Consider the following 64,077-nt stretch of genomic DNA (forward strand, 5'->3'; position numbering starts at 1 on the left):
AAAAAAAAACTACCATTGTTTCCATTCCCCAGAGCGAACGAGAGAAAACGGACAAAGGGGCGCAAAATGTAGCTGTTAGGGACCGAATGAAGTGAATGAATACGAATCAACATCTTTCAAAAGAAACAACCATATTTTCAGAAAGGGACGTTCGTGCGGAGTCAGGACCTTCTTAAACATCGGGAATTATCATATTTACACATCTGGTTGAGAAAAGAGGGAGAGCGCACAGATTTCCTTCCGGGGTCCACCTCTTCAAGGTTTCGGAGGCTGAATCAATCGCCTCAGTGAGAAGGATCTTCGAACTTGGGCTGGATGGGGGATGGAGAACCATGTCAGGTGTTTGGTTTTTTTGGGGTTTTTTTCGGGGGGCGGAACACGTTTTAACCAAATGCTCGCACCGCACACATTTTCGGAAGCTCTTTCATGTCAGCCGAGGCGTCAATATATGAGGTTATCTATTACTGCACCCTACACGTCCGTATTATCTCACTACTTGTACACGCTGATGCACCAATGGGGGAAGAAAACAAATGTTACGGTTTCCTTTTTCCGCTATGTATTATCAAATGAAATCTATTTAAGAAATGCAAATGTCCTCCTTGTTTCACCAAAGGGGAATGGATGCATTGTGACTGTTAACCCCAGGAGCTCTCTGGCATTGTTCTTGTTGTGACAGTGTTTTATGATTGTGGTGCTGTTCTGGGTTTAAATGTTTCTGTTTTAAGACATGACTCCAGGAACCTTCTATGTGGGTAGAAGGACTCCGGGAGCATCTCTGTTAATGACTTAATAAAGAATCTTTTTTTTTTTTTTTTTTTTGGGTGGTTGTTGGCTGTCAGTATGTTGCTTCTTTTTACTGTTTAGGTTTGATGGCCACCCTCTTGTGGCCGTCTGCTGAACTGCAGGTAAAAAAAAAATTTGAACAGCTATGTTTCCCTCAATATACAGTAGGAACTAGGAAAGCCACATTATACATTTTTATCTTTTAATTTGTAAAATTCAACTACCACGTATAATTATAAATCTCAAAAAAAGCTTAAATTACATATACATACAGGTACATCTCATAAAATTAGAATATCATGAAAAAGTTCTATCTTTTTTGTCACTCATTTCAGAAAGTGAAACCCATATATAATATAGATTCATTACACAAAGAGTGAAATATTTCAAGCCTTTATTTCTTGAAATGTTGATGCCGGTGGCTATAGAAAATGAAAACCCAAAATTCAGTGTCTCAGAAGGTTTAGGAAAATATTGGAAAGTCACGGTGTCACGGCCTAAGCAGCTAATGAACTCAAAAGGCCTACCAAGGTCTCCCGAGCCTTGAAATGGTCTCTCCGTCTGGGTCAGTAGGCTACACAATCGTGGGGAAGACTGCTGACGTGACAGATGTCCAGAAGACAGTCATTGACCCTCTGCACAAGGAGGCTAAGCCACAAAGGGTCATTGCTGAAGAAGCTGGTTGTTCACAGAGCGCTGTATCAAGAGCCACTACGCACAGGCCAACCCTAGGCACGGGCTGCGAATGTCGCATTCCTCGTGTCAAGCCACTGCTGAACCAGAGACGACGTCGGAAGCGTCTTGCCCGGGGCTGTGGAGAAAAAGAACTGGACTGTTGCTCAGTGGTCCACAGTCCTCTTTTCAGGGGAAAGTAAATTTTGCCTGTCATTTGGAAATGGGGGTCCCAGAATCTGGAGGAAAAGTGGAGAGGCACAGAATCCACATTGCTTGAAGTCCAGTGTGAAGCTTCCACAGCCAGCGCTGATGTGGGCTGCCGTGTCGTCTGCTGGTGTTGGTCCACTGTGTTTTCTGAAGTCCACAGTCAACACGGCCATCTAGCAGGGAATTTTAGAGCACTTCATGCTTCCTTCTGCTGACCAGCTTGATGGAGATGCTGATGTCATTTTCCAGCAGGACTTGGCACCTGCCCACGCTGCCAAAGGTACCAAAAGCTGGTTCAATGACCATGGTGTTACGGTGCTTGATTGGCTCGCCTGATCTGAACCCCATAGGGAATCTATGGGGTATTGTCAAGAGGAAGATGAGAGACACCAGACCCAACAATGCAGATGACCTGAAGGCTGCTATCAAAGCAGCCTGGGCTTCCATTACGCCTGAGCAGTGCCACAGGCTGATGGCCTCCCTGCCACGCCGCACTGGTGCAGTAATTCATGCAAAAGGAGGCCCAACCAAGTATTGAGTCCATAGAAATGAACATACTTTTCAGAAGCCTGACATTTCTGTTTAAAATATCCATTTTTTTATTGATCTTAGGTAATATTCTAATTTTCTGGGACACTGAATTTTATCTATAGTCACAATCATCAAAATTTCAAGAAATAAAGGCTTCAAATATATCACTATGTGTAATGAATCTATATAATATATGGGTTTCACTTTCTGAAATGAGTGACAAAAAATATTGAACCATTTGGTGATATTCTAATTTTATGAGATGTACCTGTATAATAAAATCAATCAGCAATCTGAAGCAGATGCTGAAGCCGTTGGCCCACTCAAAGTTGTCCAGAAGAGACCATGCAAAATATCCCCGGACCGACTTTGTGATTCCATGATCATTTTTCAATAATGTCATGTTTAAAGATTAGCATCGATCCTGTCCCATGGCAGCATTCTCTTTTACCATCTAAACTACTACCCATACACATATAGTTAATTCTCTTGTGGTGCATCTAAATTCAGTCCACTCATTTTGTGACATCCAACCTCAAGATTGAGATCATGTAAAGGATACATCTTTCTATCACAAAGCTAAAACATCACGTGAAGACAAGACACTTCCATTGCTACAACGGTCAGCCCTGAGGTGTTTTCAAAACGTTGGCCGCGTATGGCTTTCTCTCTCGCAAAGTGAGTTCCCAGCCAAGGACTTTTGACTCTTTTGAGCCACTGAGTCCCCTCTAATCACCCGATTAAAGTAACAGGAGCTGGATGGAAAAACCAGGTCCGGCCGTGAACGGTAACACTGAAGCGAGGCATCTGAACCCATCGCCCCATGGGGTCCTGCTGGGACACTGCTGCACTGGAATGATCTTCACGGTCTTCTCTTCGGCACGAGGGTTATGTAGGTCGACCTACAAGGACCCCCAGCAGCCAAGTGTCAATAGATATGCAGTACATTTGAAAAATCTTATCATGTTATTTCTAAGTAACTAAACATCAGCAAACAGCCTCCACGTATTGGTGCCACATAGCATTTATACTGATATGAATGTAGAAGAGGAAAGTCTTCTCTTTTTATTAATATTTGATCATTATTTTACTGATTCTTAATGTCGTTTGCGTGTTGCGTAGTACGAGTACGTCATGCTTACGTGCTCATTCCTGTCCTGTCACGGGGGAAATGATGCCTGTATGAAACAGGTCAGAAGATCTTATGCGGGGGGATTTTAAATTCATGAAAAGCCAAACACCAGAACGGAACCCAGACATCTGACGTCACATGTTTTATCATTATGATCGGGACAAAATTTCGCATAGTGAGACATCCAAGGGTTAACAGCAATTGACAAGATTTGATATTTATTTCATACTTCTATCAGTATACAAAATCACATCCAGTGACTTTTTTTTCCACCCCCTTCATGTGTTTTGTACATCATGGAGGGGGACGGCAAAGTGTTAGACAGAAACTCCCGGGCGCAAACAAAGGGTTCAAATATTGATTCTGGAAAAGCGACACGTTTTCAACGCTCCCCTGTCCGGGTGACGGCTGATCTCTGCAGTGAGTGTGTGTGTGTGTGTGTGTGTGTGTGTGTGTGTGTGTGTGTGTGTGTGTGTGTGTGTGTGTGAGAGAGACACCCTCACTGCTGATCTCGGCACGGCTTCCCCAAACAACATTGCAACATAGGATTTGGAGAGTTTTGAGAGCGTGTTATAGTTACCAAGCGTTTTATGGATGACGTAGGAGTTAAAACTGCCAGGATCTTAAAAGGAGTAGAGAAAGCTAAATGTTCCAAGCTGGAAAGGTGAGGCCTAACAAACCAGACTGAAAATCAACCGAACAACAGCCATGAATAATAGCAGTGTAAAGGAACGGACCAAGGCGCCTCGTGACGACTAGTGATCTCTCAAAAATTTAAACTTATAACGACTGTAATGGAGCTAACGCATCATTTACTGCCAGAAAACGAAACAAAAAGGTGTTGTAGAGGCGTTCTTTTGGTTCCGACGCTTTTCCTGGTTGGAAGGTGGATGAGAGAGGGAGGAGAGGGGGATGGAGAGACGATAAAGGGGAAGTAAAGCCAAGAGAAAGGACTTGGGGTCCGATTTCTCTCCAGTGGGCGTGGCTCAACGAAACAAACAAACAAACAAACTACTTCCCATCGTGAGACCACATGCCCTGACTGTCCCATGCTTCCAATTCCACAGCGTCTGCAAAGGACCCAGACGCTGGACCGCAAGGCTCACGTTTGAGGGGAGTCAGACACTTCCAATAAAGACAGTTTGGCACACAGAGGGGTTTTTTGTGGGGGGGGGGTGAAAGGTGAAAGGTCAAGGCTGGGTGAAAGTGGCTCTCAGTGGGTGGGAGGCTCCTGGATGGGCATGTCTTCGGGCTGGCTGAACAGGTTTTCGGGGCCAGGATTGCCGCTGCTCTCCTGCTCGTTATGGTTACTGCTGGACGCCGACGGACTCATCTTAGTCTGAGGAAGAGAAACGGAGAAGAGTTGAGGAGGAAGAACTACGGCTGCCCAGAAAATAATGTGTTTATTATGCGCTGATGAATTGTGCTTTATGAGGGTAAACAAAAGAAAACGCAACCAGCAAAGACAAATGGAAACAACAGTGGGGGGGGGGAGACGTTGAATGGAAAGAATACCGTAAAAATGAACAGAGAAAACACTGACAGATTGAGATTGTTTCTCCAAACAGTGATTTATTATTCTTTTCAGGGGAATTTAGGGGAAAGATAAACTGCCTTTGAGTCACTGGAGCCTTTGATGATGCTTAAAAGTGAGAACTATTGAGCACAGATAAAAAAAGGAACGAGGGTTCGGAATTAAACCAGATTAGGACGCACATCATCCCAGCAGCTCCATGGACTGTATTGATTTGGTAAAGGGTTATTGATTTCCCGCTTTGAAAGTCAAGTCTTGACCGTGCAGCCGGTGGAAACACGGGTGACAGTAACAAGATGAACGAACCACTTTTTTAACTACGTTGGAGGGATCAATAGCTGATGATAGTGGAGGCGTTTTCTTTTTCCCCTGCTCCGTGGTTGACAACTTTACCTTCAGAGTTTCCACTTTCTCTTCGAATGACTTGAAAGAAGGAGTGTTCCTGTGAGAGGAAGAGACATGCGGAGATGAGGCACATGGATTTCCCTTCCTGGTCCTCTAGAGGGGAAAAAGCACTTTGGGAAAGTGGACACGAACAGGGTCACATTCCCGGCGACGGCCACGGGATATCCAAGATAAAAACGCCCTCAGAGGTCACGTCATCCGATACTCGACACAATGAGGAGTGCTCCAAACTGACCCCAAAAACCTCTGCGCTGCTGCCAGCGTCTGTGTGTGCTCTGTTTTCACACAGACGTTCTGTTCGCTGAGCCTGGCCCTTAAAAGATTTATTTAACAGTCTACCGCATTTTGAAATGTTATGCTAATAAAATAGCCAATTGGGCCATTTTAAAATAAATAGCTAATAACAATAATAAATATTTATTTTAATTATTATTAAGTAATTCATTAACTAAGAATTTTAAATGTTTCATTATTTTTCTAGTTTGAAATATGAAGAAAAATAGAAAAGTGAAAAGTGAGGGGAATAACACATAACGTGAGTTGTTGTAGATACAGCATCAGCAACTATGCATATGTAAATATACAACGTCCTTGCAGAGGCTCTCGTTTAACTTTGTCAGTCATACAGATACAACAAAAAATAAACACCTTATGCCAAAAAACTGGAAATGTTCCCGTAAAACATAGAGACAAATTAAAAGCAAGACCAAAAGTGATGTCTTCAATTCCATATATGAGACACTTTTTGAGTAAACACCCAAAGCGCTCAATGTGCAGAAAAATGTTACAGGTGCAATTCCCGCCCTGGCCACCAGGTGAGATATTCACCCAAACATGTTGTGTGTGGCCTTACCTCATCGCAGGCATGCTAGCAGAGTGCTGCAGAGAGCGAATGCTATCCGAAAGCATTAGGGATAAGAGAAAGGCATTAGCGTTGAGCTTAGCAGGGCGGGGCAGAGAGAAACTTGAGGCAATGCAGAACAACCCCACTTTACATTAAAACAGTGATTACTACACAGAGCGCATGGCTCCCATGAGTCCTGCCCGATCCCATTAACATTGATTGTGTATTAGTGCAGTAGATAAAATACTAATCGTGCATCTTATAGGGGAATATCTGGTCATCAAGACGCGCAGACGCACGCACACACACACGCACACACACGAAAGCCCCCACCCCCAAAATTGCTGTGCGTCCCAGCTAATGCGGGAGAGTGCGTTTCTCAGCACGCTGCGGCTTTGGGGGTTTCATAATCTCATTTGGAGCCCAATAATCCAGAGAAGAGAGGGGGCAGAGAGATGAGGATCGGGGGTGGGGAGAGATCACATAGTTAGGATATAACTAAGACGCTTTTTATCGCTTGTCCAACCAGGCAAGGAACATCTCTGAATATCTCCATATCTCCATCTCAATATCTCCATTTGTTTGGTTCAACGTTGGGCGCTTTGCTTCAAGGCACTTCAGTTGTCGCCCCCCACCCCCTACTGTGTTCACATGCGCATCACCGCTCAAGGACTGAACTGAATGTTCTTAGGTGAAACATCATAATGAAATGAAAGTTAACTAATGTAAACTAGGCAGAGGTTGATAATGGGCTGAATAAAGCTGTGCCACATATAAAGAAAATGTGTGAAATTAGAAAGGTGCCAGAATGAACAGAAATATACACAGACATGATTTATGAATATGTGCAGAACAACACACACTCACACACACACACACACACACACACACCCCCAAATAGGTACTAATATCTGTTACATGATCTTACTCCATTGTTAATTTTTCAATTAGTTCACTGAATTGGATTTTATTGTTTATGCACTTTTTATTTATAGTGGGAAAACCTTCTCCCTACATCACAACGTTACATAGAGCAGGTTAAAGGTTTTGGTAAACACCCATGCATGACTAGTGTGTTCGTGCATGTTGAGTGAGACAAATAGAAAGTGGAGTTAAACCACAAGGAAGCCGGTGAAGTTCAGTAGATTTGGTAAAACAATGACTGGAATTGGCACCTTACCCAAGGACATTGGAAATAGACTGCAACCTGCAAAGTCAAGTATTTAGTGGAAGTCAATGCACGGGCATTTTCCGGAGAGAGTGTGTGAGTACAGAAATCTGTTATGGATTCAGTAAAACGCTGTTAAAATAAGTCAGTCATTATTAAAGGCTGCCTCCAGTATTTTATACATTTTTCATATTTCTCTATGGCATTCCCTGCAGCAATGCATCGATTCCTAACTCCCCATCATACATTTTTGACAAATAACTCCTCTGAGGAATCTTCAAATCTCAAATTCTTGTTTAAAAACGAATGATTATCCGAGCTGGCCTGCCTCCCACTGTGAAGTCAAACCATGTCTTCATTTTCCTGCCTACAGCTTTCCAGCAAAGTCTATTGAACGAGGGAGTCTATCCCTATAGTTTTCAGAAGAGGGTGAAGGAGAAAAATCTATGGTATAAAACTAAAAATATGGTATAAGTGTTCATAATGATATCACGCAGGGAATCATGCAGCAGAGTATCAGACAAGCGGGGCAGCATTTTATGCGGGAAAAAAGCAAATATTGTAAAACATGTCAATCATAATTGGCAGCATTGCGTCACATTCAACCATTTATGCTGCATTCACATGGAACACGGGAGAGGGCAAACGGCACGGCTTAACAGCACTTTCTGAACGGCACAGAGGAGCAAGGGGGAGGTACCAAGGCAAAACATAACGATATGTTGCGATGGTCTCCTCCTCCTATGGTGAAGACCCCAGGTTTTTAGTAATGCATATACTGTACATATAAAAATGCAGCTTACTATTCATACTTTATTGCAAACCTAAATGAATGTTAAATTCCCTCCAAAACGTATTGTCATTCATAGTTGGTTTTCTATACACACGCCGGCTGTAAAGCATCAAATTCATCTACGAGCAGGTTTGACTATTGATTATTTCGCATTATGGATATATTTATGGATGTTGTTATGCAGCTTTGAGAGACAGCGCATCTTGATCTATTAACTGAGTGATGGCTGATCACCTGGTTTCCACTGCCAACAGAAACCCTTCTTTTTTATAAAGTAATTATTCATATTTTATTATATCATAATGTAAGTAATAACCTGGTGTTGCAACTTTACCGGACCAACTGTGCCGTCCGAGACCACCACGTCCAAATACTCCATCTGCTTTCTCGCTACAAGCACCAAACAGCCTCCATTGCAATTAATAAATAGAAAAAACAACTTATATATCAATCCACGGTTTTTATATAAGCCATGAGTGCGATATTACTGAGAGAACGGCAACTACTGGTTTGGATTCGAGCAGGAGACAGAAGACATGTAGTTAGAGTCGGCTCCTCGACTACATAACATCTGGCTATAATGCCGTCGCGGAGGACGGCAGAAAGTTTCAATATTTTAACTTGGACGGCAAATGCTGCGTACCGTTGCCATTTGCCAGTCTTCCTCTGCCGGTCTGCCGTCATGCTCTCGTCCACTAACAGGACTTCCAGTTTACCGTCTCCCGTGTTCCATGTGAATGCAGCATAAAGCAGGATTTTTTTTGCAAATAGGGTGCAATGATTGTAGTTTTGACTGAGGCATGCCTTTTCAAATGTTAATATCTTGTAACAGCACAGAATAAGGTTGATTACCACACTGCTATTAAGAAAATTACACGACTAAAATGATTTGGATTAGAAAAACATCTCATGGCACTGGCAGAAAACAACCTCATTTGTCACACATCATTATCCACAAGAAGACACTTGATAGTGATCATGTTGTTTACTGGGGATCAACGTTTTCTTTGCATGATCCTTTCCTGTCCTGTGGGAACAGCGAGCTCTTACTTGACGTCTTCAAACTTGCGGGTGATGGCGGTGCCAACGTTGGAGAAGGCAGTGGTGGCCCTCTGGCTCGCCATGGCCCATCGCTCCGACGTCCGCTTGTAACTGCAGGGGAATAGAGGAACAGGCTGGTCTGAATTAACATCCTGGAGATGGCTGCATAGCGTCTAATCGCCACTCCTTTGTGATCAAATAAAGAAACTCGACCAATGGGGCGTTCAGGTTTGTGCCTGTCTTGAATGCCTCGTAGAAGCACTGGATATGGTGATGAAACTTTTGCGACAACATTGATGCACTGCATCGTATACAATTAATTAATTTGTCTAAATATAAAATGTAGGTAGCGATGCGTATAACAGAATTTTAGATATAGACAACTCCTATGGAGACGACTTCTCTTGACGTGACATTGCTTTCAAGGAGGGAAAATACCAAGGCTGATGAGAGACAGGGAGAGTTAAAGAGAGAGGTAGATTCAAGAGGTTTATTTCTTACATACATATACATACGTTAATACATATATGCAGTGAAATGTCTGAGATTTTGAACAATAGTTACCAAACATAATTGCTAACCTAATTCCTACCTAGCTAACTAACCGAAACCAACTGATTCCTAAAACATAATACAGTTTGTAAATAGAATCATAAATAAAATAAAATAAAATAAAAATAAGGCTCAAAAAGATAATACAGAGTGGGGGTAAAAAATAGAAGTGAAGGGAGTAGAGTTATGTATATGAGATAGGCTATTTGTATATACAGATATGTGCAGTAAAGTGCATGTGAATAAAGTGTGTATGGAGATATACAGTAGAGTACACAACAGTACAGCACAGCAATACAGTAACACTGAACAGAACAGCGCAGTATGCAGTAACCCAGAACAGTGATACAGTAACTTGCAGTACAGTATGCTACATACAGTACAGTAAGGCAGTGGGGCCTATGTGAATGTCTCAGTGCTTTTTGTTAGGACCCCTGGTGAGGTCAGCATTGACAGTCCTTATGGCTAACGGGAAGAAACTCTAGGCCTTTCTCAATCTGCGTTCTTGTCTGTACTTGTGTTCTTGTGGACTTGTGAAACGTCATCAGTCGCAGCCCAACTACTGTTCCAATTCAAAGTCTGCATCGAGCCAAGTCCAGTCCAAATGCCCGGATGTGGACCTGCTCCGCCCATTTTATGGAGGATGCATCGGTGGTGACTTGTGTGGACTTGGGACAGCCAAGTATCCCAAAATGCATTTCGCAGCAAGCGGTGGTAATGGTAATGGTCCCCGGGAGTCTGTACTCCCGAGTCGAACTTGCCAAGTCTGAACTACCAAGTCTGCAAATCCGGATTTTGCGTACTTGGTATTGAGAAACGACCTCTGTCTCAGTCTCTCTGTTCTCACTGTGACTGCGGAGGAGCTTGCCCGACCGCAGCAGCTGGAGCAGTCCATTATTGGGGTGGTGAGAATCCTTCATGATCCTGCGGGCTCCGCTACTACACCTCCTGGTGTATAAGTCCTGCAGGGAGGGGAGGGTATTTCCCGTGGTACGTTCGGCTGAACGCGCCACCCTCTGCAGGGCCCGCCTGTCCTGAGCAGTACAGTTCCCAAACCAGGCAGTGATGTTGCCTGTCAGGATGCTCTCCACTGCTCCACAGTAGAAGGACTTGAGGATCCTCATCGAGACCCTGAATTTCTTCAGCTGCCTGAGGTGGTAAAAACGCTGCCTCGCCTTTCTCACCAGAGTGTCCGTGTGTGTGTAGTCCACGTTAAATTCCCCGTGACGTGGACTGCCAGCTACTTGAAGGTGCTCACCCTGTCAACAGAAGTCCCATTAATCACCAACGGTGCGTGCGCCCTTGGTTGTAATCCCCTCCTAAAGTCCACAATCAGCTCCTTAGTTTTGCTGACGTTCAGGTGGAGGTTGTTGTCCTGGCACCAGCGTGACAGGTCAGTCCCCTCCTCCCGGTAGGCCTTCTCATCGTCGTCGGTGATCAGGCCCACAATGATGGTGTCGTCAGCAAACTTGATGATGGTGTTGGAGCTGGACCTGGCCACATCGTCATGTGTGTACAGAGAGTACACTATGGGGCTGAGGACGCAGCCCTGGGGGGATCCTGTGGTCACGGTGAGGGAGCTGGACATGTGCCTCCCCACCCTAACCACCTGGGGCCGGGCTGAGAGGAAGTCCCGGATCCAGGCACACAGCGGAGTGCTCAGTACTTGCTCCCGCAGCTTCACAGCCAGTCTGGTGGGGACTATGGTATTGAAAGCTGAACTATAATCGATGAACAGCAATCTCACATAGGCCCCCTTCTGGCCATCCAGGTGCGTGAGCGTGGTGTGCAGTACCCGGGAGACCGCATCGTCCATGGATCTGTTCGGCCGGTACGCGAACTGCAGCGGGTCCAAGGTGCGCGGGAGGGAGGCGCAGATGTATTCCTTAATTAGCCTCTCGAAGCACTTCATGACCACCGACGGTAGTCATTCAGGCAGGCAGGAGAGGCGATCTTCTGGACAGGAATGATGGTGGACCTCTTGAAGCAGGACAGGACCGCCCACTCGGCCAACAAGGCATTAAATATTCTAGTGAGCACCGGGGCTAGCTGGTTAGCACAGGCCTTCAGTACTCGCCCAGATATGCCATTTGGGCCCGCAGCTTTCCTGGTGTTCATACACATCAGAGCCCTCCTGACCTCATGCTTGGACACAGAGTGCACGCTCATCCCCAGCGGTGTAATTCCAATTATCTGGCGACCTAGCGGTGTTGTTACCAGACTCAAACAACGCCTAAAATGAGTTCAGTTCATTGACTAGGGAGGCGTCCACACTCGTGGCTGGGAAGGAGCTGCTGTTGTAGTTCATAGTAGTGCGCAGCGCCTACCACAAGTGTCTGGTGTCCTGTTGGGCCATCTGTCGCTCCACTCTGTCCTTATACATCCGTTTAGCGTCCTTCACCGCCCTACGCAGATTGTACGACGCCGCTTTGTAATTGTACATATTTCCGGATACAAGACTGTCGTTGTAATCGGCCGTGCGAGCATTCAGAGCGCTGCGGATGGATTTATCGACCCACGGTTTCTGGTTCGGAAATATCCGAACTTTCACCGTGGGAACGATGCTAACATGGTTATAAAGCACGTAGCTACTTCCGTAAACTCGCTGACGTCACTGGAACTTGATTGCAACATGTCCCAGTCTACGTCAGTAAGAGCGTCCTGAAGTGCGGCCTCTGATTGAGCCGACCAACCCTTTACGTCCCTCGTCACTAGTGTTCCCCGCGCGATGCACAGCTTGTAAATGGGGATCAGGTGGTGGAAGGAGTGAAAGATTAGAGTTGAAACATAAGCAGTCGAAAAAAAGTTGAGGAGAGAACGACAGAAGAAGGATGTGCGACAGGCAAGAATGATGATGAAAAACGGTCCAGTAACAAGAGAAGCTTCACCAGCAGAACCATACTTCAGTCCAGTGGGGGTGGGGTGGGATAACCCATTGGGTGAACAACACAGACAAACACAATCAATGAAGGGGGACGTATTATGGAAAAACTCTGTTTTTCAGTGCTTGTGCACATGCATTATGCTCTCTGATGGGCCTACTAACACACAAATTGTTTTGCTGTTTTTTCAGTTTTTCTGCTTCAGTCATGAAACGTGATGAAACAAGCCGTTCGGATTGGCGACCCTTTCTGTCGCCTCGGTAGAATTATAACTGCCCCCCCATCTGAGTAACTCCACCCACGGCTGGAGAATAAAAAACGCCCCCGCGTTCACAGACCAGCACAAATCTTTAATACCATAAAGACACCGCAAAGTGTGTCTGTTAAGACACTGCAGACAATGGAAATTTAAGTATTTAAAAAATAATTCTGCTATGTGTTTATTTCTAAAGAAAAAAATAAAGTATGCGGTAAATAGACTGTAGGCTGCGGTTCACAATCTGCTGTGCGTTTCCCCAAACAAAACTAATAAAAATAGTGCGTTTTTATTGTAGATGTATTTCTTTTATTTTCCGACATTTACTAATTGAATGAAACAAAAATCCCTGCGTGTGGTGTCCGGCGCGGTGTCCCCCACAAGCTCAAATCACAGCAACACAAGACAGAACAAAGGTTCCGACTTTGGCGAACTGATAAGGTGAAACCATTGAAGTTTACAGACTAAATACAACGGACCTCGGAAGTCATGCTCAAACCCTATTGGCTCACAGAACCCGGAACCCGTGCTCAAACCCCATTGGCTCACAGAACTAGGGGCCTCAGGAGGGTGCCACCACTCATTGAAACAACCCGCCAAGAACTGGATGGTTTCATGGCAGAATGGTTGGAATGCATAATCTGAGTGGTATTTTCAGCAAAGAAAACTTCAAAAACATGTTTTTGGGACGTCAGACCTATCAAAGGAGCATATTAGGTTCCCTTTAATATGTCATTTAAATGTGCAGGCAAAAAGCAGAATCACTTGACCGGCAGCACTTGACTCTTATTTAAAATAGAAGGTCCCCTCTTGTACTGTTAAGACTGACAGAAGCAACATTAATAAGCAAAAAAAAAAAAGATAAATCTGTGTCTTTTATCTGACCTCGCTATATTCATGAATGACTTTAAAATGAATGCCCTCAAGATGCCCGAACAGCCCCAACAAAGTGTAGTCGACGTCAAAACCTGCCTATGGTAAAATTGGGGTTTTTTCTCCTTGCTCCAATTAAGTTATTATTAAGAGCAAATACAAAATAAGATATAATCCACAGGATAAAGCCCTCTTTAAAATGCACACTTCACCATTCCAAACAGGTCATAAAAATGACCAACAATAAAACTGAACAATATGAATTTCCCTAAGAGAAAATTAAAATGAGTGCGATGGTGTAATCAATCTTAAAAATTTAATAGTAAGAATATATTTTATACAAGTAAAGCCTAGTGCATGCAGCTAAGTTACTTAATGATTTGCAGGTAAAGCATTATTTAATATTATTATATAAGCATTATTTATTCTCAATAAGGTGGCCATGATTATTTTCGTAATATTTGTATCACAGAGAAATGTTTAGATATTGATAACATTAAAGTTAAATTATCCATTATGTTGATAGGATAAAATAAGCCAGTTGCTAGGTAAAGCACATGACATCACAATGCAGAGTAGGAATTCCATATGTTAATGTTAAGAGTTTGAGAAGAGCACTGTAGATGACTTCACTTCTATGGATATTTCCACCAAGAAGCTACCTGTTCATCCACAACATGGCGGCGTTTTCTTCGTACAAAGAAATTCTCTACTCACAGATGCTTGTATTGGTGTTTGAAGGGTCTCCCCCACTTTTGCCAGGTACTATTTAAAAAATCCCCTTTGAAAAATAAATATTGTTGAATTGGAGTAGGCCTCAAATACAATGGACCCTATTTTATTTTTGTTGTTTTGTTTGTGAAGGATACTTTTGTATTTATTTGTCATACATTAACTCTTGATATGATATGATGTTGCCCGAGGTAGAAAGAAAACTGAAAATACTGAAAATACTTAAAAAACACTTGATTTTGACTTGAATAACATTTTGGTTTACTAAAAAACTAGTTGTAGCACTCAAGTAGTTCCTTATTTCACTCTGTGTATTTGGGGAACACAATCTTTTAGAAGCTGGCTGTAAACAATTTTCAAATAACAGACAAACACATTGAATTAAAAAGTCATTTTTATTTTGCGTTAAGAAAAGTCGCGATTGCACTGCACACACATAAATGCTCTACTTTGATTGGCTCTGGAAATGATTTTTTTCCCCCTTTTTTTAGACTGCACGGATATTAATGTCAATATTGTGAATGTTATCGAAATTGAAAATTGAAAAGTACAATACTTTGTAGAGTATAACTAAAAGAGTTAAAGTACTGAAATTTAGTTTAAATCAATAAAGTACAGTTAAAGATGAAAATGTACCCAGGTACTGTAGTAGAGTAGTTGTAGGTATTTACTTTCCACTTCTACTGGTTTGCTAAATTTGACCCTTTGTCTTGCTTCTGCTTAAGAGTGGATTCTGGCCGGTATGGATGCCACCAATCTGCTGGACAGTAGTCTCTCCGGAGACGTGGTCTCAGATATCCATTGCATGCTGGTACGCATGTACTTTCCTGACTGCTGGCCCGCCTCTCTGGACACACCGGTCCCGCCTATTATTGAGCGTGCCGGACATTCCTTTGAGAATGTCCCTCCCAACTTGGTCGGAGATCCACGGTTGGAGCCTTTGCCTGGATCGGCTGAACCCAACCGTCTGGGGTTGAGGCCGGTTCCCACCGCCGCTGCCGCCACCGCCACCACCCCAACCACTGCCGCCACCATCGCCATCACAACCACCATCTCTGCACTGATCAACAGCGTAGATGGCTCAGCCGTCTCCAACGGCTTAAGGATCCTTGGGCCACGGGGCCTGCGAGTCCCTACACACCCGGAGATCTTCAACCAGAGGTTTCTCAAAATGTACAAATCCACGTACACGTTTAGGTTCAACGACCTGAACCACGTTGTCTCGGCCGTCTGCAACGCTGCCCGGCACAAGCTTCCCGGAATGTGGAGGGTAACGACATACGACGACGCCAGGCGGCGCGTCACATCTGTGCTGTGCCGCATGTATCACCTGGACCAGAACGGCCAGCCCTACAAGTGGATACACGAAGCCCGGGTTCAAGATTGGTACAGGCTGGACACCCCAAGCGGTAGCAAGAGAAAGGTCTGTTATGAAGCAGAGGACGAACCTGCGCCAAAAAGGGCCATGCGATTTTAAAACAGATTGAGGCCTTTGTAAACAGGGAGTGCACACCTTATCGATGCAGGGCTCATAACATCCTCTTATGTATCCCACATATCTGTAAATAAATAAATTAGTCTGTTGAAGCTAGTAGTTTTGGAATTTCAGGATTTCTTGCTCTGTTATCATTTATTTATCCATTCACCATTAAAGGGGATGCAGATTGGTGAGTAGGTTTTGCAGGGAGGTAGATGCAGACGGATGTGAAGATAAGAGTTGCAGGTTTTGTTTCTCCGTATGTTCATGTGACTGACAAAGTAAGAAAAGTGTAAAAATGTATAATAGACAGTATGAGAGGAGCCAATGAGAGTAGACATGGAGTGAGGGGGAGGGGAGGAGTCAAGAACGGGAGACGGGAGTGGACCAGAGCAGCAGCCAAAAACACATACCTTTTTTACTTTTCTTCTCTAGGTTTTTGATATATTTCATATTTAAATTATATTTTATGCATTTTAATGATACAGTGAAAATAATGAATAAAGAATCCTGTCCCGCGGATGGTACCGCATCATTTCCAGGTCACTTGCATGTGTTTTCATGACAAAAAGTAGTTTGGAGACCCAACAGACTCGCTGGGGATTTCTCCTGGTGAAAGACCTTGTAATGTGTGACCCCGCCAATCAGTCATGTAGTTTCAAACCACAACGACTTCAAGATTCCCGATCACGAGACAGAAAATTGTGTCGCGGTAACAGTACATCGATCTGACAACTTTGAAAGTCGTGTAGTGTGTCCATGACATAAGGGTGTTTGTGGTTGATGTTTTCCTTTGATTGTGGAAGTTTGTAAATTTGGGGTGTGTGTGTGTGTGTGTGACATAAGCACTTCAGGAAGGGAGCATGATGGGAGGTGTGGAGTACTGTACGTACACGTTGGAAGTGGTGACGTCCTGCCAGCCCTTGGTGATGTTCTGTTTCAGCTCGTTGAGCGGTGTAATGCCCAGCTTCCGCTTGATGTCGGCTAGTTGCTTTTCCTTGGCGGCCAGAACCTGGGATAGAGTCTGGATCTCATCCTCCACCTGGAGGCACATTCCAACACACACACACACAATTCTAACATTCACTGCTTATGTGTATCTATGTGCTCTCTATTGCATGAGACAATTTTCTTTCATGTTGTATCAGAATCAATGTCAGGTGACGAAAGCAGAGTGAGCCCTTTCAAGGATCAGTAGAACACATTTAAAACACAGTTTATAGAACACCAGATGCATTACATTGCTTGATCTTCTACACTAGACTTTAATCATTGCATTTTGTTGTCCATACGTTGAGATGCTTGAATCATCAAAAAGGAAACATTTATTGTAGGGCACATTCCAACATCAGGTTTGGACCATATGGAAAACTGTAGCATCACGATAATCACTGGGAATGTTATCACAGTATCTGCCTATTAATTCAAAATCACAAGTTAAAAAAGCCAACTGTATTTCATTACATTCAACTACATGGTAGTTGAAAGCATACCAGACTAGTTGAAACTAAACTGGACTTTAACAATTAGTAGATAATTCATAATCGCAAGTCTAGGGCATATTTCCTCATCATCGATCATTTAGCGTACAAAAAATGTACGTTATGATATGCTGAAATCTTACTTAAATGACAACGCAATGTTATGAGAAGACAAATTAATTGATAATATAGATTTATGGTACAGCCCGACTTCAGGTAAACCATCATCTGACCTTCAACCCCCCCCGCCCAATGCTAACTGACCTTGGCCAGCTCTCCTTGCAGCTCCTCCCGCTCCTCCTCAGTCATGGCGGGGTCCATGTTGGGGGCGCCGGCGGAGGACGCGGCATCCTCCCCGATCTCGGGCAGGGAATCTGGGTGCTGCTTGGAACCTGACAGAGGGAAGGGGGAGAGAAAGAAAGAAAAATATGAATGGAGGAGGAGGAAAGGCACAACATGGAGGAGGTGGAGGCAGGGGACAGAAGGAGAATAGAGGGGAAGGGAACAATGAAAAGAAAAAAAAAAAAGAGTCAAAAAATGGAAAGGAAAAAGGAATGAGATTGATAAAGAGACAAGATTACAGGAAAAATAACAACAGGGTGTGCAGAGTACAGGAAAAGGGTATGCAGGAAAATTGTATGAGTTAAAAGAAGACAGAAAGTAAGAGAGAAAGACAGAAGTAGAAGAGCTGCGTGGTTGGAGCTTCTCATCTCCGAGAGGGTGAGGAGAGGCAGCGAGGGAGCAAAGAGGAGAACAAGAAGATTAAGAGACACTAGAGATGGTCTTTGATGGCAGGCACTGGTCTAAAGGCAGGGGTGAGAAATATGCATTATCCAGCGCGCGCACACACACACACACACACACACACACACACACACACACACACACACACACACACACACACACACACACACACACACACACACACACACACACACACACACACACACACACACACTTTTGATGTGCCACTCTCCAGCAGGGCTCGGAGCGGCAGCCCATCAATAATACAGAGAACTTTCTAGATAGAGACATCCCAGCTCCGACAGCAGAGCAAGAGATAGAGGTTGTTAAGCGTCGCAGCCTTCTGGGCTGGGCAACGTGGTATTCATGGGGAGGCCCAAATAAGAAGGAGTAAGCTGCGCCTGGATTTCCTGCTTCATTCATTTGGATAGAAGTTAAAAAAAAATAAAAAAAAATAAAAAAAAATTAAAAAAGGAGAGGAGAGGAGCAGGAAAAAAATATATAATATATAATAATGATACAGTAGGGAGGAAACAGATAAAAAGAAGCATCTGGAGACACATACTGTGCTGTGCAACTGTTCAAAAAATATTTATACAAACGACAGAGCAGAGCCAAGTGTTGAAACACAAGATACAAAAGCCCCAAATGAGCCCAAAAAACAGGTTTTACAGCATATCACTTGCACTGGCCTAGAGGCTTGGTCAGCTGTTGGTGTGTTACAATTGCCATGAGAAAATAATTTTAAAAAGAAACATGGTTTGGCCTTGTATAGTTTCGCACATGAAAACAGGTAACCTGGGAGCCAAACATCATTAAACATTTAGTTGGTCAAGGAAAACCCTGTGAACAACAAAAAAAGTGAACAAGAATAAGTTTTCGTATTTGGCGGTATCCCTTGTAGTTTATGGATTAACCAACAAGGAGACATAGCTTTTCTGTAAGCACACAAATTATATATCAAAGAATTCAGCTGTTACCTCATACTTTGGTCAGGAATAAGTGCTCAGAATGAAAGAAATTAAAGAAATTTTTAATTACAATTAAAAATTAAATGAATAGAAAAACTCCCTTAAAATGTCGATGAATCTAGCTTTACATTCACCTTGCAAAGTAGAGAAATGTATTAACATTGGAAGATAACAACTGATAGACACACCTACAATAATGATACAATAATAATAATAATAATAATAATAATAATACAATAATAAGCCCTAATTAGCCCAATATATCTGAGATATAATCAAATTACCAAGATGGGATGTTTTCATACACGATGTTTCTAATTCCAAGTCCCCTGCAGCCAATTATTTTTATGTTATTTTTTTCTGTCTAACACACGCACTTCCTCATTCCAGCACCCTGACCTCTCCTACCAGTTTAAAAACATTCCAAACCATGACACACTTAATATGTGCAACGGCAGCAGAAACAAATTGCCCTGCCATTCAACACCCCCACAAACACAATAGTGGAGACTCCCTTAAACACCCAGGCGGCTGCTTGTAAAATCTAAACAACTTATTAATGTACACCAATTAACCTGATTCAAGGAAGGAAAATAAATAAATAAAAAGACAAGCTGGTCTCTGCCATAACTTGATTTTACAGTAATTAAAGGCATGGGAATAACAGGAGCTGATGGCTCAGGCTTCAGATCTGTTATTTATGTCCAAAAATGCTGCGTTAATGGGCTGAAAACATGTGAGATTCAGCTATAAACTACTGTGAAATTTGGAGCCAGAGTGGAGGCAGTCCTTGAAATAAAGGGAAAATAATAAGGGGAAATACTTCTACACCCCCTTGGCCTGAAACCACTTGGACTGCTTTTCTCCATTCTTACATCATCTGCCCCTGAGCTGTCTTTAATGTTCCTCTGCTCCTCTCTCTTCCCATCTTCTTTTACCTCCATTTACTGCCGACGCAGCAATGTTTCGCTACTGAACACATACACGCACGCCAACTCACACCATGATGACAAGCTTGTGTAATGGAACATCTTACCAGGAGTGACTTTGTCCTCCTACTTCCCTCGATAACTTGTCTTATAATAGAACGCACAATAAGAAATGTACAGTATTTTTGGAGGGTCTTTCAAATATTTATGGCCCATATTAGGCAGCCCACGATATACTACAGCAGGAGGAGATCCATCTTAAAATCAGACCTGTTATAACCGAGGTTCTCTGTCTGTCATGTCAGACACCAACATGAGACCTGGTGGCAAAAGCCACAGTAGAAAAACAGTATTTACACAAATAGATTTTGTTTTGGGTGAAAATGTTTTAATGAGGGAAGAGTGTAAGACAGTTTGTAATAAACAGCAGCATAACTACATAAATTGCCTTTTGTTTTGATTTTGCTCTGCTCTCTTGCTACAGCGCTGTGTAGCCGTAGCCCATAATGAATAATTAGTCCTTTAATGAGACATGACTGCAAAGAACATAATCATATAGGTCTTTACTAACTGTCGGCACATAATTAGCTTGGCTTGTTTTAGTAATGACCAAGACAGCTCCTCACAACTTAATATCTGTAGCACTAATAACATCGGAGGAGGACTGATCTATAGGACCTATCTAGCTCACTCATTTATTAAATTTTTTTTTTTATTGCTTTACAGTTATGAAAATGCTAATTGTTTAGTTTCTTATAGTCAATTTGCAACAAAGGATGATTAGAATCTACAAGCAGCAACTGCACCGCATCAGCAGATTTTTATCTGAGTTCAGTTTCAAGCAGCATTCTTTAAACACAACATTATGATAGTTATCACGGATGAGAAGGCTGAAAAGATACCTATTATGGGGACCTATTATGCTCTTTTTTTCACACAAGTACAAATTGGTCTCTAAGATCCACAAAACATGTCGTTGAAGTTTGTTGCTTAAAATAACACTAAGATTATGCATTTGAGCCATTCTAACAAGGCTCTATAACCTTGTTCCAAAAAGGGCTGTAAATCGGAGGAGCCACCCTCCCGAGGCCATGAGGTCTGTGAGCCAATTGGGTTTGAGCACAAATTCCGGGTTCTGTGAGCTAAAGGCATTTGCGCCTGGCTTCCGGCTTTTGTTGTACTTACTCCGTAACTCATCACTTATTTCACCTTATCAGTCCACCAAAATCTGTTTCTGAACAAGTTTAAGGCGAGAAATAAGCAATCCAGTTGCTGCATCTTCACTCATATGAGATCTACACGACCTCATTTAAAAGTTAGTTTCACCTTTCGTTGCCGTTCTCCAAGCTTGTGGGAGACATGGACACCACACTGCGACGCACCGGGATTCTGGGACGCAGGGATTTTTTGTTTCATGTAAACGTTGGAAAATAAAATAAAATAAAATACAGTAAATAAATACATCTACAATAAATACACACAACTTTTATTGGTTTTGTTACGGAAATCCGTGACGAGCTGATGTCACCTCGTGCAGAGGGTAGAAAAATAAACAATGCAAACTGAGCGTTCAGAACTGTCGATCTGAGCATTTTGCTCAGAGCAATTACTTTGTCATTAGTTTATGACAAGTTTGTGATTCAAGCTTGCAAGTTCCAGCCAAATACTCAGCAGCGATTCCTCATGAGCAGGCTTCTGTCTCACTGGACTTGATGTTAGGGTTGATGTTATTTAGTGGCTTATTTTTGTCTCTGGTAGAAAAGGCTCCCAGGCATTAGATCAGGTATTGTTAAAGTGTAAGCCATTGCAACCAGGGATAGGGTGGTCTATGACAAGCCCCACATTAGGAACAAAAGCCTCCAGTTGCCTCCAGTCTGCAAATATGATGACCTTATTATTCTGTAGTGAAGGATATGACGCATACAGCATGGGACAAACACCGAACTACAGGAATAAGATAAAATTAGGAGAAATGAGTTTCAGGGATCTTTAATAATGATGTTTCTGTTCCAAGTGAGTTTGATCTTAACTATTAAATTAATGTGTGACAATGATAGACAACTTTGACTACGTTAAATACCCAAATAGTTCAGAGTTCTCCGTGTGAAAATGTTTGTGGAATAAATTTAAAAAAAAAATGTAAATATCAACAAGTAATGTCATAAATAAGTGAAATATAGGAAGAAATGGACAAGATGGAGGATAACAGTGACGCAAGCAATGTAATGACCACACACACACACACACACACACACACTATTAATAAAATCAGAGATTTCCTGTTTCAGGGGCAGCCCAACACAGACTCTCCTAATCAATCCTTAAATCGGAATCAGAGGGCACAAATATTACAACTACAAATCCAAATCCACACACACACACACACACACACACACACACACACACACACACACACACACACACACACACACCCCCCCCCTTTCTAAATACCTCTGGCAGCCGGCGAGTCAGGCGGAGTGTCGCCGTAGGCAGGGGAGAGGTAAAGGTAGCTGGTGTTGACCCCTTGTTCGAAGTCAAAGGGAGAGTGGTACTCCTCCAGAGGCTCCATGGGTGCAGCCCAAGTTACGAAGTTAGCGCTCTGCTACCGCTACCTATGCTAACAGAGCTAAAATGCTAATTGTATGCATGTGACAGGACCACATGCCAGCACCTGCTGTGGCCCGTTGTTTCTCCACACTGGTGTGTGTGTGTGTGTGTGTGTGTGTGTGTGTGTGTGTGTGTGTGTGTGTGTGTGTGTGTGTGTGTGTGTGTGACAAAGAGATTTAGACTGCAACTTACACAATGTCAAGATCGCATGTGTACTGTCTGTCGGTGTCCTAGAACCTAGAATCAAGTATACAGGCTGTTGAAAAGTGAGCTGTGTGTGTGCGCGCGTGTGTGTGTGTGTGTGTGTGTGTGTGTGTGTGTGTGTGTGTGTATATGTTCTCCAGCAAGGATATCCGTTTTCGCAGGTGTTTCAGCTCCTTTCTCTGGGTGTTAATAAGTTACCTGCCCTCAGACGCTCTGTCTCGCACGCCCACACTCTATTCTCCGGCTTAATCCCAAAGGTCACTGCTGAACAGTCCTCTCATCCCGCCGCTTCCACACACCAGCTCCCACTAGCAGGGCAAGGAACACACACTGGAGTCCTGCTGTGACAATCTATATGTCCGCATCAATTCTTCCCTGGCTCTGGATCTCATCGATGTCCCTCTCTGTCCCTCCGTCCCTCCCACCTCTGTGCCCTCCATCTTGTCATGCAATGCAATGTAAAAAAAAAAAAAAAAAAACTTGAGGTCCCATTTGTGTGCACTGGTCACATGAGCGGGCCAGGGGTGGGGGTGGGGGCCGGTTCTATGAGATAAAAAAACATAATCTGCAGTGTCCTGGATTACAGCCTAGCGCTTATCCAGAGTGGGCTGTCCAGTTTGAAAGAGGAGCGATCTTCGTCAAATAAAGTGGAGGGGACAAACCAAGGGCTATACTCTATATCTGATGTGTGTGTGTGTGTGTGTCTGCATGTGAATTGGTGAGTGTACATGAATGCATGTTTTCATGGTATCTAGGGAAATGGCAAAAAAGGAAATACAAAAAAGAAATAAAATTATAAAATTTAAAAAAAAAATTAAAAATTTAAAAATCACTTACAAAAATTCTGTCCTTGAAAGAAGGATAAACCACACACACACACACAGGGCTTCAGCTAGAGTAATTGAGATTAAATCCATTTCTCTGGGGTCCCCACCCTGCCTCTACCACCACCCCTCTCCACAGAGCAGCTCTTGTCGGGCACAGCCCAGGATAGTATAGGGGGGCTTATCCTCCACACACACACACACACACACACACACACACACACACACACACACACACACACACACACACACACACACACACACACACACACACACACACACACACACACTTTTGATTCAACTAGCGGTGAGGGCCTCAGCACAGTCTCAAGGCTGGAGCCATGCTAATGCTACGCGCAGTCTCCCCAAATTGTCAAGTGGAAAACAGTTCAATTCATCATTTGTGCTCTTTAGAAAATAAAAATGTTTTCATCCTGAAAGCTTCAATAGATGCACCAAGGCCCAACAAAGGCACCGAGAATTAACTTGTGGAGAGCCACAGGCAGAGATGTTGCACAACACGACAGTTTATTGTAGAGAGCAGATGGAACATTGTCATGACAGAGGCTCTCCCCATGTGTGCGTGGGGATGGGGGTTATACCTGTTGCTCGTCGACTGCTCTAACGAGGAACAGGCATACAGCAACCCTGGTCCTGGGCCCAATTACCTGGCTCCAAGACAGGTGTGGCTGCTTAAACCAGACTACACCACTCTAGCACAAATTGCTGAAAAGATAGGTTTTTTTTAATGATAGAAAGGTGTCAGAGCATACAGTGCATCAGTGCGGATGGGGCTGCGTAGCTGCAGACCGGAGTGCCCATGCTGACCTCTGCCCACTGCCAAAAGCACCCACAATGGGAACATGAGCATCATAACCATGGAGCAATGGAGGAAGGTGGCATAGTGTGATGAATCACGTTTTCTTCTACATCATGTGCGTGGCCAGGGTTAGGCTAGGGTCTGATCCGATGGCGCATCTGTGCAATGTTCTGGAACAACAAGCCCCACCGGGGGCCCAACCTCGCAACTTACAGGACTTAAAGGATCTGCTGCTTACGCCTTGTTGCAAGATACCACAAGACACCTTCAGAGGTTTTATGGAGTCCATGCCTCGATGGGTCGGAGCTGTTATGGCGGCACAAGGGGGGGCTACACAATATTAGTGGTTATTAGTGGTGGTTTTAATGCTGTGACTGATCAGTGTATATTGAATGGCGTCGTGAGCCAACTCTAAGCCCAAAACAATATCAGATTGAATTAATACTGAATCTACCCTTATTTACAGCCCTATTATTTACATTTGCCTCATTGACCTTGGAATGCTCTGCAATTATGTTTTCTGCAATTACTGTCTGTCCGCAAAAATAATTCTTTATTGCCTTGGGTTCCATGTTCTCCCAAACATTCGGGAATAACAATGAGAAGATGCAATAAAAGTGGCTGGATCAGGCAGGCAGCAGCGTCCTTGTTGTGGTGTCCCACTGTACTACGTTGCACAGTGCTTTATTCAGTTCCCATCAGGAAGTGAGGGGGCCAACAATGTGGACACACTGCCAAGCACAATGCCTGTACATACACAGGACACACGCGTCTTTACACACAGCACAATGACTTACTACAACCAGAATGGTAAGTCATTCTAACACACTCAAACACACATACAATGTACTTGTATAATTTGGGACGGTGTATGTGCTCCACAAGAAGTTTATTGTAAGAATGCATAAAAGGATAAAGACACATTATATAGCTGACAAATTATTAGTGAAGGATGTGTTCAGGCCTTAAACTTAACCGACTAAAAGAAATCGATGGAAAAATATCAGTTCTAGGCAGGTTTTCGCCTAGAACTGTACAAGAGCAAATTGCGCTCTTGTACAGTAGAATTGAATAAACCCACATGAGCATACTTTAGTGCTGCACAATAATTGATTAGTATTTTATGTCATTATGGGGTGTCCTGCAAATCTCTCTGAAACAAAAAAAGGATCAAATTAAATCAAATGAACTTATTGAGTACTGTGGCCTTAATAAAGTTGGGTGGTGACATGGGATTCTCTTCGTGCAAACTCATTTAGACTAAAGTTCCACAACTTTCCACAAGCCCAGCAGAACTATTATTTCCCTAACTGTTTCCTTGTTGTTCACTGGGAAACAATCACTCGTCGAGTTTTCATTTGTACCTCTTGATGATTTTAAAATATATAGTGCACAAAACGCTGATCTAGGGTTATGTTGTCCTATCACACAAAATATTGATTGTAGTATTATAGTAGTATTATATTATCTCTGGTTGTGATTACAGACTTCGAGAATTTGTCATATACTTCATAATCAGAAATAGTAACTTAATAAAAAAATAACTTAAAAAAACTCATAAGGGGTGCTAGCTGTACTTGTATCAGCCTTTTTGACAAATACTCATTATGTAGTTTTCCCATTTATCACACATAATTCATTGCCTGTTTGCTTATTTAGTAAAAGATATTCTGACTGATCTTGCTCCAGCAGCCTCCTGACTGCACCTACTTCCAGGCTAAACATTGAAGGTGACCTAACTGTTGTTGTTAGTGCTTGTGTCTGGCGATGGAATGAATTGCCAGGTAAATTTGATCATACAGCTTTTTCATGGCTCAGATTGTTATTTTAATCTTTTCGCCTGGGCTGCTTTTAATCTTTACCTCTACAAACCTGTGTTTTACTATACCACTTACCATGATTGACCAGATTGGGCACTTTTATTGAATGGAAAACTTAAAACGAGTAACTCTGTACATAAATGACTCTGCACATCCCAGTGCAAAACCTCTTACATTGGATCACCAACATTTTTACAGAAATGTAACACCCAAGACAGTCCAAGGGGTGGCAACCACCAATTATTTTCCTCAAGAACTGTGGATTTGGTATTGTTACTTTCTATCACTTTATTAGCGTTACTTGTTTGCATTTATTTACTAAGCACTTTGTAATTGTTTTGAAAAGCCTATAGTGTAATTATTCTTCATAAAAGAGTTACTGTTACGTGAAAGTAGGACTGAACAGTATTATATTATATTACAAAATAAAATATCACAGTAGTTGTGATATAGTAGTTGATTGACAAGTACCTAAATATCAATCATTTGAGAATATTTTGGGGCTGACTTTTCGTGCTTTCATAAGGCCTCACTTTCATAAGAGAAAAACAACTAACATTGAGCCACAGTGTAACCGGGAACAAGAAGCCTTTTTCCATGTTGGTAATGAAGCACAGTGTGGCATCAATTAGGTAATTTACGATGGTGCTTCCCATCACATGATGAACCTTGAAACAAGAATCATGGGACACAGAATCATGACTGTAGCTGCAAAAAAACGTGCCAATTATGCTCCACGAAGCATCATGGGTAAACAGTAAGAGAAGGGAATGACCAGCAACGTCCAAGGGCAGTGGCTAGCAACAAAACCGAATATCAAGAATATCCCTGCACAGGAAATAGTCAAATCTAACAATAGAGATCAAAGCTTAAAAAAAATAAACTGTTTCTCTTTGATACTTTTCAATTAATCTGTAATGTCATTTGTTTCACTACTGCAAGTTTGTGGCCCCCATTGTTTGTTAAAGTTGTTACAACCCATGGTTCAAAACACAGGATCTGACACCCACCAAAGCGGACCTATTATGCTCCTTTTCAACAAGTTAATATAGGTCTTAATATAGGTCCCTAAAACATGTTTTTGAATGTATTTGCTGAAAGTACCACTCAGATTATGCATTCTAGCCATTCTAACATGCCTCTATAAGCCTCCTGTTTCAAGACGCTCTGTTTCAGTGGGTGGCACCACCCTCCTGAGGCCCCTAGTTCTGTGAGCCAATGGGGTTTGACCTTTGACTTCTGGGTTCTGTTGTACTTGTTGTCCGTAAACATTTATTGATTGCATCTTATCAGTACACCGAAATCTGTTTCTAAACAAATATGAGGCAAGAAATAAGCAATCCAGTTGCCAAATCTTCACTCTATATATAAGGCCTAATTCAAAACTTTGTTCTGACTTTGGTTGCCTTGCTTCAAGCAAGCACACCGCACCGGGACACCGCACGTTTTTGTTTCATGTACACGTCTGAAAATAAAATAAAATACATACATCTACAATAAAAACACACTATTTTTATTGATTTTATTTGGAGAAACATGCAGCGGAGCATGCAGCCCCCCAGAAAGAAATACTTTAATTCACATTGTCTGCAGTTTCTTCACAGACAGTTGATATTAATTCCTCTTTCTTTTAAAAGATTTGTGCTGGTCTGTAAGCCAACAGAGCAGTCCCCAGCGGCGCTTGTTATTCTTCAACCATGGGTGGAGTTACTCAGATGGAGGGCGGTTCTAATTCTACTGAAGGCTTAAATTATGTAAGAAAGGGCTGCAAATCTGAACAGCTTGTTTCATGGCATGTTTTCTGAAATAGAGAGCTCACAAAAAAACTGACCGAGTTATTTCAAAGTTTGTGTCTTAGTAGGCCCACAGAGACCCAAATGTATGTGCACAAGCACTGAAAAAGTGAGTTTTTCCCATCAAAGGTCCCCTTTAAAAAGAGACATCGCATATACACACATAATATCCTTGTTTGTTTGGAGAGGTTCACTTGTCTTGTTGTTCTCTGACAGGCTGCTGTAATCCTTAGCCCTTTGGCTGACCCTCACCACCTTGAAACACACTAATCAATCTTCCAGCATTCTGCGCTTTCTCCATGGCATGAATTTAAGCAATTTCTTGTATGGAATCCCACAAGTCAAGGCAACAAGGCAACACAAACTGGGCTATGTGATGAGTTCAAAACATAACTGAATAAAGTGAGTAAAATAATGTCTATGGACTAGTCGAAAGAAAAACCAAGCTTTTAATTATTAAATTTTCCTTCAAATCAGTTGTTTAAATAAATGATGTTACCATTGGATATATAATTTAATGGCTCTTTTTACTCTCAACTCTTATTTATGATAGTTAAACTTTTTCATTTTTTGTCGTCTAGCATTCACCATAAAAATGTCCTCAGCATCAAAGAAAGTTTTAGCTTACTGTTGCAGCCTATAAGACTCACGTAAATAAAAGAATGTTTACATTTATCCCACATTAAAAAGACTGAATAGTATTCAACGTTTTTATTAGAACACTGAAATATTAAAATTACCTCAAACGGCATTCCCTTTTACAAAGAGCCGGAGACTTCATATTTGATGCACTCAAAGTAAGCCTTTGGTTTATTTCTATGGTCACAGATTCTGATTCTATGGTCCCCCACCCTCCACTTTCACAGAATATTTGATGAGTGAGGGAAATCCATAAAATCCAGACCGTCCTGAGATCATGACAAAATGTAAAATGTTGTAGTTTCCTGCATTGCAGTAAAGGTATCAAATTTTTGGAATTCACAGTTCTAGCTGAGGGACAAATAATCAATGTCTCCGTCTTCTTGGTCATCACATCCACGTTATTAATAACCGTTTCTTGAATTGTTATGTGCAGTGAACAGTCACTACAACTAAATTTTTTTGCAGTATCATCCACCTTTAAAGTGGAAATCCATAAAATCTTCTGTGTGGATTACATCACAAGTCCCAGAATTTCATTCCGGCAACGTTTTTGTTTTTTGTTTTGTTTTTTTTAAACTTTGGAGGGTGCTGTTATTTTTTTGTGAATGTTAGCTATGTACCGTATGTAGCTACATTGCCTTTCACTTCTTGCTTGCATATTTTTACGGGGAAGGTGGACCCCGCTACCAACAATAGAAAAATGGTATAGAGGACATACAATAAATGGAAAGTGCCGGCTGAATAAATAAGGCATGATTATAAAATAGTGCATTTTTAAACAAAATTATCGTATAAATTACCAATTTAATAGTTCACAACATTTGCTAGAAAGACATTCAAAACAATTAAAAATGTGATAGTCATGGCTCATTCCACTCAAAAAAAATCATTATGGTTGTGCATTCAAATGGAACTTTTTCACTCTATCATTATTTTTGTCTCCAAAGTGTCCTAAAACAGCGCGCACACACACACACACACACGCACGCACGCACGCACGCCTTGATATGACAGCTCGGACAAAGAGAGTAGGTTGTCAGGCTTTAGTCAGATCTTTAAAAATAAATCTAAGTAAGGAGAATAATAAAAATAACATACAACAACTTAAAAGTAGATTGGATAGGCTGTTTGTAAGAGACTGCCTCTGTCAACACATGTTGACAATTATATGACCTTGATAGCTAATACGATAAACTCAGACCACCCTGCAGTAATATTCAGCATCATTCAACAATTTAGTGAGGGAAACAAGATGACATGAAAAGCCTGACTGGAATTATTTGATAGAAAAGTAATAAAGTGCATGATATATTGTTGTTGATAAAATGTTATTGCATATTTTGGTGGAGTGACTCACAGTAACCATTGGGCTATTAAAAATCAAAACCTTTTAATTCATCGGGCCATAGTGTGGATATTGCAGTATACAAGGAAGACATTCTTTACCTGGCAAATTACAATTAAGGCTTCATCCTTATGTTTCTTCTCAGGATAATTAGGCTCATGGTTCCCCCACTTTGTGAACCATAACAGGAGATTTTTCCACTGGCTCACAGGGCCAGTAAATGTCTAAATTCACTGGCCTTGCCATTAAAGATGGTGGCCTTTAGATATTTTCACATTAATTATTTTTCTCCTTTTGCAAGTTGTTTTTTTGTCATCCTATGTGTTCAATGATGGTGAGAAGTATTACAAACATTACATTTGTAATTAACGATTGGGCTTCTCCACATTTCTGGCACATTCTACTGGCAGTCTGGGCAAGTTAAAGGCTTTATCAACTGATCGGGGTGGGTTGCAAATATACCGTGGGGCCACTGGGTCAGTGCTTATTACGTGGAGCCCTGCATATGATTTGAAGCACAGAAAGTTCTAGAGGAGAAGCAGCTGCACTACATTTGGGACACCACAGGACACCATATTACATTAACATGACAAGAACAATTGCAAACCCTCGCAAGTATACCTTGTTTGAAGACGCCCTGATGAGCCTTGAAAAATAAATTACAAGAAAACAGCAACGTGAATGCTTATCCACATCAAGTCATGTGGATGCTTCTGTACGTTTTTCAACTAGATTCTGCACTTCCAGACTACAAAAACATATATGGGTGTCAGTATACACTTCAGGAACATATATTTCAGGAAACCAGGAATAGGTTGATAAAAATAAAAACAGGTCACAGAGTAAACTAAGTCAAAGGCAAGCTCCTTTACATCCCCTCTGGCAATACAAATAAACGTCTCTTGCTTCATTTCATAACACCTGAAAACCTCCATACACAAAAAAAACGTCATACAAGAGAGGAGTGCTTAAAACCAAGATCCCCTTTATTTCTGTTTGCTTGCAGGGGCAAAACATCATTGTCTCATTCAGACTTCCTCTAAAAAAATGGCGAGCTAATACAAGAAGCTCTCTGAAGGGCTCCAGTGCAGAGCAGCAGGTACACAAACCAGAAAGATATGTAGGGAGGGAACCAGGGATGTCAAACAGGTGTAGAGGAAGGGGGGAGGCAGATGGCTGCCTGGCGGGAGAGGCAGATCCAGGTTGGGAAATGGAAGATGAATTTACCACTACAATCACCTCCTTTACTCACATGAAAAGTACAAGCCGGCACAATCAAAAGCCCCAGAGTGTGCCAGGCACGGCCTTGTCGGGCCACATCCAAAAAAAGAAAAATGGTTATATGGTTAACAATGTAGAGTGGAGACAGAAGTAGTACTTTAACTTAAGTAAAAGTATAAATACCCTGACACTAAATTACTCTAGTATAAGTGAACGTACAGTATCACAATGTCATTTCTATAAAATTTAAAGTATATAAGTATTGCTCTTAAATGAACTTCTTGTAAAGTTCTTGTAACATCCATTTTCCTAATATAAAAGATGTAACGTGTAATGATAAAGTGCCTACTCTAGTGGAGATAGTTGAAAATGTACTTAAGAAGTACTTCGTTAGCCCCCCAGCACTAACAATATAAAAGTAAAACAAACATTAAAACAATTTCACATTGGCCAGCCATGGTATAGCACAGAACCAACCTTCTCCAAGTGCCATTTCATCAAAGCAGTGAAGAAGCATCCACAGACAGACGCTTTTACTTTTACCTTCCTCCAACTTTGTCAACATGAGAACATTAGTACATCATGGCGCCAAGCTCTGAGCGTAGCATTGACTCACCTTCTGTTGACGTCGGACTATTTTTTTTTTTTTTTAATTGCTTTAAATATCATAACGCAACAAAAAAAAAACAACAACAACAACAACTCTACAGTTTACAACTCCTGTGTTCTTTGGACAATGGCGCAAGCAATGGAGAACTTTATATGACTCCTTTTGGTGGGAAACAACAGTTACCCACGGGGAGCTTTGAATCTCACAATCCACGTCATGCTAATGCACTTGACTTCAGTGTGGAAGTGCAGCTAGCCAGCGTGCTAACTTTGAGAGAACGGCAAAATGTCCTCCCTTCCTCCCCGCCCCGAACTCCCCGCTCCGGGTCACAGACGTGGCCGGCGCGTTACCTGGCTCTGCGTCCTCCATGTCCTCTCTGGGTGCTGTTCTTTTTTTCTCCCCCCCTCTCTCTTCAGGGTCCCGGCTCCACGGCTTGCTGGCGGGGCGGTCGGCACTTCAAATGCTCCGCCGCCTCTCAGGCTGTCAGGCAGCGCGCCGGGGCGGGGTGGGGTCCGCCGTGACGCAGGCACGTCGCAGTGTAAACACCGGGGAGCACGTGGACCGAGCTTTTGCGCCGTCGGCCCGGGGGGGGGGGGCGAACGGCGAAAAACGATTCCGGACACGGGCGCCTGAAAAACGTCGTTTTTTGCAGTTGCCCGTTTGGCGCGCCGCTGTACAATGCGACACGAAACGGAAAATAGTAGCGAGGAGGACTTTCGCTGGTGTGCGCATTCCTTTCCGAAATGGATTTAATGGATGAGACAAGGCAAGATAACGTAACGTAACGCGACATAACATGACATGACATGGCATGGGATAGCGCGGTACAACACAAGATAGCGAGGCACAACATAACCATAAAATGAGATAACATAACATTACATCACTTGAAACAAGGTAAGACAGCATGAAATAACATAAAATGAGATAACGTAAAATATAGCACAAGATAACTTCGCACAGGGTAACATAACATCACATCAGATGAGATAACGTCAAATAAAAAAAAGTTAACACAAGATGACATAAGGTAGGGTAACATAACGTCACGTCAAATAAGATAAAATAACATGAAATAACATAACATAAAATAGGATAAGATAACATAAGATACATAAGATAAGATAAGTTAACACAAGATGGCATAAGGTAGGGTAACATAACGTCACGTCAAATAAGATAAAATAACATGAAATAACATAACATAAAATAGGATAAGATAACATAAGATACATAAGATAAGATAAGTTAACACAAGATGACATAAGGTAGGGTAACATAACGTCACGTCAAATAAGATAAAATAACATGAAATAACATAACATAAAATAGGATAAGATAACATAAGATACATAAGATAAGATAAGTTAACACAGGATGAGATAAGGTAGGATCACATTACGTCACGTCAAATAAGATAAAATAACATGAAATAACATAACATAAAATAGGATAAGATAACATAAGATACATAGGATAAGATAAGTTAACACAAGATGACATAAGGTAGGGTAACATAACGTCACGTCAAATAAGATAAAATAACATGAAATAACATAACATAAAATAGGATAAGATTACATAAGATAAGATAAGTTAACACAAGATGACATAAGGTAGGGTAACATAACGTCACGTCAAATAAGATAAAATAACATTAAATAACATAACATAAAATAGGATAAGATAACATAAGATACATAAGATAAGATAAGTTAACACAAGATGAGATAAGGTAGGATCACATTACGTCACGTCAAATAAGATAAAATAACATGAAATAACATAAAATAGGATAACATAAGATACATAAGATAAGATAACATAACATAAGATGACATAAAACGGGATAACATAACGTAAAAAAATCACAACGTAAGATAACATAAAATAACATTACAAAATATAAGATAATATAACACAAGATAACATAGCACAACATAACACAGGATCGCATAACATAACATGGAATAAGATAACATAAGATAAGATGGAGTGGAGCGCATACAATTTATTGAACATTATAACATTCACAACATTCACAACAACAACATAACATTCATCGATCATTTATTAATGCAAATTTTACCTTATCAATAATAAACGTGTGATTGACAATTTCAAATGCTTGTGCTTGGTTTTTTTTTGTGCATTATTTGATTCCATGTTATTTTAATGTAAAACAACATTTCAAAAAATGTTTATTCTTATTGTTGTTGTTGTTGTTGTTGTTGTTGTTGTTGTTGTTGCCTCTGCTGACCACTGAATAACTCCATTCATTCTTAAACCATCCGTTTTGGGAGGTTTTGGAAGTGTGGCAGGGGGAGTGGATGTACGAAGTTCAGTAGCGGCAGCAGTTCATTTCCCCCTGAAATGGAAATATCCAGTGCTCGCACCCGTTTCAATTATACTCGGTGGCGATAATTACGTCAGGTACGTGTCGTTGTTATTATTGGGACCGTCGACATTTCCACACGGCAGACGGGGGGCTCCCTCGAAACACAGTCCTAAGAAAAAGTCGAACCCCACCCAAAAGTCAAGGCCCCCTCAGGTATGAAACGGTGCACGCAGCCACGTCACTTGGTCATACAGAGGGAGGGATGGTCGTCATGAAAGCCCGCCACCTGCTGGGTTGGCTGCTTGCTGGCGTGACAGGGTTGTCCCCCAGGTCCGCGGGACACGTGGCTCCGGTGTCCGGCATTAGAACGGAGCAGTCGCTCAGAGGGAGCGGTCACGATTCATCCGTCTGGTGTCGTTTTGATGCTTCTCATGGTTTTAAGCAATTCAAGATGATTTATTCGTCGCACGCAGTCACGCTTGTTTGCAAGTAGGAAGAATAAGAGAAGGATGGGGCAGTAGCACAACGAATACAAATTACGTAAAAGCAAATGTATAAAAAAAAACTAAATATATATAATGTATATGATGTAATACTTAATACGGCTAGACTATTGACAATCAAATAATGAATCGGAATGAAACAAGCTATTATTACTTTAAAAAAAAATCTGTAGAGAAGATATTTGGAGAATATAATTCCTTATAATGTGTATTATAAATACATTGATTGATAAAAAAAAAAAAAAAAAAAGAAGAAGTAGTTCCACCGGCTGTCACCTCCCACTGGACACTTGTCCTTGTACCACGGCATCACCCATGTTGTGGCACTAGTATGTAGTACTAGTATGTAGTACTAGTATGTAGTACTAGTATGTAGTGGCACTAGTATGTAGTACTAGTATGTAGTAGTAGTATGTAGTACTAGCATGTTGTGGCACTAGTATGTAGTACTAGTATGTAGTATTAGTATGTAGTACTAGTATGTAGTGGCACTAGTATGTAGTACTAGTATGTAGGAGTAGTATGTCGTATTAGTATGTAGTAGCACTGGTATGTAGTAGTAGTATGTCGTACTACTATGTAGTAGTACTAGTATGTAGTACTAGTATGTAGTACTAGTATGTAGTAGCACTAGTATGTTGTACTAGTATGTAGTAGCACTAGTATGTAGTACAAATATGTAGTCGTAGTATTTTGTACTAGTATGTAGTTGTAGTATGTGGTACTAGTAGGTAGTAGTATGTGGTACTCGTATGTAGTACTAGTATGAAGTAGCACTAGTATGTTGTTCTAGTATGTAGTAGTAGTAGTATGTCATACTAGTATGTAGTAGCACTAGCAGCGTGTAGTAGTAGTAGTAGTATGTAGTAGTATGTAGTAGCACTAGTATGTAGTACTAGAATGTAGTAGTAGTATGTAGTACTAGTATGAAGTAGTACTAGTGTGTAGTACTAGTATGCAGTACTAGTATGTAGTAGCACTAGTATGTAGTACTAGTATGCAGTACTAGTATGTAGTAGCACTAATACGTAGTACTAGTATGTAGTAGCACTATTAAGTAGTACTAGTATGTAGTAGCACTAGTATGTAGTACTAGTATGTAGTAGTATTAGTATGTAGTACTAGTATGGAGTAGCACTAGTATGTTGTGCTAGTATGTAGCAGCACTAGTATGTTGTGTTAGTATGTAATACTAATATGTAGTAGCGCTAAAATGTATTACTAGTATGCAGTACTAGTATGTAGTAGCACTAGTATGTAGTGCTAGTAAGTAGTAGCACTAGTATGTAGTACTTATATGTAGTTCTAGAATGTAGTGGCACTAGTATGTAGCAGCACTAGTATGTTGTTCTAGTATGTAATACTAGTATGTAGTAGCACTAGTATGTCGTACTAGTATGTATTATTAGTATGTTGTAGCACTAGTATGTGGTAGTACTAGTGTGTAGTACTAGTATGTAGAAGCCCTAGTATGTAGTACTAGTATGTAGTAGCACTAGTATGCCATAGCGATAGTACTAGTATGTAGTACTAGTATGTCATTACACAAGTATGTAGTAGCACTGGTATGTAGTATTACTAGTGTGTAGAAGCACTAGTACTGTATATAGTAGTGCTAGTACTGTACTAGTATGTAGTACTAGTATGTAGTAGTACTAGTACATAGTATCACTCGTATGTAGTAGAAATAGTATGTAGTAGTACTAGTATGTAGTATGTAGTAGTAGTGCCAGCATGTAGTACCAGTATGTAGTAGTAGCACTACTATTTTGTATGTAGTAGTAGTAGTACTAGTATGTAGTACTAGTATGTAGTAGTAGCACTAGTATTTAGTATGTAGTTGTGGTACTAGTATGTAGTACTAACATGTAGTATGTAGTAGTAGTATGTAGTACTAGTATGTAGTAGTAATAGCATGTAATACTAGTATATAGTAGTACTAGTTTGTAGCAGTAGTACTAGTATGTAGTTGTAGTACTAGTATGTAGTACTAGTATATAGTAGTACTAGTATGTAGTAGTAGTGCTACTATGTAGTTGTAGCAATAGTATGTAGTAGTAGCATATAGTAGTACTAGTATGTAGTATGTAGTACTAGCATATAGTAGTACTAGTATGTAGTATGTAGTACTAGTATGTAGTATGTAGTACTAGTATGTAGTATGTAGTAGTAGTAGTACTAGTATGTAGTAGTAGTATATAGTACTAGTATGTAGTATGTAGTAGTAGCATATAGTAGTACTAGTATGTAGTATGTAGTACTAGTATGTTGTAGTAGTAGTAGTAGTAGTATATAGTACTCGTATGAAGTACTAGTATGTAGTATGTAGTAGTAGCATATAGTAGTACTAGTATGTAGTATTAGTATGTAGTATGTAGTAGTAGCATATAGTAGTACTAGTATGTAGTAGTAGTATGTAGTAGTAGTAGTAGTAGCAGTATATAGTACTAGTATGTAGTAGTAGTACTAGTATGTAGTAGTAGTAGTAGTAGTAGTACTAGTATGTAGTACTAGTATGTAGTAGTAGTAGTAGTAGTAGTACTAGTATGTAGTAGTAGTAGTAGTAGTACTAGTAGTAGTACTAGTATGTAGTAGTAGTAGTAGTACTAGTATGTAGTAGTAGTAGTAGTAGTACTAGTAGTAGTAGTAGTACCAGTAGTAGTACTAGTATGTAGTAGTAGTAGTACTAGTATGTAGTAGTAGTACTAGTATGTAGTAGTAGTAGTAGTAGTAGTAGTAGTATGTAGTAGTAGTAGTAGTAGTAGTAGTAGTAGTAGTAGTAGTACTAGTACTAGTATGTAGTAGTAGTAGTAGTAGTAGTACTAGTAGTAGTACTAGTATGTAGTAGTACTAGTATGTAGTAGTAGTAGTAGTAGTAGTAGTACTAGTATGTAGTAGTAGTAGTAGTAGTATGTAGTAGTAGTAGTAGTAGTACTAGTAGTAGTACTAGTATGTAGTAGTACTAGTATGTAGTAGTAGTAGTAGTAGTAGTAGTACTAGTATGTAGTAGTAGTAGTACTAGTATGTAGTAGTAGTAGTAGTAGTACTAGTAGTAGTACTAGTATGTAGTAGTAGTAGTAGTACTAGTATGTAGTAGTAGTAGTAGTAGTACTAGTAGTAGTACTAGTATGTAGTAGTAGTAGTAGTATGTAGTAGTAGTAGTAGCAGTAGTAGTAGTAGCAGTAGTGTTTGCAGGGCTCGGCAGGGGGAGTGTCAGCAGAGGAGGATCCACGGCTGAGCAGCGCAGATGAAAAGCACGCGGAAAATGGGTGCAGCCCTCGCGCACCAAAACCCCCCCGTGCACCCCCATCTTCCTCTACCCCCCCCCCCCCCCCCCCCCACACCCCACCCCCCACCCCCTCGGCTGGCCGAGGTGCATTATGGGGGAAGTCTCTGCCATTCGACCTCTGCGGGGCCTGCGCGGACGCAGCTCGAACCCTCAAATCCACGATGCGTCTCAAACGTTTATTTATTTCCGCATAACCTCCGCAACTCTCACCGGGAGCAAAACAAGCGGACAGCACCGGCACCCCGGCCGTCCTTTTTAAACCCACCGGATTTTATTTATATTCTTATCAATTACTATACTGTTGGGGGTGGACATTTGAAATATATTAAAAAAAAAAAAAAGAAAAAAAAATGTCCGGAGAGAGAAACCGCAGGTCGCTTGCTTTCCGAGGGGGTGGATCGGCGGCCGTGACGGGTTCCAGCGCTCTCGGTGGGGGGAACGCGAACAGCTGTGAGGCCCAGGCCCGCCCGGACCGACGGCTGAACGGGAACGCGAACGGGGACAAGCCGGACCCGGACGAGGAGCGGGTCCGAGACCGAAAGGACCCGGGGCCGAGGGGGCCGTCGGAGGGCGCCGGGTCCGTCAGCGACAGCACGGAACCCGAGGCGGAGGACGAGGAGGAAGAGGACCCGGAAGATCGGGTCGGCTCGGTGGAAGAAAGGGAACGGGAAGGGGGCGGTGAAGCGGAGGACGAGTCCGCGGCGCGGGGGAGCGGGCCGAGCAGCGCGGACGGAGCGGGCAGCGGCGGCGGAGCGACGGGACCCGAGGACCGGGAGCACCGGGGGTCCGAGGAGCGGGGACCCGAGGAGCGGGGACCCAGGAGATCCTGGCTGGAGACGAGACCGCAGACGCTGCTCCAGAGACACTCGTCTTTCCACGCGTCGTGGCTGCAGGAGTTCCCGTGGCTGCGGTTCTGCGCCGAGACGGGACTCATGTCGTGCTCCTGGTGCCACGGCAACATCGCGGCGAAGAGCAGCGACGAGCTGGTGAAGGGGAGCCGGAGCTACAAGCGGGCCCTGCTGCTGAGACACCACCTGTCCGCCGAGCACGGCAGGAACGACCCCACCAAGCAGGTAGCGACAGTCTGTACACCTCAGCCTGGCGGACGACCCCCCATTGACACACACTTGACACGTTTACATTTACTTCCCCGTCGATTTAATCTCGGCTTTTCATCAGAACCTTAACTTTCCAGAATGTGTGTTTATAATCCACACAATCCCAAGCTAATTGGCTAACGTTAGCGCTAAGCTATCGTTAGCCTAACGTTAGCCGCCTAGCTGTTTGCCTTAATGCTATCGGGTAGGCAGTGTCGGAAAGCCACCGGCTAATGTGAACCGACGTTAAGAGGGACGCTTAACATTCGCAAATTCCACCAAGCCCCTTTTCTCGCCGAGATACCAGACTTCCTCCGAACTAGATTGTGGGGAAACTGCACCCCTTGTTGTGAGACCTGTCACCGTAGGGTCACTACCTGGCGAAAGTGACCTGCTCCACCGACATCATGTCATGGGGTCCGTTGCGCGTCTGTCACTCCTCTGGAGTTAGAACTAGAACCATTGAAGAATGAACCCTGTCTCCACAACACATACTCGTACACATACTCGGCTGTCTTGCCACATACATTTCTCGGGGATCAACAACCCCCTTTGTTGCCTCAGCAGCTGACCGGCTTGCTAGCTTGCTAGAGGTCGCACAATGGCAAGGGCTTGACCCTTAGCAGCCTTTGGGGAACCGCACCCCTTCCCCAACCCCCAGCCCCGCAGCCTCAAATGCAATTTCGCTGGCTCACGGTGCCTGTGGATGACCTCTGGCGCATTTCTTCCTTCTCCTCCCACCGGGCGGCTAAATTGGAGGCATTGTGCTAGAATGACTCCCCAAAATCCATAGATGGTGTCACTGGCCGGGCAGGACAAGGCCAGGGGAGTAAATCATGTCCCCCGCAGCCTGACAAGTTCTGAATACAATGGACCCGGGTGGGTGAGATAGCTGTCAGTAAGAGACGATAGATGTACACCGTTCAGGCTTATAATAATAATATTAATGACAATAATTCCAGCCCCACCCTAGAATGAAGCCGGATGTCCTTGTGACAGACCTGTTACACTTAAGGATCAAGACTCTTCCTTTACGATAATAAAACGGCATCTAACAGGAGTCATTTGACAAGAGCTGTTTTTTTTAACGTTATTCCCATTTTTATCATTGCCTGGCATGGAGCTGATTTGTGCAGCAGAAGCATATTTCCATTTCACTGTTTGGGTGACCTCCCATAAAAGCAAGCGATTGCAAATGTGCAATAGATTGTAAAGGGGTGCCCCTCCCTCGGCGCTACGTATTTAAAGAATCCTTCCTGATCCCTGCAAAGTAACACATCCCACCTCGTACCCTGATTTTGATCCGAGCTGTCAGAGGAATTAAGAGCGGGACTGTATTTGACTCTAATTTGTAAGTGAAGAGGATTGTCCCACCACATTTAGTTTCTTCCCTTCTACACGCAATCACTAATCAGAATGACTTAAAGGGATCCTCTAACTTGTACACATCTCTAATTGGTAGGGAGCGCAGGAGGAGGGGATTAGGGGCTTGGTGTGGTTACTCCCTAGCAACAAGGACCCCGGTCAGCGGATTGAGAGGTTGGAGCGGCTCTTCCTCACTTTAGAGTGCGACGGATGTGACATGTGTGATAAGATTTTATTCTGATATTGCTTCAATTAAGTTTATTACTAGATATTGCGTTCAACTTCTATCCACGCTATATCTTGCCTTATTTATTTTGTTTCTTTTTATCTCCTCCCAAGTGGAGCAGTAATGTTGTGATGGTCAAAGTTCAACACAGAAGTTGATCTTATTCCTCGGTCATGTTGCTTCCATAATATGTAGGCTATAGTGTTGGCAGAATAATGAGCGCCAGTGAGTGTGTTCAAGCTGGCTGAATTGTAAAACAGTACATTAAAGGGAGAATTATGGAGGACAAGGCAATGCCTAGCTCTGTTCACCCATTCCTGACATTAGTCAGGCCCCAGCTGCATTGGTTAAAGCTAACTCGATTAGGCCGAGCAGTCTGGGCACACCAGTGCAGCTGTGGTAAATGTGGGTCTCCTTTGGGTCGCTGCTGTCCTTAATTCTCTAGACACTGTCTTGGTCTGGTTGTCCTTTCTTCCTCTTTTTGGTCACCTGACATTAAAAGGCTAAGATTAGGCAAAGTATGCCGTCCAGATCCATATCTAGGGCACACAGGAGAAGCATTCACCCCCCTAATTCCATGAAAGTCTGTTAACACCACATATAACTGTTAAAAGTAAGTCTCCCAGAATGGGGAAAGGCGGCCCACCCATCCCTGTCTGGTGTCTGTGAGATAGATGGGATGTTTATTGGGGGCCACGGGTCGCCAGGGTGTGGTGCGCTGGGGGGTGGGGGTGGGGTGCTGGTTAGTGTGGAGGCCAGAGGGAAAATAGTTCTTGAGGAATCCACCAGCGAGCCTTCCCTCCCCTTCTTACTCTCCCCATTTATTTTCTCCCTCCCCTCATCTGTCTGAGCATTGTTAGGAGGGCCGGGAGCCACGCAGTGCAACCCTCCCACACCTTGGGCCAAACGCACACTGCAGCATTGTTCTAGAATCTGGGGACGGACTGGTCGGTTTAGGGGGAATGGAGAGAGGGGCGGAGGAAGAAGGGGATAGAGGGAAGACTGGATGAAGATTGCCTCAGGCCTGGGCTTGACATGGGTGTGGATATGGTGACAGAGAGGAGAGAAGTGTGTTTTGTGTGTCCAATGGGGGGGGGCGGACGGCAAACAAAACTTGTCCTTGTGTGTCATGCGGTAGGGACAGCTTTAACCTCTAACAGAGATGTATAAATGGGTGTGGACGTGTGTTGATCCGTTGGCCCTGGGGTGGTGCAGTATGTTTGGGTTTAAGATATTGTTTTAAGGCACCTTTTTCCAGGATGCAGTCGAACACATTGCTTCTAGATAGCTTGAATTTAAGGCCTCTTCTGTTCATTTAATCCATCTGTAAATCAGCTTCCATGGGTCATTTATTGCAGATTTTTGAAACATCCCCGTTTGACCTAGATCAAAGAATTTTTCTTTTCCAGCCTCCACTCGCAGTCTTCTTTTTTCCCCCCCTTCTCATTCTTCAACCCGACCATCTCTGGCTCAAATAAAAGCTAGCCACGTCAGGTCTGTGGAGGTTGATATTGTCGCCATATTCTCTCTTGGCCCTGGCTCCTGCAGCCGGAGCACAGCCTGGTCTCGCCTGCAGCATCTGCTTTGCAGTGTTGCTCTGCTGGTTCTTTGTGCTGCCTGCTAACACGTGGCACATCTGGAGGAAAAATGATGTTCAGGATGAAGCCAGTATGGAGCAACTGATCCCGTACCAGGGCGTCCTAGGCTGACTCCAATACTCACACTCCTGCACGCACACAAACAACACTGCCAGGCAAAATCCTAGCGCCCTGACCTGTAGTGTAGCAGTGTGCATGGGATGCTTTTGGCAATGGTTGTCAGTACAAGGTTGCAAGTCTCTGTTACTTCTTATTACATACAATAGTGTAGTAGTAAAAGAAACTAAATATCGGAGCCATGTTGGTGCTCCGGTTTACCCCGGGCTAGCCTTAAAATCTTTCAAAGGGTGGAAAGGAAAATCTCATGTAGCCCTGCTGTTACACTTACCGTCTAGAAAGCAAATCCAGCTGCACCGCCCACCCACCCTTCCTAATATATGGACCACAACACCAAACACAATGACCACCTCCTTTGATCTGTATTGCGGCATAATTCTTCACCCTCTCACATCCTTCCAGGCCCACCTACATGCTAGCGTGTGCAGCCAGCCCCAGTTTTCTATGGTTTTAAGTGGGAGCTTCTGCGTAATGAGAGAGTGAGTGCAGAGCCCTTTACAAAGGCCCACAGTGAGTGGACAATGAGCCCGAGGCAGAACACAGGCTATTGTGAAGGCTGAAATGGGGTGACCCAACTCTCCCTTCACGTCTCACTCTCCACTCAACATTTCCTCCCTGCCTTTTCTCGAGGCTCCGGGTCTCTCTTTATTTCTCCTCTGTCCTCGTTCATCTTATCAGTCTTCTCGTATCTTTTTTTTGTTTGTTGTCCCAGCCATCTTTTCATCATCCCTTTCCTCTGCCCTCTTCGGCCGCCACTTCACTCACCCCACTTTTATTTTATTTTATTTTTTTATCCTCCTGCCTTCTTTCTCCCCCATCCCCACCACCCATTATTTCCTCTGTCCTTTACTGCCTCATCCCCTCTCTTCTAGCCTATATCTGTCTCATCCCCTGTTTTTCTCCCCTCCATCTATCTCTATCCCTCTCTCATTCCCATTCCATTGCTGCCGGTCTCCCTCCCTCCCTCCCTCCCTCCCTTCCCCTCATCCAGCTGTGGAGGAGGATGATAAGCCCCCCTATACTATCCTGGGCTGTCCCCGACAAGAGCTGCTCTGTGGAGAGGGGAGGGAGTGGGGGTGGTGGTAGAGGCAGGGTGGGGACCTCAGAGAAATGGATTTAATCTGAATTACTCTAGCTGAAGCCCCAGCTGTGTGTGTGTATGTGTGTGTGTGTGTGTGTGTGTGTGTGTGTGTGGGGGTGGATTGGGATGGTGGGAGGGGGCAAAAATGCAGGGCTCGAGCAATGTGAATTATTCTGGATTAGGACATCTGCTGTGCAATTCTAAAATGAGCCTGAGATGTATGCCATGCAGGGAGAACGGGAGAGACTGCGTATAAACTATAATACTGACTGTGTCCCCTTTTGTGCTTTAAGTTTTATTTCCTTATTTTTTTGCCGACCAAATATTTTGTGTTTTCAATCCATGTTTCCCACCAATATTTATGTGTGTGTAATGGGCATATGTATGTGTATGCACTTTCCTTTGCCTTGCAGCATGGTAGAAGGAACCTTTATCCATTTCTCCTACCGTGCTAGAGTTGGGTAGCTGTAAGCATTTTGTTCTCTCTCTGAGGTCTGATGGAGACCACCTGGCGTCCAGGAGGGCGGCAGCCAAAAGAGAAAAATTACCATGGTGTAAGCAAAGCTGAGCGTGGCTTTAAATCTTGCAAATGCACCTTGACCTGTAACTTAAATCAGTTACTCTTTGATATGTTAGATTTATAAATTCATTGTTACGTCCACCATGTTGAAAGAAGGGCTCTTATATGATGTGTGATTTGACTTGTATTGCTGCCACCTAGTTTTCTGGAACGTAAGCATTTCATGGCAATTGGATATACAGTGGTACCTCGACTTACGACTTTATCTACTTACGACTAATCAAAGAAACGAGTAGCAATAGTCGCAAAAATTTGTATCGACTTGTGACCGACTGCTCCAAGATACGACCGTGGAAATTTGCAGTTGGCGCATTGGCGGCCAGTCAGCAGTCAGTCAGTGGGCGACCTACATCATGTGTGCACGTAATTTGTGGCTTATCGATATTTTTTTCATATTTACTGTGTTTGTGCTGTGTATTTTGTTTATTTTCACCCTTCCTGATGAGTCCTAAAAAGAAGGATGATGGGGGGAAAAAGAAAAAGGCAATGACTCACATTGATACTAAGAAGGAAATCATAGAAAAATATGAGCGTGCTGTATATGGGAAAAATTGCTTCGACATACGACTGTTTCAACATACGACCGTTCTTATAGAACGAATGACAGTTGTAAGTCGAGGTACCACTGTATTAAACATCTTACTTTATCCCATAGATAAGATTAAAGGAGTGGTGATAACCTTTGTCTTTAAACCCCCTTTCTCTTTCTCTGTCTGTCTTCTGCCCCACAGTGGTTTAAAAAAACATGGCGGCTATTATAACTTTTAAAAATATTAAGCAGTTATGTTATTTTGCAGCAGACATACTTACTCCGTTATGCCTGGGATGTTTTATACTACGAGGGGCAACAGCAATAGTTATTGTGGTTGCCCCTCCTCCCCTGTAACTGAAAAGCCTGTCAAACTCGTTTCACCCTCAAGGCAGGTGCAGGCCTCACAATGTCCTGCCTCTTGATTGTGTGTGTTCAAGTCACTGAGCAGTAAGCAACATGGCCCGGGCCTGTAAAGACCAAGATTGCACGTCAAACTGCTGACGTTCTGATCTTGTGTATTAAAAAATTTCCTCTTATTTCCCTTTTCGTCCAAAGGAGACAGAAAGGCCCTCCGACACCTCCAGCCCTTCCACTATCCCCTCTGACGAGGATTATCGCAACAAGCCCAACGACAACTCCTACTGTTATCAACTCCTCCAGGAGCTGGACAAGCAACGCAAAGGTGGTATCCTGTGCGACGTCAACATTGTGGTGTCCGGCCAGGTGTTCCGCGCACACAAGAACATCCTCGTCGCCGGCAGTCGCTACTTCAAAACCCTCTACTGTCTGACCACGAGTGAGGCCCAAGACCAGACCACGGTCACGCACCTCGACGTGGCCGCTGTGCAGGGCTTTTCCGTCATCCTCGATTTCCTCTACTCTGGTAACCTCCTGCTGACCAGTCAGAATGCCATCGAGGTGATGTCCGTTGCTAGTTACCTCCAGATGACCGAAGTCGTGCAGTCGTGCAGAGCATTCATCAAGGGCGCGCTGAACATCAGCATCAAGCAGGAGGCGCCTGACTCTGTGGTGGTGGATTACAACAAGAGGCGTACGGTGGCCAAAGGCGGACAGAAAGGGTTGGAGCGCAAGCCCAGCAACTTTTGGGCCACAAACATCCTGTCCAAGTTGTCGATTAAGGCCAGCGGCAGTGGCGGCGGCAACCAAGGAATGGAGGCGGAGGAAGAGCAGGGCAGGGTAAAGGAGGAGGCCAGCGATGTGGAGGTGTCGACGGGCGGCGGTGTCATGGAGACCCCGGGGGCGTCAGGCAGCTGGAGCCACCACAACGATAACTCCTCAGATTCCGCGGAGGCCAATGAGACGCAGGCGCCAAGCGGCACGGGGCAGGTGTTCGTCTGGAACGAGCCAGCCACCGGTGGGGCCGCAGCGGCACCCGCTGCAGCAATAAAGCGAGAGGCGTCTGAGTCAGCGGCAGGGAGTGGGCGGAGGAAAAAGCAAAGCACTACCCGGCGGTTCATCTACAACATCCCACCAGAGCCAGAGGAAGGCTTCGATGAGGGCATGTTCGTCCAGCCCTCGGCTTCCTACCCCAGGGAGGACTTCTCCTACCTCTCTGAAAACGCAGGTAGGATGCGCACACATCACCTTCTTTTTGGCCACCTGATCCATTTAGGGGGTGAAACATTTTGTGTCGGCGTGAACTTGTTTCGTACAATGCAGAACAACATTGTTAAAGGGGACCTGCTATGCGCCTTTTTAACAAGTTAATACCGTATTGACCTGAGAATACGAACAAATGTGAGGCGGCAAATAAGCAATCCAGTTGCTGAATCTTCACTCAAATTAGATCTACAAGGCCTAATTTAAAAGTTAGTTCCCACTTTCACACACGCACACACAGAAAGAAAACAAACAGCCAATACTTACATTTACATCATCTGCAGTTTCGTCATGTACAGTTGGTATTAATTCCTCTTTCTTTCTCTATTACAACATTCTTTTGAAAGATTTGTGCTGGTGTGTAAGCCAACAACAGAGCACTTCCCTTGCTTTGCTCTTAGCTTCAATGCTAGCGGGTCCGGTTGCACTCCAGCCGTGGGTGGAGTTACTCAGATGGAGGGCGGTTCCAATTCTACCAAAGCTCCACTCGACGTAGGAAGGAGTGTCAAATCTGAACGGCGTGTTTCACCACATGTTTTCTGAAACAAACAGCTCACAAAAAACGGACTGGGTTGTCTTATTTAACAGTTTGTGTGTAAGTAGACCCATCAGAGCCCCAAATGTATGTGCACAAGCACTGGAAAAGCGAGTTTTACATAAAAGGTCCCCTTTAAAAGAGATGGGTCTCCATTCCCCAAAGGTAGGCAAGGGGCACTGTACATTTTTACACTCGCAAAAATAGATAGTTGATATTATCAATTCAAATATAATTGTAGGGAATCCTGTCAGAGGCAAACACGTTGATTCTAATTCATAGATAGTGTAGTAATGGCCTTCGTGTTATTCTGTCACCCCCCCCTACAGCAATACAAAAGGTTGAGGTGGTATCTCTGTTTCCTGTCGCAACTATTCACACCAAAGCCAATCAGTGTGCAAGCTGTCATCCCACCCAGGCAGGTTTCCGGGTAGCCAAACCGGTTTAAATTTAACGAGTGCACCCTTTACACCGCTAATCTAACTCTGTAGTAAGCTGGTATTAGGGGCTTTGTGCAAAGGGCTAGAGACAGTTTCCAAGTCCTATCTGCAACATTATGCTGGAGACAACCCTAGAACCCAATAGTGCAGTGTGCCTCCGATATGGAAATATCCTTTTTTTCTTTTTTTTTTTTAAACAAAAGGGCTTCTCAAATACTTTGTCTTCAACAAGGATCTCTCTTTTGTACATTATATTTGAGGACATTGTATTTTGAATCACCTTGTAATTTTGACTCTTATTTCGGAGGATCAAAATGACAGCAGGGCGTTCTGCGTGTAGATAGATCTGGCTGTAAATGTTAATTTTGGTAAGGGATGCAGGGGAAGTAAATGTCTTTATGCACTGAGTAAGTGGGTGAAACACATGGTTTATTTTGGTAAATTTTTATGACTGTCTTCAATTACAAATCATCTATTGGCAAGAGAAACAGGAGTGACAGGAGTTCAAGGGGAACTGTGGGAAAACAATGAACTGGCGAGTGGCCATGTAGTGAAAAAGAATATATTACAATTATCATATAATATTGTTTGTTTATATTGTTTAAATAGTCTTTCTGGAGCTAGTGTCGGTAGTTGTTGTTTGCTAGATAGTTGCCTGTGCTTTACCAAAACTAAACCCACATTGTTCTGTGCACATTGTTCTAGCTTATTGAATTGAGTTCTCTTTTCATGAAATCAGCTTCAACTTTCGATTTTGATCAGTATGACTAACTCTCTTTTCACTTCCATCTTCTATCACTACATTGGCTGAGTGATAGTATCCCCTATAGTGCCACTATTGCTGGAAATCTCTCTCAGCTCCAGCCTTCGGCTTCGGTAGGGCCCATTAAGTGCACTACTCTACATTGTGATAATGATATCACATATTAAAGGCCGTGTATGGATGGGTGTGTCCTTGTACGTGAACAAGAGGCTAGCCCTGTCTAATGCAGGATAAGGAAGAAAGCAGGGGAAACATTCTTCCTCCAGGCCTCCATTTAATGTGCCTCAATGCTCTTAGCACCTCTCTGTTTGAGTGTGCATGTGAAATATACACTCACCACCACTTTATTAGGTACTCCTGTTCAATTGCTTGTTAGTAGAAATAGCTAATCAGCCAATGACATGGCAGCAACTCATTGCATATAGGGATGTAGACACGGTGAGGATGACTTGCTTAAGTTCAAACCGAGCATCAGCATAGGGAAGAAAGGGGATTTAAGTGACTTTGAACGTAGCATGGTTGTTGGTGCCAGACGGGCTGGTCTGAGTATTTCAGAAACTGCTGACCTACTTGGATTTTCACGCACAACCATCTCTAGGATTTACAGAGAGTGGTCCGAAAAAGAGAAAATATCCAGTGAGCGGCAGTTGTGTGGATGAAAATGCCTTGTTGATGTCAGAGGTCAGAGGTGAATGGGCAGACTGGTTCAAGACGATAGAAAGGCAACAGTAACTCAATTAACCACTCGTTACAACCAAGGTATGCAGAATACCATCTCTGAACGCACAACACGTTGAACCTTGAAGCAGATGGGCTACAGCAGCAGAAGACCACACCGGGTGATACTCCTTCCTGTCAGCTAAGAACAGGAAACTGAGGCTACAATTCGCACAGGCTCACCAAAAATGGAAATAGAAGAATGGAAAAAGTTTCCTGGTCTGATGAGTCTTGATTTCAGCTGCGACATTCAGATGGTAGGGTCAGAATTTGGCGTAAACAACATGAAAGCATGGATCCATCCTGCCTTGTATCAAGGGTTCAGGCTGGTGGTGGCGGTGTAATGGCGTGGGGGATATTTTCTTGGCACACTTTGGGCCCCTTGGTACCAATTGAGCATGGTTTAAATGCTACAGCAGACCTGAGTATTGTTGCTGACCGTGTCCATCCCCTTATGACCACAGTGTACCCATCTTCTGATGGCTACTTCCAGCAGGATAATGCACCTTGTCACAAAGCTCAAATCATCTCAAACTGTTTTCTTGAACATGACAATGAGTTCAGGGTACTCCAATGGCCTCCACAGTCACCAGATATCCATCCAATTGAGCACCTTTGGGATGTGGTGGAACGAGAGATTCGCATCATGGATGTGCAGCCGACAAATCTGCAGCATCATGTTATTGATGTGCACTGCTTTTCCAAATAAAGTATGGTCGACTGTTTCAAGGAGCCTGTTAGTCACGGTAAAAAGTTTCCACTTGGTGGGTTTGGGCAGATGTTTACTAATATATTATAATTGTGTTTAATATGGAAAATTCACCGGTACACAAGTTTATGGGTTTTTTAAGCTTTGAACCAGGGCTGTATTTTAATTTTTAATTGTTACTTTAGGGCTGTCAATTGATTAAAATATTTTCTTACAATTAATTGCATGATTGTCCATAGTTAATCACAAGTTAATCGCACACTTTTTTAAGTGTTCAAAATGTACCTTAAAGGGATCTTTTTTCAGCGAATCACAGTGCACATAAGAAACACATTTTTATTTATTCTTTTATCTATAACTTTTAAAAGTGTGCTGATGAAAAACTTGTATGATGGCACCATTAACGGATTATTACAACATTTGGCATCTGCAACCATGGTACGACATACATATGGTGAGGCACATAAATGTTTTGACTGCTCCGAGGACTACTTTTAAGAAGCACTCTAACATGTTTGCTGATCGTGTACGAGTTCAAGGTTTCAGTGAATGAAAGTTTATATCTTCAATTTTGCAAACATGATAAGTGTGTGTGTGTGTGTGTGTGTGTGTGTGTGTGTGTGTGTGTGTGTGTGTGTGTGTGTGTGCGCGTGCGTGTGCGCGTGCGTGCGCGCGTGCGTGCGCGCGTGTGCGTGTGTCGGAGAAAGTATTGTATTGTCATGGATATATCAGTAAAGACATGTCTGTGTTGAGACGTATGCAAACTAAACAATATAACCAATCATTAGTAGTATAAAAATCCTACATCATAACAGAACATGCGTCAAAATATTTTGTTGCATTAATTGAATGTAAAAAATGTTACATTAACAATCCTGTTTAACGCTAGATAAACTCTAATATGTCAATTCCTCAACAGGGAACATGTGAAGCTTTGTCAGTGTTTTCAGTACAGATGTTTATTGCAGCCAAGTATCAGGGAGGTACTCTGTAGGACACAGGGTGGATCCCTGCTTTATCCTCTTTTATGAGCACTATATCATACCTGTACCTATGGCAACCCAGGCAGAGAAGTTATCTTAAGGACACAGTGTCTTGAGGACACTTACTATCAATACACCCAGCGGCTCCTTTCAATTGAGCCATGTCCTTTTGGTTATGAGCTCGTCATTGTTGCCACTGGTAACACCGGTCCCCTTCTTACTCCATGTTTTTTTTTTTTACGTGACAGTCATTTCCCTGTTGGAGTTGATCAACTTACAAACCAATATGGTCGCCTTAGTTTCCCGCAGTGATATCATTTGTCTTTTATGATGCCCCATCTCGCTCTCCGTGTCATGCTTCCTGGCCGGGTGGAATGATGTTTGACTTCTCAGAGGAGGTTCTTCAGGGAAGTCATTTTTCCTTTGTGCAATTGATTGGTTTCCCGTCAAGTCAAGATTGATCTGTATTACCCTCTATCACAGCCACTGACTTCAAATTGGTCTATATGTTTTAAAGGTTAGTTGAAGCTTGACCCTTTATTTATTAAAGAAAGAAAAACTTCAGTGGACCCCTAAACTGTGATTGCTGTTGTAGATACCAGTTGTGGCGCTGGAGACTTTACACTGTAATGAAAACGGAGGAACATTAAGCGTGGCCTTGAGGTTTTAAGTGCCTTGTCATCGCCGTCTTTTCTACCCCCGCAGAGCACTTAATCGACACGCACGGCCCATAAATTCTTGGGTCTTCCCCAAACAAGACCATTGCATTGTTGTAAAAGGATGGCCATCAGCTCCTATCAGTATACACATGCACGCACGCACGCACACACGCACACACACAAAAAATGAATTTGCATCCACACTGTTGAAACACACAAATATACAACAAACTGCCATGCCCTAAAAGGTGTAAAGCCGCCAGGGGCTGTTCCTTCCCTCCCTAATCCACTCTAATACAGTGGGGCTGTCCTCGCCCTTCCAAATATTGACCCAGGGAGAACTGAGGCGCGCACACACACTTACACTTACACACACACACACACACACACACACACACACACACACACACAGGGGTGTGCCTTCTAGGCAATGAGGCTGGACCAACCAGACACACACACACACACACACACACACACACACACACACACACACACACACACACTATTCACACTCATGCACAGGTGCTCACAAAAGCAGAGTGTAAGCTGAGCCCGTGGAGGGCTTGAATCTGTCGTTCTCTCATTAACCCCCCCCCTCCGGCCTCCCAGTGGGAGAGCCTGTTGGGCTATTGTCTAAACACGGTGTGCCTGGGCCCGGAACCCAATCACTTAGCATATAGTGGGGGTCTGCCAGCCTGTGTTTGTTTACCTCTTCTGTTAACAAAAGAGGTAAACCTAGTTGTAAGGGGGTCAGGTTGGGGGGTCGTGTACATAAGATGTTGTATGGTGTTCACCCCCCCCCCCCCCCCCCCCCCCCACACACACACACATGCTCCAAACCACCTCTGATCTTCCTTTCTTTCTCTCGTCCTCACCCCCACCCATCCCTCCTTTCCAGAGCTGGCCAATCAGTACAGCCTCCTCCAAGACTCGCAGCAAGGAGAGAGCTGGGAGAACGGTAAGCCTGCTCAGACTCCTTTCACCTGTTATATGGAATAGGAAAGTGTTCTTTATTAAATCACCTATGTGGAGTTTTAGTTGCATGTAGCTCATGAGGTACCACTGAATAGTACTAAATTTGGGAATCGTGGGGAATTGATGGCAAGCATTTGGAATCATTTAATGGAAATTATTTCTTGAAGATTGTCAGTTCGCTCAATGCATCAAAATCAAATCTATACAGATAGATAAATATTGATAAAGTCCTCGTAAGGCAGAGACATGGATTAGGAGACATCTGGGGAGGTTCTTTTGGTTATAGCGTGGTTCTTATCTTTTATAAAATCGGAAACATCAAGTGGTGTTTCTACAATGAATGTGATCATTAGTTGCGGGACAACTTTAAGCATAACTGGCTTCAATAAACACCTCCCCACGTATGTGATTTTAAAGGGATAAACCTAAGAGATTTAATTTAAATGCTACACCTAATTCTTAATCAAGAGCTTATTTTTATTCCTTGAGGTCACACATACAGGTGCCCTGCTTCTCATCATTCTACTCATCTGCTCTCCACACCTTAGCAACCTGCCCTGGCGACGCCTGTGTTGTGGCTCCATGGCTCAAACAAAAGGCCTGGTTGTACCCCTAGCCTATTTAAAATCAATAGGTAACCTAGTTGTTTGCACTGGCCCAGCTGCCTTCACAGGATGACAGCATTGACGCCCTTCTGGGTTCATTTGGGAAAGCATTGGTCACAACAGCTTGACTCTTTTTAATTGTTAGAATTAAAATGAGTTGGTCACATAGGGTAAATATATCACTGTGTAATTAGGAATGTGTTGTGGGGGGGTCCTGGTAGGTGAACTAGAAAAGCGCGAACCATACATTATAGGCGAAATGCCTGCAGCGACCCGGGTTCGAATCCAGCCTAAAGTCATTTGCTGCGTCTCTCCCTCTATCTCCCCCTCATTTCCTGTCTCTATCCACTGTCCTCTATAAAAAAAAAAACAATGTGTGGTTGTTGTAAGGATTTTAAATTATTTTTCTTCTGATGAGAATAGGTTGCATTGTTAGTCAGACATTATTCGAATTTATAACAAAGCTAATTAGTTATAGATTCTAATTTTGCTGTTAGGAAATCTAATTTGATTATTATCCTAAGGGTAGCATAACCAGTTTTACATGCAGGTTGATTTTATTTAATGGGGTTAAGTCATTAACTCTGTGTTTTTGGGGCACCTTGGAGGTGCCCCTCCCCCACCCCACCACCACCCCATTTCAGCAGATGGCGGCAATAAATGTTTTGATATTGGTTTGTTTTGGCCACATTATTATTACATCATTTAGCAGACGCTTTGTCCAAAGCGACAATTATTCATACACTGATGGACACAGCCATCAGGAGCAATTAGGGGTTAAGTGTCTTTCTCAAGGAAACTACAGCATGCTATCAGAAGGAGCCTGGGATCAAACCAGCAAACCTTCAGATTTAGGGCTGAACGATTTGAAAAAACAATAAAATTGCGATATATATACATATATATATATATATATATATATTTTTTTTTTTTTTTTTTTTTTTTAATTATTTTTATTGCGATTTAGATTTGGTTTGTGATTTGGTATGCAGTTGTTGTTTTTTTTGTTCTTTATCTTCAGAATTATTCACTTAATACAAGTAATAAATCATTCTATAATATGACCAACACAACATTGGATACAGTAACATATAAACTGCTCTATCCTGTAGCCCAGGTGCACGTGTTATGATAAAATGAGAAGAGCATTGATGTATGAATTAAAACGAATACCATATCTTTATTTACCTATTAAATTGTAAAAAGAAAAACCTTCAATCACCGTAGAATATTGACAAATGTATTTACCTTCAAGCCTTTTAATTGTTTGAATCTGAAAATGAACAATCCAAAAATATTTTAGCATAAATGTATATTTCTTTTTATACAACTGTTGCGCAAATTCATCTGCATAGACTGAGTGCTGCTCCATGTGCTCAGGGACAGCTTTTATGCTCATTAAAAAAAAACAGACGCAGTGTTCTGGAAGAGGCTCCGTTCGCACTCTACAGGTGTTCCGAGCTCTGCCAGCAGCACACGCTGCGCACAGTGCACCGTGGCCCGGGCCGTAGCACCAGGTCTCACCAGGGGGCAGCACGGAGGGTTAAAAGAATAAAAGTTAGTCTGCAAGTGGAGTTCAACTTCTCAACCTGCGATGACACTCTTTATTCATTCTTTAATTATCAACAACTGCTGCAACAACTCTGTCCTATGGACGACCTGTAGAATGACAAGAGCACAGATTTTTGTTACACAGAACCACCACCAATCCCACTCTATGGAGAATGATCTTACCATGTTTTGGTCTATAAACAACTAATCATCATTACTACTCCAAGAGGGGGAGAATCACTGAGGGTGAGACAAATATAATAAACATAGAAACAAACAACAACATGTACATGTAAAAACATGAACATAGTAACATCAGATGACATGTATCGACAAAACAAGAGTTAATTAAGTTCAGGAAAACTGGAACCGCAATTCGGCATGTGGCCGCTTCCTGTCGTGTGTGTGTGTGTGTCCGTGTGTGTGTGTGTGTCCGTGTGTGTGTGTGCGTGTGTGTCTCCGTCCACCGGTGAGTGCACGGGCACTTAGTCTTAGTCCAAATTAGTTGTATGGTGTATGAGGTTGCCCTGCAGCCACAGAACACCCCCCAGCCTCCAGGGAAGCCAGGACCCCCATGGAAAAACATCCATGCACCTCCCCGAGGATGATAAACCTGTCCCCCAGAGCACGAGGCGACCCTGCACCCCTGAAGCGCACACATACAGTCCAACCTACTCCCACATGCAGGCATAAGACGCACCTGCAGGCGCAGAACCCGGGCTGCGGAAGCACGGGGCACCACAGGCCCGCAGCCAGGTCCCGCTCAGACAGACAGACAGACAGACAGACACCCCGCCAGAACCACCTGCCCCGCAGGCGAGCCAGTGGGGCCCACCAATGGCCCGCGCAAAGGCGAGGCCCGCCATACCACAACCAGCCCCAGATGCCCCACCTGGCCACAAGCCGCGAGCGCCCGCCCTCGTAGTGTTTGAGTGCGCTTGGCGCAGGGCACCCCGATGACAGCCCATAATCTTACCATAGAGATGAGATACCATAGAGACGCATAAACCCAAGTAGCATAGATCAGACACATGACTGTAAAGTTGATAATATGCATCAAACACTCGTTCTTAAAAATAACTGAAATTCCCTCGATTCCCCTAACAGTAATGTCTTGCAGATAAACCTGAATGTGTTTCTCACCTCAGTCGTTTCAGTTTCCCCTTTCCGATCATTTCCCACACATCTCTGTCTCACACACTGTAACACAGAATTAAGATGTACATCACCGGCCAATTTCACTCCACCCCCCCCCAAATGGAAAACAGAATTATGGTTGCTAATTGCACATTAGCAGATCCATGCCAAACAACACAATAATCTTTACATCATCATTTAGCAGACTCTAAGTGTAAGACGCAAGCGACTAACTATTATTCATACACAAATGGATGTTGCCATCAGGAGCAATTAGGGCTTAAGTGCCTTGCTCAAGGACACTTCAGCATGCTAGCAGGAGGAGCCGAACCAGAGGAGATTGAACCGGCAACCTTCAGATTACTAGGTGACCCCCCCCCCTGAGCTACTGCCCCAATAATGGAGTAAATAGAGCATGAAAATAAAGAGCCCGACTACTAAAGTTTAGTAGTCAACTGAGAAGGGGTGTGTGTGTGTGTGTGTGTGTGTGTGTGTGTGTGTGTGTGTGTGTGTGTGTGTGTGTGTGTGTGTGTGTGTGGTGTGTGGTGTGTGTTCTCATGGCAAATCTTTGCGTCTGTCCTCCAGGGGAAACGTCGGACATCACCCTCAACAAACTCAAGTGTCCGCACTGCAACTACATCGCCAAGCACCGCCGCACGCTCAAGAGACACCTGATCATCCATTCGGGCGTGCGCTCCTTCAGCTGCGACATCTGCGGCAAGCTGTTCACCCGCCGCGAGCACGTCAAGAGACATTCCCTGGTGAGGACACACACACACACATGCACACATGCACGCACACTCGCTCAGGACACTCAACACACACGCAGGGGAAGGGCCCCTCACCACTGTCCACATTTCTCCTCGTGCTGCTTTTCCAGCACAATGTTGTTGTCGTTTTTTTTGGGGTTTTTTTACCCTCTTCCTCTGTTACAGAACTACCAGACTTTTCTTAAAAAGGCATAACAGTAGCATTTCCTGGATTAAATATGCATCACTGAGCGTCTTGAATTTCCCACAGGGGTGCAGAATAGTTGTTTTGTTACTGGCATTACAGACTTTCTTTTATTTTTATTTATTTTTTTGATTTTGCAATTGCTCAGCATTTATCACTTCACAAAACTTCCATTCGTTTCATGCCCCCCAAAAAGCACCGAAATGACCAAAATGCTGAAAATGAATATATGCAGACCTGCCAACCTGCATGCATTTTGTGTAACAACCACGCATTTCTTGGTCAAAATGCGCAGGTACGAAATGCCAGCTGAAACTGCGCAAAAAGAAAATTGCAGTACTGTACATTTATTCAGTATTTAAACTGGATCCCTTGGATTGGGCCAGATGCTACGACCTTTGTTTCGTAACCCCTCCCCTCCTTTCACTCACTAATATCCACTGATATGCAGCGCTACTTTATTATCCACCGAGGTGTAACACTGCTTTTCTGAGGTAATATGGGAGGTGGGGAAGTTATAATAAAGCACCACAATGTTTACCATAGGGTCAACATATGAAACGTGAGCTGCACCGATCAATCGGCCGTTGAGCGGAATTTGTCGGTTTTCACCGGCCGACCAGTGTCGCTTTATAAATAAAGTGTGACTTGACTTGACTTGACTTGTGCCGGTCAAATTTACACGCCCAATACTGTGCTTATCTACTGTCCTCGTAAAAATGCTCTGATACTCAAACCCGATACCAACGTAATGTAACAGGGTTGACGCTTCAAAAATGACAGCGAAAGAAAGAAAATGTGGGCTGTTTGGAGGTACTTCATCGTGAACATAGAAGATTAGATCAATTAATTGTATTTTTTATTTATTGCCTGACAATATTCAAACATTGTGCAGACTGCGTATCTTCTGCTGTCACAGCAGAGCTCCACTCGGGATGAGAAGTTTGACTCTGTTTTTGAGACTCGGTTCTTGACGAGTCACCCAGTAAAACGAGTCGTTGGATTTGATTCACTTGGTTTTAGCGCACTGTGAGTGAAGGAGGACTTCTATGAACGAATGTGAGAAGAGTCGGCCATTTCATTTATTAGTTGATTTTTTAGAGACTTTCATTTGAAGTTTGAACAGGACAATTTATTAGTTATATGTTGTGTCCAGTTACAGGTTGAATTATACTGAAACTTGGTGACAGTCCCATATTTATTTTATTTTATTGGAACTCAGGGACAGTTTCATGTTCTATTATTGTTCCATGGTGAATAATGAACAATAATAAACACAGTGTCAAAATCATATATATATTGGGGTAACTGAAAATTACAGCAGTATTCCGTATGTGCAGTTTTCATCATGTGAGCGTGATCAGATCACATGATGTTTTTTGTCATTGACATACAGCAGAGATAACCAATGAGACCAAATGATTTGATTTCGTAAATTTGATTTCTCCGATCACGTAAATAAACTCAAAATGATCGGAAGACAATGTAAAATGTATTTTATAGTCAATGTTTTATTATGAACATACAATTGAATGAAAATCGGAGTCAGCAGGTTAGACTTTTAGATAATGAGAAATGGGAATCGGCCAAGAAAATTGGAATTGGTGACTTTAGGAGATGATGCATTTCAAGTAGTATATGCTAATGATATTCATTTGTATACTGTATGTAGTTAGCCGTAGTAGCTCGCATACGATGTGATGAGCCTCGTTACAAGACAGCCACGGTGTGAATAACTGATGGAGCCATTTAGCTGCAGTTACTTACCCCCCGAAAACTCGCTCTTACACTATTGTGGTAATCAAAATATTTTCCCAAGGTTGCCAGGTCTGTTTATGTAATCTTTAATAAAATCCAAATATCGGCACTAGTTTTATGGAGTACTCAATCAAAGCACAATTATTCTGCATTATTGCATTATTATGCTTTACAGTAGGTTCACTATCTTTGAAGTAGAAAATAGTTTTCTGCTTCCTAGAGCCTGTTGTTATTATGTTATATGTTGGAAAAGCCATGTTGGTTTAACTGTGTCAAGACGTTCATTGAAACGGGCTTGTAAGCAATTCCAAAAAACGAAACTGACAGACTTGCGTGCACAAAAAGACCCAGATAAAATGTTTTGCCTTCAGTCCATTTCAATAGCTTTGCTACCGTGAATGTTGGAATGAAGGCAAAAGTTCGAAACAAAACTTTTATCAATTTCTAAAGCCGACTTGACGGATGACCACTCAATATCTCATTCTTTCCTTCTGTCGCTCTTTTCTGGTCCATCCCCGTCTTTCTCTCTTTCCATCTCTCTCTCCCGATCCCTCTCTTTCCCAGGTGCACAAGAAGGACAAGAAGTACAAGTGCATGGTGTGTAAGAAGATCTTCATGCTGGCGGCCAGCGTGGGGATCCGCCACGGCTCCCGGCGCTACGGCGTCTGCGTGGACTGCGCCGACTCGCACCAGGCCACGCAGGACGGCCTGGAGGGCATGGACGGCCTGGAGTTCGCCCGCGACGACGACTTCGAGGGCGAGGAGGGGGAGGACCTGGAGGGGGAAGAGCCCGCCGACAACGACCAATCAAACTGGGGGGAGGGCGACGCTGGTGCCGCCCTCGACGTGGACTAAGCTTCTTATCGAGCTTAGGAAGCGAAGAACCAGACGAAAAAGAAATTAAGTTAACCCTTAATATATTAGAGAAACAAATACAACTAGCTGATAAACAATCAACAACTCCAAAGTGCTATCGAACGAAACCTTGAGGTTACTTAAAACGTGCAAGTCAAGATGAATTAACAATATAAGGAGCTTTGGTAGAGAGGGTTTCTCGGAGATGTACACATTTTTCTAATAGTGGAAAAGCCTCTGACCGGGCCCAGCGCTCAGCCGATATTCTAGGGAGGCGTGAGATGAAAAATCAGGTTTTTTTGGTGACATGTTTTTATTTCCTATATTCGGGGGTGGGGCTTTGGGCTGATGTTGTACAGAGTTCTAACATACAATAGGCCAATCAATGAGAAAAAAAGAAATGTTAATTATTTAATTTATGAAGAGGTTATAATGGTCTTATTAAATGTTCAAAAAAAATTTTTTTTCTGTGTGTGTCTGAGACGCAGTGCTCGCCGTTTTTGTTTCTGTTCGATCTTCTGAGAGTTTGTTGCTTGGTGCGTGTGTAGAACATGGACGAGCGCAATCTGCCGACAGGAAGATTTTTAACTCGCTGTGTAGACTGACTTGTGTAGATGCGCTAAATATTATATTATTTTCTATTTCTTTCTTTCCCTGCACGGATCTTGGAACCAAAAATCTGTTTTGTGACGCTAATGTATCACAGCCATATTTATGATTAATTTAAGAGGGCTGTGCTATCGTGCCAAGCAGACCGCACACCAAGACATCGCAGGAAACATAAAAACTACTGAAAAACGCTTAAAAAACTACGGTGCCAGGCTTTTTTTTGCGGCAGGGTGGGGTGGGGTGGGGGTGGGGTGGAGATTAATTTAAAAAAAAAAATAAAAAAAAAAATGGGAAAAGAAACTGTACAAGGGGAAAATGTTAATGCTAGCTTTATACAAATCACAGCGTCACAGTAACACTTTATTATAAAATAAAAGCATTTTGACTTTCACTTAAAGCTTGAATTTTGCCAAATGACGAAAAACGTTTGGTGCTGTAATGCTTGTCGCGAAATACTGGACCTACAGGCTGTATATGATAATAATCATAACGCTTAACCTGACTCAGTTATATATAGATATATACGTGTAATCAGCTTAAACTATAGAACACTGTTGTGCTACAGCGACTATCAGGTATGCTATGCCATTTTTTAAGCTTTTTATTTAATGCACAGACACATACCATTTTGTAGAACTACCGGCAGTACTTGTCATCGACATTTTAAGGACCTAAGTGGACATCAATACCTGTATATGGTTGTTTATATTAGGTACTGAGTTATATAGTCAATTTATATATATTGAATCACTTGAACGTTGGGTGTGAGCAGGAAGAGGTGTGCAGGTAATCATGATGTATTGTATGAAGTCAGAGAGAATCCTGTTTTCGTGTGTAAAAGGCGTACCAGTTTATTTAATTTGATAGCTTTGTTTTTGTTTGTTTTTTTTTTGTCCTTTTTTTAAATGTTTTTTTAAGGTCTGCCAGGTAGGTAAACACTTTGTTCCACATAAAGTGAAGCTCTATGGCGCCTCATAGACATGCACTTACTTTTGCGTTCATGAAAATCATTCTTTTTATGTTTTGTCTCTTTGCTTACCCAAAAGCTGTCTGAATGGAACTATATATAAAGAGAAAAAACTGTTGTCTTTCTTCCGATGCACAACTGTTTTATTAGATGTGTGTGTGTGTGTGTGTGTGTGTGTGTGTGTGTGTGCGTGCGTGCGAGAGAGTGTGTGTGTGCGAGAGAGTGTGTGAGAGAGTGTGTGAGAGAGAGTGTGAGAGAGAGTGAGTGAATATATACACACACCTTTTTTTTTTTCTTTCTTTCTTTTGACTCCAAAATGCAATCAAGACTGTTAATTTCTATTTGTCCAACCAAAATTGTTTTTAATAATTGTTGAAATGTATGAGAAAAGCCAGGTGATGACGTCTAGCGTGTAGAGAAATCTTTGCTTGTGTCTGTAACTGTCAAGATTTTTAACTGTTTTTATGCTACGGAATCATTCACTTTACCCAAGATATATTGTTTTTATTTTGTCCTTTCTACAAATGTTTTCCTGTCTCCTTTTTTTATTATTATTATTATTATTATTATTATTATTCATTCAGCACATTTTCAAAAGGAACACAGATTGTTTGTGGGTTAAAACCTTGGAACAGCAGTATCTATTCGTATGCAGTGGATTAAATGTATGAAGTGCTGATGATGCAGATGTAGCTCCCTGTGCTCCACGAAAGATGTATTTTAAAAGGCTTTCATCCTCTTCCCATCACTTTTACCTTCAAATCACTGTGGGATGAGTTCGATTATGGATAAATATATATATATATATATATATTGAGAATATAAGAGGAGAATATATATATATATAAAAATAAAGATATTATTTAAGTAGTGAATTTCAGTGGGACATGTCAGCAGTAAGCTCTCTAAACCCCCCGGCGTGGTGGTTGTTCCGTGACCTTTAACCTTCCGCTTTCTCTCCGTTCACGCAGTGCTCGTCAAACCAAACCATCCTCATGTCCTGTTTGTTTTTTTTTTTTTGTTTTTGTTTTTTTATATACTATTTACCATCCTACTGATTTTACTGTAACGGATGAAAACTCAAAAACTATGATATATCGTTTAAATTTTATGCTGTATTTGTTATATGGACGATGACGACAAAAACCCCCCATAAAAACACTACAGATGTAAAAGCAGAGGTTTTTTTCCCAGCTGTATTTTTTTACGCTGTTGCAAAAAGGTTGTATTTTTCAATTTCTCTCTAACTTTATCGGTGATGCAAAACTCGGGCCACACCTTGGTCCCTTCCGAACACAAGGCAAATTCAGGTTACTCTTTTTACGTTTTTATCAAGGTTTTCAAAGATATGGAACTACATTCTCCTTTTTTCTGTCTCAATTGTACTACTGTTCCTCTCTATACTACATTTTAAGAATAAAACTTTGATATTGCTTTAAATCTGTCGTTGCTTTTGTGTTACTCTGCCGTTTAGTTTAACTTATACTATCAGTCAGGAGTCAACATAATACTTTTCATTCGATATAACTATTATTGATTGATACTGGATCAATTGACACTATTCTGATGCCAATCGTTCTGATGATCAAAAAAAAGGGTTTTAGGTAAATAAAATAAATACCTGAACGATCCCTTCATGGGCCTTTGCAAGATATTTCAGTGCTCTGTAGGCCTCTTCAAGTCATTTCTTTGTGGCCATTTTCTTTGTAATTTACAAATTACAGCCATTGCACGGGAAATTGTCTCTAATTGCACTGACAGAGATCCTGAAACCTCCATATTTTACATGTTAAATGGCCAGAAACCCCTCATGTACCATGCAGTGCAGAGGAATCTCGCTCTGCATCCTCCACTGAGCGTCGTTCTTGAACCATAAAAATGTGGTTTAGCTCGGCCAGTTTCAGAGCCGTCCTCAAGGGAGTTGAGCCACTGATTCTTTTCACTTTGGTATTTGGGCGTAGTGGGTCCGCTGCAGTCCAGGGCTGTCTGTCTTACCTTAGAAAATCAAATAAGACAAAATAAAGGCCCGGGGGCGTTGCATTCTAAATCGCTGAGTTAGAATGCATACCATGCTGTTGCACGTTAGCTCACGGCCTTGCTCACATTGTCGGCTTCATCCTCTGTTTCCTCTCCCCTATGTCTGCATTTGATCTCACAATAACTTTCTGGTCCCGTCCAAAGAGTAATACTTAAACTCATGGACTGAAGTAAACCATGAACTGATGGACTCAGTTGTAAGCCAGCTGACACCGCCTCCATGGTAAGGGGCTCAACTCGGATTGGTCGTTTTCAAATGTCACAAAGGTGATTTGACTTCCATCCATGTTTCCCATATTTTACTCCTATTTCCCATGTGAATATGGATGGATGGTGTGGGCAGAGTGATCTGTGACAGAAGGGTTCCAGCAAGGATGAAGGGGAAGGTCTACAGGACGGTAGTGAGACCAGCCATGTCGTACGGTTTAGAGGCGGTGGCACTGACAAAAAGGCAGTTGGCTGAGCTGGAGGTGGCAGAGTTGAGGATGTTGAGATTTTCATTGGGAGCGACAAGGAGGGACAGGATTAAGAATCAGTACGTTAGAGGGACAGCTCAGGTTGGACAGTTTGGTGGAAAAGTGAGAGAGGCCAGATTGAGATGGTTTGGACACGTGTGTAGGGGAGATGAGAGTTAGATTGGGAGAAGGATGCCGAGGATGGAGCTGCCAGGCAAGAGGAAAAGAGGAAGGCCAAAGAGAAGCTTTATGCATGTGGTGAGGGAGGACACGCAGGCGGTTTGTGTGAGGGAGGATGATGCAGAACAGAAGGTATTGGAGGCAGATGATCCGCTGTGGCGACCCCTAACGGGGGCAGCTCAAAGAAGAAGAAGAAGAAGAAGGATGGATGTCTCTACACAGCCCTCTGCTGTCGGGAGTTGAAAATCCAACTTCAACTGGTAATTCTCTTTATCGGCACCAGGTGGCGGTATATGCCTGTTATTAGAAAAAACATCTGCTCATATTGAGAGCTTTGATGGAAGCTTGATTCATTCATTGAGGAAATACAGTTCAACTAGGTGACCCCGTTGCAATAATTGCTGGGCAATTTTATGAAAAAAAATTATTTTGCTCTTCACTTATTTTCGCAGCCGACTCTCCACTGCTGTTCTTGCAGGATACTGTGCAGGCCTACCCATCCGTAGGCCTATGCCTGTGATTCCTAAAGTGTGGTCCGCAGATCCGCCTTGGGGTCCTTCAAGAGATTCCAGCGGTCCCCAGCAAAATGATTAATAGTTAAACCTTATTATAATTTCACTTGCTGAACAAGACGTCAGCACCATTAAAGGGAGCATGTCCAATTATTACTGTTTTCATCCTGGTTTAATTGTTATCTCCCTAGCTACAGAAGAGACAGGCGTGGAAGCTTGTACTATATAATATTTAACAATAAAAAATTAAATGAATCCTCCCAGAGGCTAAATCTTATCAAATGGGGTCATCTCCATTTGACACAACTCTGTGGTCATCTCATCGCAGCAGAGAATGCTGCCGTTTAAGCCAAAGAGGACAAAGCTTGTGATCCAGATAATCTGCTGCTGTGGTCAGACAAAAATAGGAGATTTAACAAGAAAAGGTTATT

General features: G+C 42.7%; 2 protein-coding genes across 2 annotated transcripts; one reads left to right on the forward strand and one right to left on the reverse strand.

Annotated features, from left to right (window-relative positions):
* Nucleotides 1-3,469: 3,469 nt before the first annotated feature.
* tpd52 (tumor protein D52) lies at nt 3,470-22,582 on the reverse strand (the record flags this gene model as incomplete). The annotated part of the gene is made up of 8 exons (XM_080013216.1): nt 3,470-4,670; nt 5,259-5,307; nt 6,124-6,165; nt 7,295-7,321; nt 9,126-9,227; nt 16,782-16,930; nt 17,634-17,761; nt 22,465-22,582. 8 exons carry the CDS (start codon nt 22,580-22,582, stop codon nt 4,545-4,547), a joined length of 741 nt encoding a protein of 246 aa, XP_079869342.1. The 3' UTR covers nt 3,470-4,544.
* Nucleotides 22,583-38,173: 15,591 nt separating this feature from the next.
* Nucleotides 38,174-59,689, forward strand: zbtb10 (zinc finger and BTB domain containing 10). The gene is made up of 5 exons (XM_080015948.1): nt 38,174-39,102; nt 45,181-46,210; nt 51,950-52,009; nt 55,905-56,080; nt 58,596-59,689. The coding sequence occupies exons 1-5, from the start codon at nt 38,380-38,382 to the stop codon at nt 58,884-58,886; spliced, it is 2,280 nt and encodes a 759-aa protein (XP_079872074.1). The 5' UTR covers nt 38,174-38,379; the 3' UTR covers nt 58,887-59,689.
* The last annotated feature ends 4,388 nt before the right edge of the window (nt 59,690-64,077 follow it).

The sequence above is a fragment of the Zeus faber genome, assembly GCF_960531495.2.
Source record: "Zeus faber genome assembly, chromosome: 1".
Classification (NCBI taxonomy): Eukaryota; Metazoa; Chordata; class Actinopteri; order Zeiformes; family Zeidae; genus Zeus; species Zeus faber.

Coding starts and splice junctions, on each gene's coding strand:
- zbtb10 (XM_080015948.1), top strand. CDS start 38,380: ATGTCCGGAGAGAGAAACCGCAGGTCGCTTGCTTTCCGAGGGGGTGGA. Junction 39,103..45,180: donor GGAACGACCCCACCAAGCAG/GTAGCGACAGTC, acceptor TTTCGTCCAAAG/GAGACAGAAAGGCCCTCCGA. Junction 56,081..58,595: donor ACGTCAAGAGACATTCCCTG/GTGAGGACACAC, acceptor TCTCTTTCCCAG/GTGCACAAGAAGGACAAGAA.